The sequence below is a fragment of the Styela clava genome, chromosome 7 (genome assembly GCF_964204865.1).
Source record: "Styela clava chromosome 7, kaStyClav1.hap1.2, whole genome shotgun sequence".
NCBI classification, from domain to species: domain Eukaryota; kingdom Metazoa; phylum Chordata; class Ascidiacea; order Stolidobranchia; family Styelidae; genus Styela; species Styela clava.
Window position 1 is genome coordinate 8,415,634 of NC_135256.1, and position 72,089 is coordinate 8,487,722.

At 34.6% G+C, this 72,089-nt stretch overlaps 4 protein-coding genes across 11 annotated transcripts in view; 1 reads left to right on the top strand and 3 right to left on the bottom strand.

Annotated features, from left to right (window-relative positions):
* Positions 1-497: 497 nt before the first annotated feature.
* Positions 498-16,584, bottom strand: LOC120328467 (transient receptor potential cation channel subfamily M member 2-like). 6 transcript variants are annotated; one of them, XR_013477373.1, is made up of 24 exons: positions 15,752-16,582; positions 14,841-14,966; positions 14,208-14,486; positions 14,048-14,134; positions 13,304-13,481; positions 12,359-12,423; positions 11,794-11,932; positions 10,819-10,959; positions 10,003-10,148; positions 9,722-9,882; positions 9,413-9,467; positions 8,820-8,999; positions 7,589-7,756; positions 7,382-7,487; positions 7,083-7,186; positions 6,585-6,701; positions 6,138-6,253; positions 5,778-5,916; positions 5,198-5,381; positions 4,342-4,483; positions 3,535-3,707; positions 2,115-2,247; positions 1,725-1,881; positions 498-997 (listed from the first exon to the last, which is right to left on the bottom strand). XR_013477373.1 is itself a non-coding variant. In XM_078114664.1 (24 exons), the coding sequence occupies exons 1-24, from the start codon at positions 15,827-15,829 to the stop codon at positions 989-991; spliced, it is 3,093 nt and encodes a 1,030-aa protein (XP_077970790.1). In that variant the 5' UTR covers positions 15,830-16,582; the 3' UTR covers positions 498-988. The 6 variants fall into 6 exon arrangements, 5 of the variants coding, with proteins under 5 accessions (XP_077970790.1, XP_077970788.1, XP_077970791.1 ...); XM_078114664.1 differs by having other exon boundaries at positions 1,815-1,881; XM_078114663.1 differs by having other exon boundaries at positions 503-628; positions 1,815-1,881.
* A 24,177-nt stretch (positions 16,585-40,761) lies between these two features.
* Positions 40,762-51,597, bottom strand: LOC120328156 (major facilitator superfamily domain-containing protein 12-like). Of its 2 annotated transcripts, XM_039394573.2 has the most exons (11): positions 51,195-51,593; positions 50,876-51,023; positions 50,240-50,450; positions 49,588-49,702; positions 48,796-49,012; positions 48,152-48,216; positions 47,513-47,698; positions 44,135-44,317; positions 43,562-43,656; positions 42,266-42,402; positions 40,762-41,695 (listed from the first exon to the last, which is right to left on the bottom strand). In XM_039394573.2, the coding sequence occupies exons 1-11, from the start codon at positions 51,297-51,299 to the stop codon at positions 41,643-41,645; spliced, it is 1,515 nt and encodes a 504-aa protein (XP_039250507.1). In that variant the 5' UTR covers positions 51,300-51,593; the 3' UTR covers positions 40,762-41,642. The 2 variants fall into 2 exon arrangements, with proteins under 2 accessions (XP_039250507.1, XP_039250508.1); XM_039394574.2 differs by lacking the exon at positions 42,266-42,402 and having other exon boundaries at positions 51,195-51,597.
* A 1,048-nt stretch (positions 51,598-52,645) lies between these two features.
* Positions 52,646-58,829, bottom strand: LOC120331584 (uncharacterized). Its single transcript, XM_078114332.1, has 3 exons — positions 54,453-58,829; positions 54,083-54,158; positions 52,646-53,478 (listed from the first exon to the last, which is right to left on the bottom strand). The coding sequence occupies exon 1, from the start codon at positions 57,713-57,715 to the stop codon at positions 56,219-56,221; it is 1,497 nt and encodes a 498-aa protein (XP_077970458.1). The 5' UTR covers positions 57,716-58,829; the 3' UTR covers positions 52,646-53,478; positions 54,083-54,158; positions 54,453-56,218.
* A 5,507-nt stretch (positions 58,830-64,336) lies between these two features.
* LOC120336950 (uncharacterized) overlaps positions 64,337-72,089 on the top strand; it is an 11,531-nt gene continuing 3,778 nt past the window's right edge. Inside the window, exons 1-4 of one of the 2 annotated variants that reach the window (XM_039404771.2) lie at positions 64,337-64,546; positions 65,306-65,419; positions 65,907-66,425; positions 66,863-66,888. In XM_039404771.2, the coding sequence (XP_039260705.2) occupies positions 65,389-65,419; positions 65,907-66,425; positions 66,863-66,888 (576 nt within the window). In that variant the 5' untranslated portion in view covers positions 64,337-64,546; positions 65,306-65,388. Of the gene's footprint in view, positions 64,547-65,305; positions 66,426-66,862; positions 66,889-72,089 lie in introns of those variants that run through there. The other variant, XM_078114659.1, reaches the window with a different exon arrangement.

A 72,089-nucleotide genomic window follows, 5' to 3' on the forward strand; every position in this document is an offset into this window, starting at 1 on the left:
CTGAAAAAGCCAACGAAAACGAGCTTATGTTTAAAACCATACATGATAAAGTGTCTGAACGGCTGCACAGATTTCATTTGTTATATAACTGTTAACTGATTGATCATCGATATGGGAATGCACGAAGAGAGACGGGAACACTAACGAGCCTAATAAGTACGATAGCGAGATCCATTCCCACATAAATGCTGATTGTAAGACATTATATTATATATTACGAAGGTTCCATCTAACCCACCACCGTGTATACTGTATTCTAATTGGCCATATCGATTTTCGGTAATAACCGTATTATTTATTTATTCATAATCGTATAGCTCTAAGAATGGGTGAATGAGCTTTAAATGTGTTGCGGATCATTTTTTTTCGAAGGGTTTGCATTTATCCAGGATTTCGTGCATAACGAACTGAAGATATTGCCCGTTGCCTGATCGAGTCATCACCTTCCCTCTCTGAGTTGAATTACGAAAGTAATAAGGATGATTTGATACAGACGAGTATTTTATTTTTTGAAAGCTATATAATATTTTATTGAAATCGATTGAAGCATCACTACATTATTAATAATAATATTAAAATTTGATTGCTTATGTATATTCAACTGGTAGCATCACGCGTCAAATGGTTTCTAGAAGAAATATAGAAATAATAGATTATGACAATTGTGATTTGCATTATTTTTACATTACATTATTTAGCCCAGAATCAATCTAACCTAATCAATCTAATGTAAATCAATCATTTCACTTTATATATACATTTAAAATTAATTTTATATATATACTTCACCAATGTGAATAAAAATTGAACATTATTAATAGGAAGACAAACAGAGGCATAGGAGTGGTATAATGCAAAACTTGTACAAATACATGCTCTCAACACTAATTAACTAATTAAGGGAGGCTTGCTATTTTTCCAAAAACATGCTGTGAGGTGGCGATAGTCAAATATTACTGTCACACATCTAATTTGTTCATTCGGCTTCTTAATTTGGCTGAAAATACAATAAATCTGTATAAGCGAGGTATATAGCATTAATTTTGATGTTGTATGATTATTCCAAGTTAATGATTGATAAGGGTGTATTTTCGGTTTAGTATGAAAATATTACGATATGATTGACTATATATATTTGGTTTCATGGCTTTTTGTGTCATCATACAGCAATTATAAGGTTTCAAATTAAACACAACCAACAGTATACATAATACCATTTATTTTTGTGAACACTTTGTTGATTGCTGCAAAGTCTCTGGAGAGCAAAAATCAAAAACCCTTGCAAAACTAGCAAAAAAGCATTCCAACCTTAATATTCTGAACAGGTGAGCAATGCCTATAGATGACCCTAATTGTTGGACCTGTGGCACTGATTTATTGATTGTATAAACCATGTCGAGCAAAATAATATAGAAAAGTGGGGAATTATTTATGAGATATGAATAAATATAAAAGCAATAGCCTCCTAAACATTAACAGAGAAAAGTGATTTTTTGCACAACGTCCATAAGGCGAATTACAACAATAATTTTTTTTCGAAAACCATCCATTTTGCGTACAAGAATCACCAGCTAAATCTCATGACATATCCTCCATGAATTTTCCAAGCGGTTAAGTGTGAATATTCACCAATCAAAAAATGCGATATCGGTAGTAAGCTTATTATTAAAATAGGTGTGATTTAATTGTATAAATCCATGCATTCCAAAAGTAAAGAAACTCACATAGTAATGTACTACTCATATGAGAAAGACTAATGATTTTAGTTAGATATATTCAGTCAGAAGTTTAGGTAAATCCATTTATATTCGTACCGATTCTTTTTGGTTTTGCATCATATCTTGAAGTTTGAACTTAATGATGTCAAGCTCATGAGTTATCCTAATAAGAGAACGTGCAGAATTAGTTTTGGAAAAAGTGAATCAAACTTAAATGAAGTTTGAGAAAGGTTGGTAAGCCACAAATGTCTTACTACGATTGTATCACACATTTGCATGCCGATATCTCCCTTTCAAATTTTATTATTGACTTCTATGAGTATTTAATGGTTTCAATTCTCTTAGTTTGACATATCAAAAACAGAACACAAATTCATAATATTAACATTTACACACCTATCACTTAATTTTTCAATCTTTTTATCTATTGTTGAATCAGCTGTTTTACGTGTTTCTCGGATGTATTTTTCAGCCAACCAATGTTCCCACTCACGTAGTTGTTCACCATATTCTTCGTTTGCTCCATCTTCTAAAAATGAGTTTCTCTTATAGAATTGGCAGCCTTTCTATTAAAGGATATTAAAATCGTTCGCCTGTAATTAGGATGAACAGTAATCACAAATGTCAGAGGATGAGAATTTTGGTATTTATCTGCGAAGAGCAACTTTACTGCTATAATTTAAAAAAGCAAGAGAGCAATGCTCTGAGACATAAGCATCAAATGACTATTGGAATATCAGCAAAAAAAAACGAGCCAAATGATAAAAGAATTGTACCAGATTTCTAAGAATAAAAATAAAAAAGCAAAATTCTGGGTAAATATTGTCTCTGTAGGATAATCAACTCTGTATGATTTGAAAAAATAAGAGTGATAGATTCAGATATTCATTTCGTCATGCAAGAATCAATAGGAAGCAAGAGAAAAGTATAGAAAAATTAAAAAATAAGGGGCTCCCGAAGTATGCGAACCAAGATGGCGGACATCGGAATGTAATATGTGTACTAGGTTAGGGTTGGGCCATAATTTTAGGTATAAATACTATGGGAGGCTCTTGGCTAGTCTTCGAACTGATAATAGGACTAAAATAGAGAAAATTGGTAAAAAATTATCGCCTAACCTGTTACGTTCCGATGTCCGCCATCTTGGTTCGCATACTTCGGGAGCACCAAAAATAATTATTGAATGAATAAATGATGTAGTGTCTAAAATGGCGAGCTATCTGGAATGACTGTTTTGAAAACCGAATTGGAATTATCTTATGACATCATATCTAGTGTAAAACTAGTAAGCCTCTTATGAATCAAGCTTCAAATATTTTATCAATCGATGAAAGGATTCATATCGGTCTATAAATTGACATAAGATTTTTATTTCCGGTTTTTAGAGAAGGACTTACTCTAGCTAGCAGTTTTGATAGAAGAAGGAAATATGCCAAGTGAGAGTGAGCAATTGAAAAACTCTGTCATACATGGAGCGATGAGACCAGCAACTAATATAAAAGAGGGAGCGAGTCTCCTTGAAATTATTTTCATCTTTAAGTATTTTACATACAGCAACAATTGATCCATCAGTTGTGAAGAGAAACGAATTCTCATCACAACAATTCAGTAAAATGACCTTTATACTCACTTCATATCCGATTATGCTTTTGCAAGTATAGTGTGTATGATAAAGTATAATAATTTACAGACACACCAGTTTGAAGGATATATAGAATGTGTTATCGATAGTTGAAATATTGTGTCCTAAACTGTCCAGTTATATCATTTTATTGGAAATTATTTTGATTAAATTTTACAAATTGTTGAAACCAACCTTGTTCTTTTTTTTTACAATACCATTTCAAATATTGACATGCATAATATATAAAACAAAAAATGACAAGTGGTGGCGGCAATGGAGGCCGATTACAATAATCAACAATCAGACTGTATCGTTGAAACATCCATACTTCTTTTCCTTGACTTTGAACTTTATCAAATGTGTAACTGTAAGGATAATAAGGGATGTTGTATTCATTTGGATATTATTGAAATATCTACTTTGATATCAATATGCATATTCGAGTTATTAGTTCAACAAGATAGTGATTTTTGCCTACCATGTTAAATCATATTCTAGTGAAATATTTGGATATTGACAATTATCAGGATTGGAGTGTCAATTTTGGTAACCAGTGAAACAATTTTTACAGTAAAATGTACAGGAAATTGAAACATTGAGATATTAAAAATTCTGATGTTGTTAGCCCAAATCATGCATTGCAGAATTTCTTCAGTTTAATAGAATAGTAAGCTACCCGGGACAAGGAAAGCCAATAAGTAGGCTTAACTATATGGTGAACTACGGCCTCTCATCGAATACCAGTCTTTTTGGTATTAGTTAGCCAGTTGTTTCAGATGTACCGACCTAATGCTTTAGGAAGCCGTAAACGACCAGCAGTTGAGTGAACCAGTTTACGGCTAAGTCTTGTGTTTCATTTATCCCAACCCAGAGTAAAACTTGAATCCCATTTATATGTATGAGTCATGAGTGTTGTAACAAATGAGTCAAAATGTGTTAAAAGAGAAATGTGTGGAACAAGTGGGACACCCCATTACAAAACACTGTAGATTTACTCACCTAAACATAGCGATGAGCAAATTGAGAAGAAGAATATTTGCAAAAAACAGGTACACTGCTGATAATATTGGAACGACTACAGACTCATGAGGACATCGTGGGAGGCCGTTGTCTGTATTATTGCAAGTTAGAGATCCAAGATCTTAACAAGAAAAGGGATTCCTCAACAATGTGTATGGTTTAAAATCTTGCTTAAGGTACACTGTAAAGTAAAGCATTGAACTATATGTAAATCTGTAAATAGTTCACTTCTTTCTTTCATTAATAATTTCACCAGGAGTGGCCAACACAGTCTCCAGTCTTGAGTGGTCAGTCTCACCTGATCGTGTCTTACCGACAAACCTGGTCGGAATTTGTGTTCAACCAATATTCAAGCATCGCTCATTCAAACATGAACATTAAACAACGGTTTCTTATGTGGCCAAAAGGAAGGGAGTTTTATTCTATATGAGTAATCCCATGGGGGGTTTTTAAGTTCAAGACAATAAATACTTCAGCTAAAACCTAAACTTTTCTGTCAAAAATTTTCTAGCTCTGCAGCTCACAATCTAGGTAGGGTAGACTGGATAAGACAGGGCATTGAGATTCTCATATCCACAAGCAGCTCTAGCGTCTGGCGTTCAAGGATTTGAAGCGGGAACATCTTCATTGATGTTCAGTTCAAAATCTAGTACTCATTCATTATTGTGTATGATTTCATTGTCGATCGGAAGATATTGCGAATAATTTAGTCGATCTCAGTCGAAGACAGGTTGGCTACCCCTGATATATACAAATCATTATTCATTGTCGGTACAAAGTAAATTGATACCACTTACTTGGTTCGCAGTTAAGCATATTAAAACGTAAAACTTACTCGGATTGTAGTTAATTTCATCCAAGAACAGTTCACCATATATTTGCCAATAAGGTTTGTAAATTATTCCGACAATTATCTGAGCAACATCTGTTTCGTTTGGATAAAGAAGAGCTTGACTGGCAACTCCGTATGCCAACAAAAACACAGTAAGTATAAACAGGAAAGTCAGCAGATCTTTTATCTGGACAATAAATGCTATTCAAAAAAAGAACTTGCTTTTCAGCGTGTACTGCCAAAAATAATAAAAGAAAAAATAAATCAGAAAGCAATTTTATCCCATAACCTTTGTTGCAGTAAATAGTTCAAATTTCAGATATAAGGTGTTTTCAATAACTTGATTGTAGCAATTCAAATTAAAACCAATGACGCAAACAATAAATTGTATACGGAAATTCGAAAGGTAACATGTTTCTCTCTAAAATTTCAAAATGTCTGACAACAGCAAATCATTATACAGTAGGCCTACAAGGTATTTTTTGATGCAAACTACTCGTATAATATATGAAATGATTTGGAAGAAAATTTGTTTTCACTATACTAAACTAGCTCTATTTAATTCATTTTAGATCGGAATTACCATTTTTTTAACCATGATTATTTTTGGTCCAAGCGTACTGTTGACAGCAAAAATGTGGATGATCCGTACACATTGTATCATAAATGAGATACAATACAAAGTAAGTGCTACATACAAACAATCACTGCATCCAAACCATCTAAAATATATTATGAATAACGGGTTTTGTAAGAAATACTTTTTAGAAAGATCATTCTTTTCAGTTCAAAGCTTTTTAAAAACTTTCAATTATTCTGACTTTAAGTTTCGTTCAATTTATATTTATGAGATAATCTCATAAAATAAAAAATAAGGTTCAGACTCGAATTTATAAGTTTGGTTGGGTCCATTATTAATAGATGATAAATTGTAATAGTTTGCCTTGTAATGAATCCTATGTAAAACAGTAGAAAACTCAGTATGTCTGCATAATTCCATTGATTCTTAAAGTAATGCTGATCTTTGCCTGTAAAGTTACCCGCTCCAGTTCCTATGACCTACAGATAAAATTGATTCGAAGTTTTTTATTTGCAGTTTATTATCATTAATCACGATCCAATGTTTATTTATCATTTATTTCAGTTTTTTTTTTATATATAACTATGTTATTAGGGCAATTGCATTTGTGTTGATTGAGTTTCCTTTTAAAGAGAAAAGCATTGATGCGATAGCAATCATACCGGTTGCAGTCACAGCCTTATGTCTTAAAATGGATAATTGTGAATTTTCTCTAAGCAAACAGTTAACTCTGTATATCTGTATAACTGTCAAAGCAGGTTTGCAAAAAAAAAAAAAAAACTACTCCAAGATATGTTAACATCACCATACTTCGCGTATCTCATCAAACATCATTATTGTTGCCCACACAACCACGACTATTTCCAGTGTAGATGGTGTTACATCATAACTGCTCAATATTACAGCGGAAAATAATGTGAGATATAGCTTAAGAAAAATACAAAAAATTTATGTCGTTAATTTAAAATAATTTGGCACAGTCATGAGTATCATGAATGTTAAAATTGTCAGTATCATGAAAATGTGAAAAGTAGCAAGAAATCAATGCACATTTCCAACACAAAATTGAAATAACTTGAACAAGACAAGATATTCAAATATACATCAATGAGGAAATTAGAAATTGATTCGGAATAATATTTGTCACGGACAATGTTTTATTGAATATCAGTACTGTGGTCTAAATTTGCATTATAAGACTACGGATTTGGTCAAAAACTATCTGTGACATATCAAAGACAGAGTCATGTTTTTTATAGGCTATCTTTTTTTACTCAGATCACTTCATACGAGAAATACAAAACTTACCAAATAAAACGCAATATTTGACCAAAATGTCATTGCAGGAGTAATTCGAAATTCAACTATCTGTTTGCATAAATTATCTGAACTGCCACCAGACTGTGAATTGCCTGCAATTTTAAACAGGCATTAAATAATTCAAATGTTCTATAATTTATATAACATTTTCAAATTCATATTGAAAAACCTATTTGAGGTATGTAAGACATGATTAAAATGCTTTTCAATTCTGTTGTTGCATTAAGTATCAACTTATATTCTATACATAATATTTTATTTGCTGGAAATATTTATTCCTGACTGACCAGACTCAGTTGAACATGCATCTCTGTTTCTTCCATTTTCTTTCATTAATCCTTCAGACCAGATTTGATCAAGGTAAAACTGAACTGCAGGATGTGAAATAAATGCCTGAATGTAAATATATTACACTGAATATAAATAACTTGATAAAATAAATGCACATTCATTCCAAACTGAGCACTGGTATATTCTGATCACACATTCTATACCTTATCTTTCGCCTCAAAGGCAACATGTAAGCAGTTCAATCTGCCCCATCTAGGTAAGCTTGTCTTGAGTAAATCAATTGCTTGGCTTTTATTGTCAGCAAATAATTTTCCTAAAATTATTACAGCATGTCTTTCATATTCGTCAGCATCAGCTAACATTTGATTTTTCTGTAATATATATCATATACAATTTTAGTATTTGTTCAAGTTTTTTTACATTTTGTATTGTTGTACATATTGGTATACTTTCGGGTGGCGCTGCTCGATAACTATTCCTGGTACCTGGTACGACTTCCCTTACCCAGTAAAAATGTGTTTTCAGTTTTGTATTTTGTTAATTTTACGTATGTTATTTTTTACTGAATGGGAAAAAATAAACTTGACTATGACTATGTATATCCAAACAATTTTGACATCAGATGAAGCTTGGTAAAAGCCCAACGTAGACAACTTATAATTATTTGACTGTGACCAGAGCATAAGCATGTTTTAAATATGAAGGGATACAATGAATTTTGTTTTTTAAGCAATCGATTACCATCTAAAACGCTTTATTGTTATTCTCCCATTCTCAACAATTTTCCTATTCCCATATTTCCCCCGATTTATTGAAATTCCTGGTTTGCATTAAGAAAACTGCTTTCACAGCACCTTGGGCCTCCCCCAAAGTTAAAGAAGTTATTGCATTGGATCTTAGGCATAGAATTTTAATGACCACATCCGATAGTCTCATTCTCAATTTCTTTCAAATCGATTGGCCACTAAACGTAGAGCAAAAAAAAGACAACATTTGGGATATTTTCATGAACAAACATTTCAAATGACATTTACGGTCATCTTGTGCCAGGTGTTAATTCCTATATCAAGTTCTTTATCAAACATCCTAAGATAAATTCAAGTATCAAAAACAATTTATCATGGAAATGATTTAATGTCCTTGAGGAACTGTCATAAAAGTAATTGAGGTAATTGAATAATGATGAAATAATAATTAATAGATCATACTTCAAGTTGGGGCTTGTATGGATCTGTTGGAAAGATAAAGAAAGAGACAACATTGAACCAATAGCTCAATAATACCCTGATGATAGGCTTTTCCAATATTCGCTGTCAAACATTAATCAAAGCAGAAACTTAAATCAACACAAATGAAATTGAAACAATAATCACATGTAACTTGTACGTCCTATCATCAGTATCACAACGTACGGTAAACAAATATTTCCATTACCACTTCATGGTTTGACTCTGTAGAAGCTAGTGCTTTCAATATTTTGGTTGCCATAACAGCAGCAGCCATTGATTCATGCATGTATTCCCAGATATATTTAGCAATTTCTCTGTGATTGAACAACAAAGCCCACCGGAATATTTCCATGTAGGGATCGAAATACTTTTCCGCAGATTCTGCCTAGTGAATAGTATAAAAATAAATTAATAAACAACATCCCTATAAAGATTCAAATTGTTTTAAAAGTTTAAAAAAATAATAAAGGTCAAAATATTTCCCATCTCTGTGGCAATCACAAGTGGTGAGTTATTAAATTGTGAAATTTGCTTCAAACAAGCTTTAATTGACTCAAAATTAAAAACAAATAAATTTACTAGAACAATGCCAGAAAGGAAGTTTATTTCTTGTCAGCAGGGTTTCTGTGCCGGGACATTTTCAAAAACTGCTGCTACTTTTTGTTTGTTGTCATACTGTCATACTAAGTTTTGCAACAACTTATATCTGATGATGCCTTTCTGAATATATTCTAACATCTCTGCTGATCTATGCATAAGTGATTGCCTAACCACTCACGTTTAATGTGCAATACTCACATTTCCCTCCTGGTACATAGAAGCATAAGAGGTACCAAATAAACCAGCCATTCTTCTAAACATTTAAAAAACATTGAGCAATATTTTTACACTCCCAAACATAAAATGTCACTGTTCTCACAATCAAAATATTATTGACCCCTGCATGATAAATGCATGTTTCACAGATTTTACATTAAAGAAAATGGCTACTGAATTTAGTTATTTTTAATACGCATTGGAGAATCAGAGTTATTTAACTTGATCGAATATTTTTTTTGCTTTCAGCTCAATTTATTGGACTTCCATATCCCGAAATATATTCCATACTTTCCCACATCCGACATAACCGACATATAATTTCTGGACTGTGGTCCCGAAGCTCCAGATGATTCCAGATCCTTTTTGTACAAGTCAACAATCTTTTTAATTTCAACATGTTTCAAATTAACGCCATAATCAAGGAGAACTTTGCAAAATTCATGCTTATCCTGAAAAATTGAAAAATATTTATAATAATTCCCATCTTTGACTTTTTATTTTTATTTTGTTTGATAAAAAACTGACATGAATCGACTGACACTTGAAAAATATTCGATTTAATAACATACATTTAGTAAGACAGATCCCATGAAGATTTCAGTAATTATCCCTTTCTTTATAAAACCATCATAAAGTATATGAGATTTAGCATAATCACTCCTATTCCAAGCAACAGCCAGGTCTAAATTTTTGTTGACGTCATTCTCTTTTTTTCCTGCAATGGAAGCATTAACGCCTTAAATCTTTCATTTACGATTACCTTTTCAAAAAACAATATCAAGGTAACATGTTGGATGCCCAATCAACATTGGGACAAATCTTTATTCTGAATACTGATAAATATATGTATAAGTGGCATGAGGGAGACCAAGATGAAGCACCAAGATGGCGCACAACCTGAACTCAGGTTGTGTACCGGGTTATGGTTCAGGTTATGCGACATCTTGGTACGCATACTTCAGGAGTACCAAAAAATGACTTCCAGGTTTTAAAAAAATAAAACCATGAGGATGAAAATGAATGAGCTGAAATTCATGATAATTTGAATATTGCTTAAATGCAATGCCTGATTCGATTTTAAACCAAATACCGCAGTTTCTGGGGCATAATGTTTATGACTGTCACACACTGAATGATGGGTTGCAGGTTTGAATCTTTGATTATACAGGATGTAACTCATTTATAACTTTTTTTATACATACAAGACGACATATGTACTGTTAGGTGCTATGGATATCAGGACATATTAAAACTGATTTAAAACAATAAAGGTAAACATACAATAAAGGTAAAAATAATGAATGAAACATTCGAAACTAGCTGACTACTGATAAATAGTCAGGAATGACAGATCTGGTTCAAAATACAAAAACATAAAATCTTACGTAAAACAGCATCTAGTATAGCAAAGTCTAAGTCCTTTGATGTATCGTTTGGATCCAACTCAAACACGGTAATCAATTCCCTTTTACTAATGCAGTCTTTGAGTAGCTCAATACATGAATCAGTTCTGTCATAATTGAATTCTAAAACGCATATTATGTCATTACAATGTAATTTAGGACATAATCCCAAAAAAATTATAAAGTGTGGTATTATTTATGTATAGTAAAGTTTTCAAGTCTTTCCCAACAAACAAATACAAATATAATTAACACATACTAATTTGAAATTTTATATATACCACTTACAGGCATCTTCCATCCATGTATAATTTTCTATGTTATATACAGTATTTTAGGGGGATATGGCATGATGAAACTTCTTTCTGGAATATCATTTTTATCGAAGCAATGTTTGGTGCACAAAATACTCATTTGCAATATTTCAGAATGTCTTTAACAGGCTAATTACTTTCTATTCAGCAAATGATCATTCTCTTATGATCAACCAAGAATGTCAAATTACTGAAAAATATTAACGAGGAGATAATACTCATGTTTTTATGTCAGGATAACTTATAGACCAGACCAGACTTTTTTTCTTTCATGGCTCATTTTCGTTGCAAAGAAATTCTGTGGCCCACCCAATTTTTTATGCAAGAGATAAAACAAGAACAAAAAACTATGTCCGCAAAGATAGACACTTCACTTTATTAATCAGAATCAAACCCACAGTAGCAAAATACAGCATCATCAGTTATTGCTCCTACAGTCAAAATTCAACTATAGTAACAAAAATGAAACTGTATTTATCAATAACACTAGCACTTTCCAATATGTTTATGGCCCACCTGAAAATGCTGCTGTATCTCAGTAATTGGCCATGGCCCACTGATTTAAAATCAGTGTTTTAGACTTATGTTTGCATTCAGGCTGGTGTATTGTCAAAATAGCATTTTAAACATTTCAGCAATATACCTTCAAATATTTGTTCGATATAGCCTTCTTCCAAGTTATCTGAACCCTTTTTCAAAGCAGATGCTAGTACATCAGCACATCCTCTTGAACCACTCACAAGCACTACCGGAATGTCTTTTTTAATAGTGCTATTAACAGTCTGAAAAATACAATTAATCAAACATTTAAATGTTGGGCTAATGTTTGGGAATCGTTTGCATGCTAACAATTTGATATAAAATAAAAAATAAAAACACAAATACGCAATCTGAGATTAAGTTTTAAATTATATATTAAGTAAATTATTAGCTAAGTTAAGAATATGTAAAATAATCATATAGGAATATGTAAAAAACATTCAAATTACCAGGAATTCAAAACTCGGCATGAGTTTAGTAAGTTACATTCCGAAGCAAGATTTGTATATTTTGTGTGAAAGGACTGTTAGTTCCTTAAAAAAATCTATTTGTCTATTTTTGAAAAAAATCACATGCAAACTACATGTCTCGTTAGAAAAAATTTATCCCTATATTATCCAATTCATAAAAGATTTAATTTTAGTGTTTAAAAAAAAACTAATACAAACCTTTAAAGTTCCTGGACCACCTTGAACCACAACACAAACAATCCGAACATTTGGATTTTCTTTTTCTGTAAAAGGTACCAAAAAAGGTTTAAAAGGTTTGAGGATTTATTCAAAAATTTATTGTGACCATCTTTTAAAGTGAAAATTTTTAATTTTTTATTTAATAGAGTACATGATAAAAATATATTGTATCTTCAAAAGCCAAATTCCTTGTAGGTCACAAGCTCAAATCTATGAGATGATTATGCATTAAATCTAACTCTTTGCCATCACAAAGTGATGAATGCAGCTGTTGACCACATGACTTCTTTTGTCCTATATGTTCATATATAAATAGCAATAAATGAAAACCAGGTATTTTACAGGTACAGGTATTCTACAGGTATTTTAATGCATTTTGTTTTGACAGCAAAAATGCTGTGCTTTATCTTTGCTTCAATTGAGATTTATTTTCAATCATGAAAATGATAACAACAAGCAAAAAACAAAACGAAAAAAGCAACCAACCTGAAAAGTACTTATACAACCAAGAACTTCAAACTAACTAGCTAACTTAAATAGGTAACAAGACTAGGAATATGTAGCACAGATTTTTAAAGAACCCATACTGGCCTCAAGGATGTCATACAGCACAGATAGGAGTTGACTTTGACGACCGCCTGGTCGTATCACTCTCTCCTTCAAAAGTATACATGCTGCTTCTCCACAGTTGATTAAATTTAGCAACATAACAGCGAATGTCACGTGGATGAAACATTGATATTGTGCATTTATGTCCGGATCAAAATGAAGGATGAAAAAAAATTTATTCTTTCATCCATCATGACTTATGACACATAATAACAATAATTTCCTCAACTCATTTAAATTGTTTTACATTATGATACCCTAATTAACCTTGAACATTATGATAGCCTAATTAACCTTTATAATGTGAATTCTTACTAATTTTTTTTTCCAGTTTGGCCCTCAATTTAATTTCTGTTCCATAGGAACTTTCTCCTGTGCTGCCATCATCCACCAATATGAAATGTGAATGATTATAATCAAGAGTAGTGAATTGTTTGTTTTCATTTTGGTTCAATTTGGCCATATCTGGATCATATACCTTTGGAGGCTGAATCTGAACGAAAGTAGGTGAATATATATTATTCATTCAAATAAATAAGGCATAAAATAACAAATAGAGTGAGTGGTATGTTGTCATGCATTTTAACTATGCAAATATTGATTGGTTAGGTTAGATTCCAAATTTACATAGTAAAGACCTTAATCTCACTCCGCATAAAATTGTTTGCAACAACTAGACTATGCATGATTTTTGCTAACTATTTTCCAACATAAAATTTTAAATTAAATCTAACTAAAAATATTGACACAGTTGCATGCAGCTTGTTATCAATTAGTGAAAAAAATTGAGTACTGTATTTCATGGACCATAAGGCACACTTTTTGAAATATGATACAATAACCATAATTTTTTGTCTAATGAGCGTTAAACTGCAACCCGATACTCCTTAAACACCGTTGCATTTTATTGCACGATGTGCATTAGGTATGGACAAAATCCCAATCTAGCAATTCATTGACACTTGACAGTGCGCCTTATAACACGGTGCGCCTTATGGACCCTAAAATTCGATAATCAGTCTTGTTTTTCATAAAATGTCTTTAGTTCAAAACTCGTACCATGTTATTGTTCTGTTCTGTGTTCTTATTGACTAATTTTTCATTGCCGAATATTGCTCCCCAGGGTGCAATGCCAATGGTAACGACCTGCACAGCATGTAAAATCTGTTAGGTGAGACATTGAAATACGTTGACACTGAATTTAGTGTATTTCACTCACCCTTTTTTTGTCTTGTTGAATGGTTGCATAGCTTTTTACAGCTTTTCCAACATGCTTCATTACTCCAACATGCGTCCCACCTGAAGTTATCCATGCCCCTGTGTTTTCAGCCGCTTTTATTAAACTTTTCCGAAACACTTCCTTCAGGCGAGTTCGCAAAGCAAAGTTTTTTGCTCCACCGGTTACTGATATTATAAGATTTGGTGGATTCAACTTCCAATGCTTGTTTAACAGGTCATAAAGATCTTGTTCATCTGTATCATGCGCTGCCCGGACATACTAAACAGGCGATTTTTCAGGTTTTACAAAAAAATGAGTACTCCCGTAGTGTGTATACCAGGTTGGGGTTAGGCCATATTTTATTCCGATTTTCCTTATTTTAGTTCTATTCCGAGTTTGGGGACTGTCTGTGTTAGCCAAGTGAATATACCCACTGCCTATAGGCTTCAGTCCCTTAACACAACCTGACGTAAAATAGGCGAACAAAATTAGTTACCTCCATATTGGTACACACACTTCTGGAGCGCCAAAAAATGAGTGCAAATTTATAATTTTCAACATAAATAGATTTATGGCAAATTCAGAGTTTCATAAATAACTTCATTGCACTATGAATTTATGTTCAAGCTGCACCTTTGCAATAATTGTCTTTCCTCTACCAAAATCAATTTCTCCATATGCATTTGTCTCAACATTTTTTTCATTCTTTTGGCCTTTCATCTTAATATTACGTGGAATAAATTTTTCAGTATCGTTGTTCTGAAAACAAATTTTGTGTTTGATATATTCTGAAAACCTTAGAGTACACATTTCATAAATATTGTCATCTGCTCATTTAATTGGTATATTGGGATTTTGTCAAACCATAGTCTATTTTTTTTGTTCAATTTCCCTTCATTTGAATTTCGCAGAGAAGTAGCCTACATTTGGTATGAAAAATTAAGCTGAAATTGAAGGCTCGTTATACCCAATTTCGTTTTTTGGTCTCATTTACCATTGAAAGTAACAAGATCAATAACTTTTAATTAGAGAAATATAGATTAACGGGGCTCTTCAACCATCTATATATGATATCTATGATTTAATGGTATTGTATTGTAATATTTTATCTCCGTTCGTTTTTTTTGGGTTAAATTTAAATCAGGTCATGAACCACCTAAACTGGTTCTCAACTGGATCGTATACCATATATACATGTTTTTATTGCGTGGGTCCCGGGAAGAGTTTTCTTTTCTTGGTAAGAAGCGCAGGCCCTTAATATTGGCAAATACTTCAAAAAAAAAATATCCATATTGAATAAATAAGTATCATGAATGTAACAATTTATGTACTAATTATTTCATTGATTGAAAATTTTAACAATGCCGATAACGATAACGAAATAGGATTCTATGCCAACATTCAATCAACGTAGCTGAGTAAAATTTGTTATTCCTTTAGGGTCAAGGCTTTATAAAATATAGAAAATCACTTACCTAATGTATTAAAAAAAGTTTCGCTTCAATATACTTGTGATGTCGTCAACAAAAAATAAGAAATCTTACTTGTATATCGGTCATAGTCATGTCGTAAAAACTATTGCCAACTCTTCTACTTCGTCTTATTGGACACGTAGTGGACATAACGATCGTTTCAATATTATGTTGTTGTTCTTGTTCTTGTTCTTCAATTGGAAGCGACCAATTGCTTTGAAATTTTTAGTGGTTAAAGATAAAAATTTTCTCCAGAAGGCTATTACTTTTTATTTCGCTATGATGTCATCAAAATTATGTGACTCTACGTGTCCATATATTTGAGCATAGCTCTCTTGTTGCTGTCATCGTCGCAAGCTGTGCATTTACGAGTCAGGCTTCAAGAAAATAATTAGATAACCAGAGTATCACATTTATATATTTATACAATTTGCAATACCAACATCCAAATAATATTACGAAGTTGAAGTAATATTGTTGTATACAGCTCTATCAATTTCTTCCTTTTGTGTTAATCTTTCAATTCTGTCCTTCTGCAATTTTGGCTCCAATTTTATATAAACTGCCATGAGAAGAATATACACGTATTTAAGTAAATTAGTCCCTCGCAGCTCAAAACATCAAAGTTGTTCTGCGAGAAAAAAAACTCACCAAATATCAGAGCCCGACTTTTGTTAGATGAGGTGAAAAAGCGTTTCTCGGTAAGGCGATGAATGAAGAAGATGAACCCTTCTACAGCCGGAACGCCTATATGGGTTTACTTTCCTATAGTTTTTAAATTTCGGTACTTAAAGGGTCAATATCGCTCTTAGCTGTTTATCGACGTAATGCCCTGATATGAGAGAAGCGATAAAACCTTCCAGCCGTGACGCAAAGTGCGAATCGTATAGATAGCCTGGATTTCAAAATCACCTGTCAGACATCTAAAAAATGTGACTCAGCTCAGACAGGAAATACTCCTTTATAACGACTTACTTGTTATTGTTTTAGCATGTATTTTCAGTCATACTAACTATCCCTGACCATCCCTGGGCGCTGTGTTGTTTTGATAAATATGATTTCGAATGCTCCATAGTTGGCAGAGGTATGGAGTTTTTTTGCATGTAAAAAAAACGTAAAATTAATGGTAATTTTAAAGCGTAAATGCGCGTATGAGATTGTTTACGCCGTTCTACACGCATTTCCGTCGAAAAAATTTAATTTTTTTGCATTGGGGGTGGTCTGTGCAGTAATAATAAGAGCTGTGACGTCATCAGTATAGGTAATTTGAACTTGACAATACTGTAAACACAATTGTGAATTTCAGAGTAATAACCATTTATGCTATAATAGTCGTTTTGGTATTGTTTTGTTAGGAAAAACTTGACGGAAACGTTGAAGAAAAAATTAATTAATTAGGAATTAATTATTAACCCTCTACCGTACACAGAATATCTCAAAGTCCAATTTTTTTTTAGAAATTTTTGAAATTTTTTTGCAAAATTTTTTTTCGAGGGGTGTGTTTTAAAGATATATTGCTGAATAGAACTCTAGCAGACGCTTTTAAAAACCCATGAGTAAAGCTTTAGGGCTTAATGGTTGACATAAAAAAATAAGTTTAAAAATACCCATAAAATGGGCAGGGCTTGAGGCTTGTATTGGGTTTGTAGTTGTAAAAGTCGGTTGCTGTTTCAGGTGTCTAGTTTCTTGTTTGAACAAATAACCAATCTGGAATCTTAGGTGATTTTCTGATCTAACAATCAAAGTACAACATTACGCCAAACTACGAATGGCAATTCTACCAGTACTATTAAAATATTTAAAATTTCCGAGCATCTACCCAAAAATTAAAATGCAAAAAACAACACATTCAAATAAAACTATTACCAACTTGGCTTATTTCAAGATCGGACATCGTTCATGAGCGCGATAGTCCAAATCACTAGGAGAAAACATGCGGTAATCTTATATATTGAACCAATCTCGAACCAATCTTCTGTTTCTTTGTCTAACTTTGGTCATAGAAATATTTGCAAGCGCAGCAAAAGGGCCACGTAACTTCAATTCTAATCGTGGGCATTTTGTTCGCTAGCTAGCATTAATATCATTTTCCCTATACTTTTGTTTGTTCTGAGTCGTATTGCCTCTTAAAGACAATCGGTTTCTCTCCCGCGTGGGTATAATATCGTTTTCTTGGAAATATGGTTGGTAGTATAATTTTATGACAACAAACTTCTGCGTATATTTGTCAAATTCATTACACGTTAATGATTCATTGACGTTTACTTAACATACCAGACACGCTTTCCTTCTTCGAATGACACAATGGAGATACATGAACCTACGAAAATAACTGTGTAATATCGGGACCCCATACATCTTAAATCAAAAGTAAAGATCGTTCAAAATTATGCAAGAAATTCATGCTGATTTAAATGTTACCAGTCACGAAGACTCAACTAAATTTAAGTTTGCGCTGTCGTCAGGCCAATAACAAAAGTTCCTATGTCATTTTTATCGGTTTTGGGAAAAACATAAAAAACTTACTAAAGACATTGTTATGCCATTTAGAAAAAATAATTCCCCATAGGACATTTTTAAGTCGTAGCCGTATTAAAATTTATTCGTAATACGCAGGTGTCTGACGTCATAATGGCGCACTGCGACTTACGCTGAAATGTGCCTATGAATTGAATACATAAGCATTTTTGCAACTTAACTATATCGATTAATTCTGAAAACCAAACATTGGAAAGTGTATGTAATTTACACTAATTCCAAAACAGGTTATCTGTTTTGAGAGCAATATTTTTTTATTTTTTGGAATATATATTTTATCATTATGACGCGACTACCGATATTTTTTAGGTAAATTAGTCCGTCGCAGCTCAAAACAGCAAAGTTGTTCTGCGAGAAAAAAAGCCCCGACTTTTGTTAGATGAGGTGAAAAAGCGTTTTTCGGTAAGACGATAGTAGTATGAGTGTGTCGAACACAACACATTTTTGTTGTGCACCGGAAACAATATTACGAACAGAACACATTTTTGTTGTGCAATTGGTTGTGCAAAAGCGCATTTCAACACTACCCCATGCCAGGTCGGACATAATGTGTGTCGAACACAACACATCTTTGTTGTGCACCGGAAACAATATCACGAACACAACACATTTTTGTTGTGCAAATGGTTGTGCAAAAGCGCATTTCAACACTACCCCATGCCAGGTCGAACATAATGTGCGTCGAACACAACACATTTTTGTTGTGCAAATGGTTGTGCAAAGCGTGTCCAGTTTGACTTTTTGTTGTGCTGTATAATTGTGGGATGTTGTTTTGTAATATTGTTTCCGGTATCGGGGGATTAAGATTTTCGCATTGTTCTGTGAATCGGCCCATCGTTGTCAACTGTTTTCATTTTTATTTTAAGCGCGTTTTTTAATTTTCATTTTTCCCATTTTGATTTGTATTTTTACAGTTGTTTTTATTTTTCATTACTCTTTTATTTTATTTTCGGTTTGTTTTTGATTTTGAAAATTTTATTTTTTTTTTTAATTTTTTTTAAAAATTTTACAAGAAATCGATAGTTCAACATATTATTTACCACGGAGATTCTTTTTCACAGACTTTACTGTTGTTTTTGATAATTTGCGAATGCAATCAGCATTTCGAGTAAATGTACCCACACTACTTGCATTTTTAAATTTGGATTTCATCAATATTACGTCAGTACGTATATGTGAGTATTATACGTCAGCGAAACATGACTGTATTCCTCATATCAATGCTCGCAAGTAGATTGTTCTTCCTCGTATTAGAAGTGAATAAGATATGATTTATTTGATTAGCTTTTATCATTGGCAGCTTTCGTTTATGTTCTTTAGCTTCCCAAATAGGCAGACCTAGTGATTTCCCTACATTCCCCAGATGTGATGCCAGACTTCAATACCTAACTTCGGTAGAATTGTCTTTGAATATTCAGAAAATGGCATATTTATCAGTGTAGAGTAGATGGTCTGTCATATACATAACACATTTTTTATAAGTTGCAAATAGTTTCATCGCTATTGGCAAAATATTTACCACCCTCTAAATTTCGAAACACAACCCCCCAATAATGAAAATATATATATTGGCTGCGATATATATCAGCTTCTCCTATCAAATCCTTCACCCAAATATATCTAAGTCAATATTGGAATACTTATATTTTGACTAACACTAGATATGAAACAAGCCTGCCTGGTGGAATGCCTTAAAATTCATCTCACTAATTTCTAGTATACGCCTGACAAAAAGTACGAGTTTAAAAATAAATATTTTTACAAATCTTTATAAGGTATTGAAATAATAACTATATATCTGTTGTCATGACTCACGCAGCGTAGGTAGCCATTACTTTCAATTATTTCATTTCCTACTAAGCTGAAATGTGTGTGGAGTTTTTTCGTTCCACGCTATATTCTCGCATGATAGCTAAAATTGATTGTTTGCATCTTTCCAAAGTATGTTTTATTTCTTTTCATTTTTTATTTTTCGGTATACATCCAAATCATCATGCAGACAACTCGGCCTTTCTATACAGAAATATGCTAATACTTAGAGCTCCTTTTCGTAGAAAACAACTCGTGCTATTGAGTCACTGCTTGTTGGAAGTTTGCTTTCATATGAAACTTATATAGCAATATTTACATATATCTATGGATATAACCTTTAAAATACTGTCGCAATCTCAGCAAAAATTACAACCGAATTCAAAAAGAATTGTACGAATGTTATATGAAAGCGTGCTGTGAATAATTAAAAGAGCAAATTGGGTTGAGAGCATCGAAGGAATTCCTAAAAATAAAAGAATGGCTTCTAGAAAACTCCTTACATCTTACTATAAATCTGAACTCGGAATGAAAATATTGGATCTTATAGGTTGATTCTCCAATCTCGGCCTCCTCTTGAACATTCCGAATGCTTGAGACTTTGATATACAGAATATATTATATATTATGATACCAATGCATAAATTTATTTACTCGAAAATAGGCCACATAGGGTCAACTCATGTACATTTTCCCCCACTGTCAATAGAAATGTAGTGATTGTGCAGATTCGCTATATAAATGTTCACTGACGTTTTGCTGATGTCAACAACGAACGATGACCATTGAAGTTTCAAAAGGATTGTTCTTGTTCATGGTTAAAGCAATACGTGGAGCGTGGAACGAAAAAACTCCACCCACATTTCTGCTTAGTAGGAAATGAAATAATTGAAAGTAATGGCTACCTACGCTGCGTGAGTCATAACAACAGATATAGAGTTATTATTTAAATACCTTATGAAGATTTGTAAAAATATTTATTTTTAAACTCGTACTTTTTGTCAGGCGTATACTAGAAATTAGTGAGATGACTTTTAAGGCATTCCACCAGGCAGGCTGGTTTCATATCTAGTGTTAGTCAAAATATAAGTATTCCAATATTGATTTAAATATATTTGGGTGAAGGATTTGATAGGAGAAGCTGATATATATCGCAGCCGATATTCGTTCCAATAATTGCAACTTATAAAAATGTGTTATGTATATGACGGACCATCTACTCTACACTGATAAATATGCCATTTTTTGAATATTCAAAGACAATTTTACCGAAGTTTCGCTGACGTATAATACTCACATATACGTACTGACTTACGTAATACTGATGAAATCCAAATTTCAAAATGCAAGTAGTGTGGGTACATGTACTCGAAATGCTGATTGCATTTGCAAGTTATCAAAAACAACAGTAAAGTCTGTGAAAAAGAATCTCTGTGGTAAATAATATGTTGAACTATCGATTTCTTGTAAAATTAAAAAAAAAAAAAAAATTTTCAAAATCAAAAATAAACCGAAAATAAAATGAAAGAGTAATGAAAAATAAAAACAACTGTAAAAAAACAAATCAAAATGTAAAAAATGAAAATTAAAAAACGCGCTTAAAATAAAAATGAAAACGGTTGACAACGATGGGCCGATTCACAGAACAATGCGAAAATCTTAATCCCCCGATACCGGAAACAATACTACAAAACAACATCCCACAATTATACAGCACACAAAAAGTCAATCTGGACACGCATTGCACAACCATTTGCAAGCACAACCATTTGCACAACAAAAATGTGTTGTGTTCGACGCACATTATGTTCGACCTGGCATGGGGTAGTGTTGAAATGCGCTTTTGCACAACCATTTGCACAACAAAAATGTGTTGTGTTCGTAATATTGTTTCTGGTGCACAACAAAAATGTGTTGTGTTCGACACACATTATGTTCGACCTGGCATGGGGTAGTGTTGAAAAGCGCTTTTGCACAACCATTTGCACAACAAAAATGTGTTGTGTTCGTAATATTGTTTTCGGTGCACAACAAAAATGTGTTGTATTCGACACACTTATACTACTGACGATGAATGAAGAGACTTTAAGAAGGCCTGCGGCGCAGACAACAACTATCACAATTACAATTGTAATTGTAAAAGTCGGTTGCTGTTTCAGGTGTCTAGTTTCTGTTTTGAAAAAATAACCAATCTGGAATCTTAGGTAATTTTCTGATCTAACAATCAAAGTACAACATTACGCCAAACTACGAATGGCAATTCTACCAGTACTATTAAAATATTTAAAATTTCCGAGCATCTACCCAAAAATTAAAATGCAAAAAACAACACATTCAAATAAAACTATTACCAACTTGGCTTATTTCAACATGTCATCGGACATCGTTCATGAGCACGATAGTCCAAATCACTAGGAGAAAACATGCGGTAATTTTATATATTGTCGATATTGCTCGAACCAATCTTCTGTTTCTTTGTCTAACTTTGGTTATAGAAATATTTGCAAGCGCAGCAAAAGGGCCACGTAACTTCAATTCTAATCGTGGGCATTTTGTTCGCTAGCTAGCATTAATATCATTTTCCCTATACTTTTGTTTGTTCTGAGTCGTATTGCCTCTTAAAGACAATCGGTTTCTCTCCCGCGTGGGTAAGTAATATCGTTTTCTTGGAAATATGGTTGGTAGTATAATTTTATGACAACAAACTTCTGCGTATATTTGTCAAATTCATTACACGTTAATGATTCATTGACGTTTACTTAACATACCAGACACGCTTTCCATCTTCGAATGACACAAGGGAAATACATGAACCTACGAAAATAACTGTGTAATATCGGGACCCCATACATCTTAAATCAAAAGTAAAGATCGTTCAAAATTATGCAAGAAATTCATGCTGATTTAAATGTTACGAGTCACGAAGACTTACCTAACTTTAAGTTTGCGCTTTCGCCTGGCTAATAACAAAAGCGCGTATGTCATTTTTATCGGTTTTGGGGTAAACATGAAAAAAAATTCCTGAAGACATCGTTATGCCATTAAGGAAAAGTAATTCACCTTGGATCATTTTTAGGCCGTAGCCGGTTTTAAATTTATTCATAATACGCCAGTGTATGACGTCACAATGGCACACTGCGACTTACGCTGAAATGTGCCTATGAATTGAATACATAAGCATTTTTGCAAACTTAACTATATCGATTAATTCTGAAAACCAAACATTGGAAAATGTATGTATTTTACACTAATTCCAAAACAGGTTATCTGTTTTGATAGCAATATTTTTTTATTTTTTGAAATATATATTTTATCATTATGACGCGACTACCGAAAATAAGACTTTCCTTAAATATTAAATATAAAAGAATACTAATATAGAATATTATAGCAATGCATCCTTATATAATGGCCCACCGATATTGAATGAGACCCAGATATCAGAAATATTCACTTTCGTATGATAAAGTATGAATTCACATGCGCCAAGCTACCGTGTTTCCCCGAAAATAAGACTGAGTTTTATTTCGTTTTTCCTTCAAAAAATAACACTAGGTCTTGTTTTCGATGGTTATCTTTTATTTTCATTTAATCGAAAACAAAATTACGACGTAGAAAATGACGAGATTCTCAAATATACAAAATATGAAAACCTATATCCATTGCTCTATCCACATTATTGTTGCGAACTCTGCTCATTAATTATGACGGAACAATTGTACGAATGTGCATGTCACATAAATCTCTTTTTTATGCGTTTCGTAATCGCATAAAATCTAAATTAACAGACAGGTGCGCAGCATAACATAGATAAACAAGAGAGCTATGCTCAAAATATATGTACACGTAGCGCTCATATGAGTTCGTGGAACCGCCACATGTTGGCAAATTTTGATGACGTCATAGCAAACAAATCTTAGCTAATCGAAATATTTGAAATAAATAAAAGCCTTCATAATAATAATAGCCTTCTAGCGAAAAATACAATCTTCAACCACTGAAAATTTCAACGCAATTGGTCCAGTAATCAAGGAGAAAAGCGATTTTTCATAACGACAGGAAGAAGAATAACATGACAACAACAACATAAATCAAAACGACATATATATCCACTACGTGTCCAATAACTATTGTATAAAAATCTCAAAACCGTCAAAAAGTGACTTACGCAATTACTGTCACTCAAAGACAACCACTTCCTACTTCTGTGTGAAAATATAAATCCTTTTCGTAGGTTGTAGTATAATTGACTTTATTTGATAAGCTCATTCGAACTAAACGATTCTTTTGAGGTTCTCAAGAAACTACATTCCTTTTCCATCATGACAAGACATCGTTTCTATAACAAGAGAGCAATGCTCAAATATATGGACACGCAGAACAATTCCCCAAAAATCATATGCGGTGACCAACGACTAACATACCGGCGGTGACTTACCAGTACCTGTATCGGGGTACCGTGACGGTACAGGGACTGTCATAGATATTTTAGGTCCTGTGACAATTGAAACATCAGTTGAAATATCTCGTGATATGAGTCAATTATGTACCGTATTATCGGATCAGGTACCGAACCACAGTCAAACATTTCACATAAAAACGTTACTAAATAACATGCGTCAACTCAACACCAGCCGAATCGGGGTACAATTTTTGGTACAGTGACTGTCATAGCCGTTTAGGGCTGATGGACAATTCGACTACACGGACAACTCACCAGGCCTAGGGTGGTGTAGCCAGTCTGCGGACAATTTCATTCAAACCGCTATAAAACAAAAACCAATATATCTAACCCGTTAATTTTTTCACCGTGGGTGCATTGGCGGCATTTATTCTACACGCTAAACCTCGTATTAACTTTCTACGACAAAGGGTTGAAGCTATACAAATCCCCAAAGTACGGCATTCGAAAGACGTATTTGCGACCGAACGACCAGTGTGCGACCACGGATTTCAAGCCTTGATCATCGTTTATGCTGCGTCGAGACTATCGCATACGCAGCCATACAGCAATCAAACAGACAAAACACGGTGGTCGCAAATTGGTTGACAATTGTTGGTCTTGTGACAGCGTGAAAACATTGGGCTTCTAATTGCATTTCTGACCGTCATATATTTCAAGAACACGGTTATTTCGAACGAAACTCGTTAAATTATAAACAAAGCACCACATCACAGCAATCAAACAGACGAAAACACGGTGGCCGCAAATTGGTTGACAAAGATATTATCGACGTATCGGAAATGCACACCCCCTATTCCCCCTCCTTCAAATGTAGAAACGCGAAACTTTCAAATATGGTTAAAAGAAACACAACTCTACCCACCTGCCAAGTTTCATCTTTTTATTTCTCATATTTGTATGGATTTTCAAGCTTTTGACAGCTACGAGTTAGTTCAGTGTCACCGCGCTGTGTTACGGTACCAGAACTTGCGCGGTTAGCGCGCAACGCCAAGGTTTATGGAATCATTTTCTTGTTGTGCGACGTTTTTATATCGCAGCGGGAAGTACACGCGTGATATGTAAGCGAAATTTTATCACTTCTAAATGTCATATAAGGTTCATTCTCATATAGTTGTGTGGGGAATAAGATTTCCTTTCAAGCAAGACCATAACAAACATCCCAGTGGTATAAACACAGCATTGCAAAACGTCTGAAACGTCGCGCATGCGTCAGTCCGTGGGGATTAGGTTAAAACATTCTGGATAATATCAAAAAGGTACACATATCGGAAATATCGGTCTTCATTTAGTCGATACCGATACACCACCGATACCGAAAAATTGACCGATATTGCCGATACCGATATATCGGTACATCTCTAGTGCAAATACGAACACTGTCACATAATAGCCCTGGAATTCCAAATATTGCTTTGTTTTCAAACCATGATGCGGAAGTAGCCTATGTATGAATTACATATTGAAACGCTTCGCTGAGGTAAGCAGAGCGCCACCAGACAAAACGCCGTACAAACTCGATCCTTGTGAATTCGTTGTATATTTTTTGATTCAAGATAGAGAGCAACACAGCAAGTAAAAACAGGAAAGTCAGCAGATCTTTTATCTAGGAAATAAATGCTATTCAAAAAATGAACTTGGTTGTCTCCTTGTATTGCCAAAAATATTATAAGCAAAAATAAATCAGAAAGCAATTTCATCCCAATTTGAGTGTAGAAATTCAGATTAAAACCAATGACGCAAACAATAAATTCTATATGAATAATCGGAAGTTACATGTTTTTACACCACCGATACCGAAAAGTTGGCCAATGCGGAAGTTTGTATGAGTTACATATTGAAACGCTTCGCTGAGGTAAGCAGAGCGCCACCAGACAAAACGCCGTACAAACTCAATCCTTGTGAATTCATTGTATATTTTTTGATTCAAGATAGAGAGGGTCCTAAACTCGCACATTAATTTTAGATTAGAAGGTTCATGCTCTTGCATTTCAATTGTTATTGGACACGTAGTGGACATAACGATCGTTTCAATATTATGTTGTTGTTGTTGTTGTTGATCTTGTTCTTGTTCTTTGACACGTTTTTAAAAAGTCGCTTTTCTCTTTGATTACTGGACTAATTGCTTTGAAATTTTCAGTGGTTGAAGATGAAATTTTTCTCCAGAAGGCTATTACTTTTATTTATTTCAAATATTTCTGTTAGCTCTGTAAGATTTGTTTTTGTTTGCTATGACGTCACTAAACGTTCTACGGATATCGGACGCCATTTTGTGTCCAACGGACCATCTTGCAATTTCAATTCACGCTGTCACAAGACAGGACCTTCTAAAGATAGAGAAGTTCTGGTACCGTAACACAGCGCGGTGACACTGAACTAACTCGTAGCTGTCAAAAGCTTGAAAATCCATACAAATATGAGAAATAAAAAGATGAAACTTGGCAGGTGAGTAGAGTTGTGTTTCTTTTAACCATATTTGAAAGTTTCGCGTTTCTACATTTGAAGGAGGGGGAATAGGGGGTGTGCATTTCCGATACGTCGATAATATCTTTGTCAACCAAGTTGCGGCCACCGTGTTTTCGTCTGTTTGATTGCTGTGATGTGGTGCTTTGTTTATAATTTAACGAGTTTTGTTCGAAATAACCGTGTTCTTGAAATATATGACGGTCAGAAATGCAATTAGAAGCCCAATGTTTTCACGCTGTCACAAGACCAACAATTGTCAACCAATTTGCGACCACCGTGTTTTGTCTGTTTGATTGCTGTATGGCTGCGTATGCGATAGTCTCGACGCAGCATAAACGATGATCAAGGCTTGAAATCCGTGGTCGCACACTGGTCGTTCGGTCGCAAATACGTCTTTCGAGTGCCGTACTTTGGGGATTTGTATAGCTTCAACCCTTTGTCGTAGAAAGTTAATACGAGGTTTAGCGTGTAGAATAAATGCCGCCAATGCACCCACGGTGAAAAAATTACCGGGTTAGATATATTGGTTTTTGTTTTATAGCGGTTTGAATGAAATTGTCCGCAGACTGGCTACACCACCCTAGGCCTGGTGAGTTGTCCGTGTAGTCGAATTGTCCATCAGCCCTAAACGGCTATGACAGTCACTGTACCAAAAATTGTACCCCGATTCGGCTGGTGTTAAGTTGACGCATGTTATTTAGTAACGTTTTTATGTGAAATGTTTGACTGTGGTTCGGTACCTGATCCGATAATACGGTACATAATTGACTCATATCACGAGATATTTCAACTGATGTTTCAATTGTCACAGGACCTAAAATATCTATGACAGTCCCTGTACCGTCACGGTACCCCGATACAGGTACTGGTAAGTCACCGCCGGTATGTTAGTCGTTGGTCACCGCATATGATTTTTGGGGAATTGTTCTGCGTGTCCATATATTTGAGCATTGCTCTTTTGTTATAGAAACGATGTCTTGTCATGATGGAAAAGGAATGTAGTTTCTTGAGAACCTCAAAAGAATCGTTTAGTTCGAATGAGCTTATCAAATAAAGTCAATTATACTACAACCTACGAAAAGGATTTATATTTTCACACAGAAGTAGGAAGTGGTTGTCTTTGAGTGACAGTAATTGCGTAAGTCACTTTTTGACGGTTTTGAGATTTTTATACAATAGTTATTGGACACGTAGTGGATATATATGTCGTTTTGATTTATGTTGTTGTTGTCATGTTATTCTTCTTCCTGCCGTTATGAAAAATCGCTTTTCTCCTTGATTACTGGACCAATTGCGTTGAAATTTTCAGTGGTTGAAGATTGTATTTTTCGCTAGAAGGCTATTATTATTATGAAGGCTTTTATTTATTTCAAATATTTCGATGAGCTAAGATTTGTTTGCTATGACGTCATCAAAATTTGCCAACATGTGGCGGTTCCACGAACTCATATGAGCGCTACGTGTACATATATTTTGAGCATAGCTCTCTTGTTTATCTATGTTATGCTGCGCACCTGTCTGTTAATTTAGATTTTATGCGATTACGAAACGCATAAAAAAGAGATTTATGTGACATGCACATTCGTACAATTGTTCCGTCATAATTAATGAGCAGAGTTCGCAACAATAATGTGGATAGAGCAATGGATATAGGTTTTCATATTTTGTATATTTGAGAATCTCGTCATTTTCTACGTCGTAATTTTGTTTTCGATTAAATGAAAATAAAAGATAACCATCGAAAACAAGCCCTAGTGTTATTTTTTGAAGGAAAAACGAAATAAAACTCAGTCTTATTTTCGGGGAAACACGGTAGCTTGGCGTATGTGAATTCATACTTTATCATACGAAAGTGAATATTTCTGATATCTGGGTCTCATTCAATATCGGTGGGCCATTATATAAGGATGCATTGCTATAATATTCTATATTAGTATTCTTTTATATTTAATATTTAAGGAAAGTCTTATTTTCGGTAGTCGCGTCATAATGATAAAATATATATTTCAAAAAATAAAAAAATATTGCTATCAAAACAGATAACCTGTTTTGGAATTAGTGTAAAATACATACATTTTCCAATGTTTGGTTTTCAGAATTAATCGATATAGTTAAGTTTGCAAAAATGCTTATGCATTCAATTCATAGGCACATTTCAGCGCAAGTCGCAGTGTGCCATTGTGACGTCATACACTGGCGTATTATGAATAAATTTAAAACCGGCTACGGCCTAAAAATGATCCAAGGTGAATTACTTTTCCTTAATAACGATAACTATAACGATGTCTTCAGGAATTTTTTTTCATGTTTACCCCAAAACCGATAAAAATGACATACGCGCTTTTGTTATTAGCCAGGCGAAAGCGCAAACTTAAAGTTAGGTAAGTCTTCGTGACTCGTAACATTTAAATCAGCGTGAATTTCTTGCATAATTTTGAACGATCTTTACTTTTGATTTAAGATGTATGGGGTCCCGATATTACACAGTTATTTTCGTAGGTTCATGTATTTCCCTTGTGTCATTCGAAGATGGAAAGCGTGTCTGGTATGTTAAGTAAACGTCAATGAATCATTAACGTGTAATGAATTTGACAAATATACGCAGAAGTTTGTTGTCATAAAATTATACTACCAACCATATTTCCAAGAAAACGATATTACTTACCCACGCGGGAGAGAAACCGATTGTCTTTAAGAGGCAATACGACTCAGAACAAACAAGAGTATAGGGAAAATGATATTAATGCTAGCTAGTTAACAAAATGCCCACGATTAGAATTGAAGTTACGTGGCCCTTTTGCTGCGCTTGCAAATATTTCTATGACCAAAGTTAGACAAAGAAACAGAAGATTGGTTCGAGCAATATCGACAATATATAAAATTACCGCATGTTTTCTCCTAGTGATTTGGACTATCGTGCTTATGAACGATGTCCGATGACATGTTGAAATAAGCCAAGTTGGTAATAGTTTTATTTGAATGTGTTGTTTTTTGCATTTTAATTTTTGGGTAGATGCTCGGAAATTTTAAATATTTTAATAGTACTGGTAGAATTGCCATTCGTAGTTTGGCGTAATGTTGTAGGGGAAAGTGGGGAAGGTTGGGACACTTTTTTTCTTTTGCATATTTTGAGCCGTTAATTCTGCATATTCTCTTAAGTTTGCGGGACTAATGCATAGAGGGGTAAATGTAGTTTTTATTCAGCAACAAAGAAATTCCCTTGCGACACACATCTTACTACCAAAATGCTTTGAAAAACGTCTGTCAAGTGTCCCACTGTACCCCACTTGTGGGGCACAATCGGACAGACCCTGGGGCACAATGGGTCAGTCTGTCAAAATTCAACGAAGTATGCTCTTAAAAATAAGCAATTAATCAGCATAATCGTCTAAAGTACGGGGAGACTTCGAATTTGAAGATTTAATATTTTTAAAATCAATGTCCAACTGAAATAGTTCAGATATTTTGACAAAACATTTTGCAATAAAATTTGATTATTTCCTTCCTCGAATCTAAATCTGGAAATATTATTGATTCTCGAATATATTCCATATTAGGCCATGGGTCGAAAGAAACCATTATATTACACAAAATATAACGCATCTCTAAGTCTCTAAGCACTTATTGTATCAAACACTGTCGAATTGCGCCCTGTAGAGCATGTCCCACTGAACCCCGGTCCATTGTTCCCCATAGGAAACAAATATTTTCAGACCATCCCACGGCAAAATTCGGAAGGCACAGCCACTCGCTAACGTTAGGAATATTTTACAGTGGATTGACGCTAAAGAATATCAGACGATGGTTTGTCTCTTTGGAAAGGCTAAACTAAAAAAAAGAAAAAACTGGAACGGTGAAATTTTTTTTTCAACCTCCCAAAACCAATTTCACCCCATAGCTTGCGCCAATCTACCCGTCCGTTGTCCGTTCGCGGGGACGTTGTAACTCACCGAAGGGCGGATTGCAACATCGAGCCGCGGACAGGATTGCGGATATAGTATCAGTGTGATAGCTGATTTTCCACTGTGCCCCATGTCCCAACGTACCCCACCTTCCCCTACTTTGATTGTTAGATCAGAAAATTACCTAAGATAAAATATGATTATCAATCACAATAACATAAAATGGAACTTCATTTTATCAACTAATATCAACTTCAACTAATTACTAACTTATTCATTCAAAATCAGTTTAATATCAACAAATAATAATTTTATTCGTGTAGAACATCAGATAATCACAAAATTGATGTTAGGTATTCTCCTTTCTTGTCATAGGTTTTAGATTTCGAAAGCATTGCAAATTGAAAACCAGGTCAAAAAACTTGCCTTTTTTAGAGTGAATAACAGATTTTCAAGAAAGTTATTTGCTTCTTTGTTTTTATTTTTATTTCGTAGTTTGTTTCCATATTTAGTATGCACTGAATAAATTTTCAGCATCAAATACAAAAGCATATTTTTAGCTGTGAATGCGTATTACACATATTTTACTACTTTTTGAGTGCATAAGTTGCATGCCTACTGTAACAAGCAAAACATGAATTCGATCAGTTGTTAATATGTAAATAATTACGGTGTATAATGATTGTTTCATAAATATCATGTCACACTTATTCCACTTGCTTTGTACTTGTTTAACTGGTCTCGCACTTGTCCCAGTTGTGTAGGTCTCACTTCATATAAACCTCTAACCTTATACCAAAGTGTCATATTTATCCCGTCCCAGAGCAAAGCTTCAATCCCAATTATATGTGCGAGTCATGAGTGTTTTAACAATAGAGTCAACATGTGTTAAAAGAGAAATGTGTGGAACAAGTGGGACACCACATTTTCAAAACACTGAATACTCACCTAAACATAGCAAGGAGCAAATTGAGAAGAAGAATATTTGCAAAACCCAGGTACATTGCTGATAATATTGGAACAACTACAGACTCATGAGGACATCGTGGGATGTCGTTGTCTGTATCATTGCAAGTTAGAACTCCAAGATCTTGACAGGAAAAGCAGTTCTAAATAATGTGTATGACTCAAAATCTTGCTCAAGCTACAGTGTAAAGTATAGCATTAAACTAAATGTAAATCTGAAAAATAGTTCACATCAAATTCTATATGTCAAGATTCAAAACTTTCTTTCATTCAGTAATAATTTCACTAAGGGTGGCCAGCACAACCACCAGTCCTGAGTGGTCAATTAGGCATGATTACATGTCCATCAAAATCAGTCCAGTGAACCGGTTCGGTCAAAGTGGTCTCGGAGGCTACTTAGTGCCCTCGATTACATGTCCAAACCAACAAGCTGAGAACAGTTTTGGATTGGCCGGATTAAATCAAATAAGTCATGATTTGCAAACACTGCATATATTTTATTTCCAATAAATTCATAAATTGAATACAAATGTTTATTAAGGTATCAAAATTGAATGCACGTTCTTGATTTAAATTCTTTGAAGTTATTTGCAGAATATGATGAGGGGTTGCTTTCCCGTTGAAATTTGCCCACAATCTAGGAAACAAAACGACAAATTTATTGGGGGCATAAAAGATAGACAATTTAGAATCTAGAAATTTTAGATCATTTTGGCCGACCATCCAGCGTTCAACGCTGCAGACTACTGGCACCTTACGCCACACGGTCCATTCAAAAATCACAGTAGGCCTACAGTTACCAGTAGTCTACTGGCAACTAAATTAAAACAATTACATTTTATAAACCAAACACTTGTGTGAAGTGGGCTCATCATATAATAACAGAAGCACTTTCATTATTTAATATCGCCCTACTACTGCGACGTTACCGACACTGAAGCTTTGTATTTATGCTGGTACCGGTATGTACAGTAATGGTACCGGTACCAGCTAGGATGCGTTATGGCTGTATGGTGCAATTCCAAAAGAATTTTCAATGCAAACTGAAGTCGTACTGCGCTCAGTTTATACCAATAAATCTTTAGACATCAAGATTTAATTCTCTGTTTCAAAACAACAACCTATCATGCCAATATGCCGCACCGAGATCCCACCAGTACCGGTATTTTAAATTTGTGTTCAGCAGCGACACAATAGATGCGGAAGATGTTTAAATTAAACTTGCCCTATCTAGCTGAATTTTTATTAGTTTAAAAAAGCAACTCACTTACCAGAGATGAAAAAGAAAACAACTTCCGTACCTCCTTCAATCACGGTGATTCACGATTTCTCGAGTAGCACGGCGAAGCAACTGAGCAAGACCGGTTAGCTCACTCCCAGACCTCCTAAATAGGAGGTCTGATGTTCTGGACCGATAGCACGGATTTGAATCGCAGGCGAACCACTGAAGCGTGAATATGTGGTCTGCTAGACCGGTTCCAGCGGACATGTAATCAGGCCTTCAGGCCTGGTAGGAATTTGTGTTCAACCAATATTCAAGCATCGCTCGTTCAAACATGAACAATAAACAGCATCTTCTTGTGTGACCAAAATGGGGGAAACTAAGGTAAACTAGGTTCCACACAAACTAGCTCCACAGCTTAGAATCTAGGGTAAACTAGGTCCCGGTTAAGACAGGGGATCTTGAGATTCTTATATTCACAAGCAGCTCTAGTGTCTGGTGTTCAGGGATTTGAAGCAGGGACATCTTCATTGATATTCAGTTAAAAATCTGGTACTAATTCATTTTTGTGTGTGATTTCATTGACCATCGGAAGATATTGCAAAAAATTTGGGCAATCTCAGTTGAAGACAGGTTGGCTACCCTTGATATATACAAATCAATATTCATTGGCGATACAAAGTAAATTTATACCACTTACTTGGTTCACAGTTAGGCATATTAAAATGTAAAACTCACTCGGACTGTAGTTAATTTCATCCAAGAATAGTTCACCATATATTCGCCAATAGGGTTTATAAATTAGTCCGACAAATATTCGAGCAACATCTGTTTCATTTGGATAAAGAAGAGCTTGACTGGCAACTCCGCATGCCAACAAAAACACAGCAAGTATAAACAGGAAAGTCAGCAGATCTTTTAGCTAGGAAATAAATGCTATTCAAAAAATGAACTTGGTTGTCTCCTTGTATTGCCAAAAATATTGTAAGCAAAAATAAATCAGAAAGCAATTTCATCCCAATTTGAGTGTAGTAATTCAGATTAAAACCAATGACGCAAACAATAAATTCTATATGAATAATCGAAAGTTACATGTTCCTTTAAAGATACAAAAAGTCTAACAACAGCAAATCAATATACGAAATATTTTTTGATGTAAACTTGTATGTTATATGAAAAGATTTGGAAGAAAATTAGTTTTTACAACAATAGCTCTATTTAAATTATTTTAGATCAGAATTACCATTTTTTTTAACCCTGATTATTTTTGGTCCAAGCGTACTGTTGACAGAAAAAATGTGTAGATCCGTACACATTTAATCATAAATGAGATACAATACAAAGTAAGTGCTACATACAAACAATCACTGCATCCAAACTATCTAAAAATAGATTATGAAAACAGGTTTTGTAAGAAATACTTTTTAGAAAGAACATACTTTTTAGTTCAAAGCTTTTTAAAACCCAACACAGCCGGATGGCATATACTCAGTAATATTCATGCCTAGTCCAACTCCAAAAGGTATTAATGGTGTTTTACAGTCAATGTTCTATAGTAGAGTCGTATATTGCACGAAAAAGAAACTCCAGCTGTGACGCAAAGTGCGAATCGTATAAATAGCGTTGATTTCAAAATCGTCATTCAGATATGTGAAATTGTTGACGCGACTCAGACGGGAAATAAAAAACATTAACTCCTTTATAATGACTTATTATTGGTTTAGCATGTATTTTCAGTCATACATATCATCCCTAGCGTTGTTATGTTTTGATAAATATGATTTCGACTGCACCATACTTGGCAGAGGTATCAAGATTTTTTAAACGTGGAAAAAACGTAAAATTAATGGTAATTTTCACGCGTAACGGCGTGCATTAGAATGTTTACGTCTTTCTACGCGCATTTCTGTCGAAAAAATTAACATTTTTTGCATTGAGCAGTAAAATTAGAGATGTGACGTCATCAAAATTGAACTTAAAAATTCTGTGAGTACAATCGTGAATTTCAGAGTAACCATTCTTGCTATAATAGTGGTTTTGGTGTTGTTTTGTTGGAAAATAACACAAAAAAACGTTGCAATAAAAATTAATTATTTGGGAATAATTATTAACCCTCTACCAGACACAAAATCTCGCAAGTTCAATAAAAAATTTTGGAATTTGGCGGGATATTTTTTAAAGGAGTGAGTTTTACATATATTGCTAAATAGAACACCAGCATACTCTATTAAAAAGCCATGAGTGAAGCTTTAGGGCCTAATGGTTGACAAAAAAAATAACCCATGTAAAGTGGCACCAGACCGACCGGTTGGGTAGGGTTCGAGATCGACCTTTTATTTTGTACGTGTTACAAAAAATGTCAACACGCAAGTCGTTGTTTCATTCGCGCAGTAGCAGTGCAAATTAGAGATGTACCGATACCACTCTTGTCGCCGATACCGATCCTATACCAACTAAAATAGCCGATACCGATACGCCGATATTACAAAACTGCCGATATTGCCGATATTTTCAAACCGATATTCCGATACTATGTAAATATTGCCTCACGTATGCAGGGCAGACGGGTTAAAACACTAGTCTTTGAGCATTGTTCATACTACACATTATTTCAGATATCAAAAAGATATATATACATCATAAGAAATTGATCTTCTGGATTCAGATGCATTAATTAATTTAGAAGCATTGTGTACTGACACTAGTAATTTCGGTGTTCAATTAAAAAACTCATAGGCAGGGATGGGCAGGAAATTATTTAATAATATATCGCAAATATTATCGTATATTTCGAGATAGTCTGGGTGGTCACGGCAATAAATATATGAGTAAATTGTATAGTTAAACAAAATTAATGGAATCACAATATTTAATACCTGTGTAGAGAGATAATTGAGTCGGAATTTAGCTTAAAAACGTCGATGGACTAAATCAGTGATTCCCAAAGTGGGCGATATCGCCCCCCAGTGGGCGAAAACGATACAGAGGGGGGCGAAAAAGTTGAAGGGGGCGATAGGGGGGCGATTTCGCGAAACCTGTCCTATGTTCGGCGCACCTAATTCTGAAATCTGTGTGCATTCGCAGGCTTGAATCACGTGGGCGATTATCACACGCGAAAGGATTTCTGGACTCGTCTTCGCAGTAAGGTACGGTAGTTGCGTATCCCAGTGGTCGGCAAAATACGGCCGGAGTAAAATAATCTGGCCCGGGACGATTCACTGAATGGACCTTCCCCGACCTTTGATCGCGGAAATTTTTCCCATACTTTACCATTTTAAAATTTTCGGTGTTTATTTTAAGTGTGGTTTCGCGAGTTGTTGTCTGTAAAATGGGGTATTTGTTTCAAACTATCATTCTAATACACACCATTCAACAATCTGTTTTTTAAAAGATCCGATAAAGAATTTGAGCCTAGTCTATCACAGCTATTTCTACACTAATTTTTGATTCCTGTAATTTAACTGAAACTCATAAGAAGACAAAGTAATCATTGATTTATTTGATTTATATTTAAATTTCCGAAGAACAACTAAAAACTAACGAACATAATTCAAAATCGCGAAACTGAGGTAATGTTCACGACCACGCCTGAGAATCTGTCTCAGTGAGCGTGTCTGAGCGGATATGAAAGGGGGCATTGTCACGTTTTTTGCATCTTGCTGATTGGCCAATGTTACGAAGTAAACAAGGAAGTCTATGTCCGGGTAAACATTCAAACGGCGATTTTGACGATGAAATTTTTTTATTTATAATCTACGCTCGAGGAGTAAATTACATTTTTTTACGTAACAGAATTTATCGTGAGACACGTTTGGACTAAATTTTATTATATCCTAAAGCAAAGAACTGGAATTAGTGATTCCCATTTAGAAAATATTCCAATCTTGGCGTCGTAAAGCTATCCAGCGTGATGCAGCAACAAGACAGTGCCACATTAAATGTCATTGTAATATTTTTTTAATAAGACGACTGAGTTGAGTTCACGAATTGTCGCAGTTTTCGCGCACTGTTCCGTTTTTAATTTCAAAAAATTTATGCGACCCGCAAAAAAATGGCAACCCTGAATTTTGTCTCGCGAGCGACATAAAATTTGCCGTCCCCTGGACCGTAGCCGATAGTCGATCACGGCTTCTTCCACATCCGAGTCCATGAATCCAAAAACAAATGGCTGAATAATTATGGACTGGTGATCGGACTGGAGGCATTGGTAGGATGAGGAATCGGGGATGAATTTTACCAAAGTATTTTGGTGCATGTCATCATGCTGTACGAAATAAATGAGATGTACAAAAATCATTATTATTAAGTTTGGGAAAATTAACCTTGTTTTTATTATTTTAATGTGAAATAGAGTGAATTTAGGAAGTGAAATACTATAAGGCAAGAGTACACGGCGGTGTTTGAGGAGGTAGAACCCTGGATTCTTTCATTTCCGACCTATTATATGGTGACAAAGGGGTTTTCAGCCGTGCTACTATTGCTATCAAAACAACAAAATAGCCTTTCCACCAGTAAACGGGGTAATTTTAGACACAATGAAAAAGAAGCTAAAGAACACCAATCTCATCTATTTCATTAAAAAACACTATAAACTATGATCTGTCTTCTTATTTGGTCTGTAATATATTCGTTTCTGACTTCCCATTTTTTTGTATTGCCGGGGGGGCAATGAAGTTGTATAAACTACTATAGGGGGGCGATTGTCAAAAAAGTTTGGGAACCACTGGACTAAATGACACTAGCGCTTAACCCTGCTGAAACGCTCAAAAACAGTGAAAACCGGTCAAAAACACCAATAACCCTGCTAAAACGCTTAAAAACAGTGAAAACCCGTCAAAAAACACCAATAACCCTGCTAAAACGCTTAACGATAAACAGTCAGAATTTATACCCGTGCCAAAAAAATGCGTATGCTGTTAATAAAGACGTTTTTACACTATAATTAAAAACTGGGAGCCTAGTTGCTCTTATTTTTGTGCTTGTCAATTACCACCCCAATTTATAGTGAATAATTACCTTAATGCTTAATAAATCTACTTTCTTAGAGCAATTTCATTTGTATCACACATGCCTTATGACTGCTTCACAATGATAACATTATCAAAGCCTAATTTATATGTCCCTGGATTTTAGGAAAGTGAATTGTATTTCTGAGGGAGATTTTACAATGTATTATTCATTGCTTTTTAACGGCATACCTCGTTTAATTTAATGTGCCGCACAAGTGGAGTGCAGCGGGACATTTGACACGTTTTTGAATGCATCTTGATGATAATATGTGTGTCGCTAGGGAATTTCTTAGTTTGCCCAGTAAAACCTTTAGCTACCCTCTATCCATTAGCCCCGCATTGTGCAGATTATAGAGCTCACAAAAGAAGAAATATGTCTCAGCATTCCCCTATATATACTGTACTAACCTCTTGCAATGAAAATCGAAGAACTCCTAAATAAAATATGAAATTTCGGGCCTGCGAATCCAGTTAATTTGTCGGGCCTGCAAAGCCAGTTAGTTAGTCGGGTCGGGCCTGCAAATCCATTTAATTAGTCGGGCTAGGGTCGGGTTGGGTTTTATTACCCACGGGCCCGGGTCAGGTCGGGCCTGCAAATCCAGTTAATTAGTCGGGCTCGGGTCGGGTCGGGTTTAATACCAACGGGCCGGAGTCGGGTCGGGCTGGAATTTTTTAGCCCGATCTTACCTCTAATATGCGTGCGAACAATTATTTTCGAAGATGTTCATAACAAAGAACAAGCTGAAAACTCCGGTTAGTGATTCCCATATATATAGTACATGTTTTAATTTGGCTTGATAAAGCGTGCCGCCTGATTTTGAAAACGTATCAAGCGTGATACAACAAAAAGTGTCACATTAAATTTAATTTGTAAAAAATATCAGGTAAGACGACTAAGTTGAGTTCACGAGTTGGGCAGTTTCGCGGTCCGTGGGTATTAAAACCCGACCCGACCCGAGCCCGACTAATTAACTGGATTTGCAGGCCCGACCCGACCCGGGCCCGTGGGTAATAAAACCCGACCCGACCCTAGCCCGACTAATTAAATGGATTTGCAGGCCCGACCCGACTAACTAACTGGCTTTGCAGACCCGACAAATTAACTGGATTCGCAGGCCCGAAATTTCATATTTTATTTAGGAGTTCTTCGATTTGTCATTGCAAGAGGTTAGTACAGTATATATAGGGGAATGCTGAGACATATTTCTTCTTTTGTGAGCTCTATAATCTGCACAATGCGGGGCTAAGGATAGAGGGTAGCTAAAGGTTTTACTGGGCAAACTAAGAAATTCCCTAGCGACACACATATTATCATCAAGATGCATTCAAAAACGTGTCAAATGTCCCGCTGCACTCCACTTGTGCGGCACATTAAATTAAACGAGGTATGCCGTTAAAAAGCAATGAATAAGCATCATCATCCAAAGAACTACGAAACTTTAAATTTCGAAATTTAATGTTTATGAAGTCGGAACCACTCTGAAAAATAGTTTCTAATAAACATATATATATTTACTTATAAAAAATCCAGCGATATATAAGCCCGACCCGAACGCAATGATTGACATTTCAGGCCCGACCCGAATGATTGACAAATCAGGCCCGACCCGAACGCAATTATTGACTTTTCAGGCCCGACCCGACCCAACCCGAACGCAATGTTTGACATTTTAGGCCCGGCCCGAACGTAATGATTAACAATATAGGCCCGACCCGACCCGAACGCAATACCCGATGATTCGGGTTGGGATGGGGCTCGGGCTCCAGATCTTAGCTCTAACGCATATGCACTCCCAACCATCGATGTGAATTTTTTCGCATGGTTTGTCGAATTTGCACAGTTTTCCTTCAAGAAGATACTTTTTTATAAAAATCTGGCTGTGGTACATCTTCCGAATGGAATATAGATTATTTCCTCATTGCATTACATATTTCATTAGGAAAAAATTCCATTTGAATATTTTCTGCGCCATTTGCACTTACCATCAACTTTTCTGCGTTTTGTTGCCATTTGTCTCATTGAACGAGTAATTGTGAATTACATACTTGTGAGGATATAATAAAATTTACTCTACATGCGCCTCACAATAAATTCTGTTGTGTAAAGAATATATATAATCGTCAGAACAGCAGTTTTGTTACTATAATTCAGTGAAGCGTCGCGGGCCGGATTATTTTACTCAGAGGGCCGGACCTGGCTCGCGGCCCGTAGGTTTCTGACATGTCTTAAGAATCGCTCTACACACGTACTTCGCTGTCGGAGTTATCCAAGGCATTTAAGTGCACATTTTCATCTATCTCGACTGGTTCATTTGGAGAAAGAATTATTGATATCAAGTCAGGGAACATCCGGTTTTCAGTTCAAGAATAGAGTAAATGGTGTTGAAAAAGGCGTATGAATTTATGTCTCACTGCAAATGACGCAAAATTAAATTAAAAAAAATGTTGAATGTCATTGCCCCTTAGGCTCCCACTACCTATTGAAACCAAAACGTTTTACAAATTTTAGTACATTCGTTTTACTATTAGGATTGGTGTATGGCAAAAAATACTTGGCTAATGGCTTTAACTTCATCTATGAATCCTAAATTGTTGCTTGAACAATAAAAATGCAACACCACTGACCAAAAGATTTTTTGAAAATTGCAACATTATAGAGTCTATATCTTATCCCAAAAATAAGCTTCACTAAGTTGACAACAGTAATACAAAATTTATGACGCTTTAATACTAATTAGTAATCCAGAAAAAATGTATCATTGATCAGATTAGAATACTGAATCAAAAAAGGAATAAATTGAAAATAAGATGAATCAGCAGATATGGATGGGCAAGTAAGGCACTATGTAATGTACATATGTACCAACAAAAATATATTCATATTGATCTTCTTTTAATTGCACTTGATGAATTTGTATAGGAAAAAATAGTACAGAAAAATATTCAATAACAGAAGCAGTACAATGGTGATTAAATATATTCATTTATAACTTATTTTATCACTTGAAGGGAGATGAATCAAAAGTTAACAACAGTAAATAATATGATACCTTTCTCAAGAATTTGGTCTCAAACAACGTGGAAGTTTGAATAAGAATATAGAAATTAAAGAAAGCCGTGACAATGACAGAGGTAAAATTTGTTACTTTGCATGCTTAAGCGACTTCAAAAAAAAAAGGTCAAACCAATAATAAATTAGTCAGACCAAATTACTGCATGATTGCTAATCGCTTACGAAAGACTTCATAAACCGATGAAAATATAATTCAAACCTTAGGCCTAGTTTGTTTTTCACAAGTCCAATAAACATCAAATAAACAGTCTTTTTTTTTATTTGGATTTAAATAGTATGAATCTTTTTAAAATTCAACATTCTATCTCATTACTCAAGGACAAAATTCACCAAAACATTTTGGCATTTCTTTAAATGGCTTCAATTTCAAATTCTGTTTAAATTGAACTCCTAGAAATCCTGTTAGTACAAGTATAAATACAAAGTATATATATATATATTAAAACACATGGTAGTGGTAAAAATGCAATATGAATGTTGTCCGCAATGCTACAGTAATATTAAATCATCATCAGCTCACGCATTTATTGAGACATCAGAATTACCATCCTCTGCTTCAATTTCATTGCCTAAAAATATTGAACTGATAAAAGTAAGTGATAAAGTTACCCAAAACTGTATATGATGAATTTAAATTTCAATGTAAAATGCATTTCGATTGATTTTACTATGAACTGTAAATAAAGTATCAGGTCACAAATTATGGATAGCATACCCAAAAATTTAGTTTTTGCAATAGTCAAGATCTATAAACAATTATAGAAAACATGATTTATTTATCGTTAAAATCTGTTTTAACAGCAACAACTGCTGAAAGTAGTTTCAACAGGCTGGCTGATAAATGACAAAATAATACAAAATTTTATTTCCCCAATCTTGCAAGTACTTGATTGAATGTTATACTTTGCTATAAAACAACAAAGCAATTACTTCGAAAGAAACTTCAAACACACAAAAGAAAGATCGATCGTGAAATAAAATTAGTAACATGCTGCTTAAATATAATTTGCAACACAATCAAAATATTGTGGTGTTCAGTTTCAAATAGCTAGGCTCCCACTCAACACATCTACAATGAATCATAGCAATTTGACTAAAGATTTAAAAAGAAATATTCAAGTTTTGAAATCGAAATATACCTTGTGGCTCTGACATATCATTTTCTTTTGTGGTAAATGCATAAATCAAAAGGGCTAATGCACCAATAACTGCAATGGAGCCAACAACCCATCCCATTACAGCTCGAAAAAATTCTCCACAACGGTCACAATTACAACTAAAAAAATAATTAAAAAAACATCAATTAACGCAAGCAACGTGACAGTTAAGCATGATTCAGAAATAAACCATGATGTATTGTCACATTTTAATTATGGCCCAATAATTGTGTGTTAATTAAAGAATTTACCGATACCGCGGAAATTTCACACAAATTTGATTTTTTCCCTTTAGAGATTATCGATACCATCATTCAATACTTAATAACACCTGCAGCTGGAATAATTTCCCGGTTTCGACTTTGGAGTATAAGTCTTGTAATAAGTAATAAAGCAGGTGGAATAACAGAAAATCCTACAGCATAAAGCATAACATTCGAGAAAAAATTAATGCAAGTATTGCATGTCATACAGCTGTAACAAAATATGATATTTGTATTGCTTCATATGCAACATCTACACATACCCAATAAAGTTAATAGCAGTATTTACAACAACTGGCCTATTTGTAGCTTATGGAATTTGATGTGTTCTGAGTTAAGTTAGGATAGTAAGAAATTTATAGCGAAATAGGTTAGATTTTACGAAGTGGGAATCAAAACCAAAACAATGGTTTGCGTAATCCAACGGTGCACAACCTGCGGCCGGCGTGAAAAAATAATGCGGCCGTCCACATACAAAATCATATAAACAAAAAAGTTCAAAATATTGGATTTGGCGGCTATGTTGGCGTATATTGAAGCAAAACAGAAGCACTGCAAAAAAGTCAAACGACACGATTCGTCACAATCTGGATGGGGTATTTGATATTGGGGATTTCCCTTCACGGTTCAGTTTGATCACGCGTTTGTGCAACCTCTATGCGACTTGCTGCAATATATCTGCTCAAGAATAAGTCCACCGAAAAGTAAAATCCGTTTAAAATGCGAATATTATACTTCCAAGTAGTCCTACATACTTTATAATTGGGCAGACTGCATCTCGCATGGGTCAAATACGCAGCTATGACGTCATAAAACCCAAAAATAATTTTCGCACTGGAGGCCGTATTGAATACAAATAAATGCAATGTGGCCGGCTGGCCGCCAATAGCAAAAAGGTTGTGCACCCCTGGCGTAAACAGTTCACCATCAGAAGATACCGACATAAACCTGAGAAGTATTTCATTTTTAATCAAAACAACTTCCAATACACTATATATTGAATAGAAATACTTACTAGCATGGATTCAAATTTTGTATTACTGCTATTGCAATTCCATTTGAAAGTTTATCAGTAAGACTCATAGAACCATACACGAATGCTCCAGTTTCCTGAAAAAAGTTTCAACCAATCTTAAATTTATAAAAGCCAAATATGTGTTATGAGACATTTGAAAAAGCATGAATTCATATCAAGGATGGTCAATATCGAATAATCTACTATTTCGAATATGAAATATTTATTATATTAATATTCCATTGTGTTTGAATTTGAGAAAGCAAGAAAACTGATGATCAGCAATTTGATTGGTACTTGGTTTTGTCAAATAAAAAACTATTCCAATCGGCTGCCAATATTCGATGCATTATCTGCATAGAGATAGTTTTGTTTGAATATTGCGAACATTAACAAAGCTCACTAGGAAAAAAAATTCTGAAAGTGAAACATGGGAGAGTTTTCCAGATTTGGCAAATCAATATCTAAATGTGTAAAACTTATTATTTGGTAGTAAAAAACTAATGTGCAGATATTGTCTTCAAAGAAATTAGCTAATAAATATGACATTGCATAATGAAAACCAATAATTACCGTATTTTGTCCTACAAGTTCTGAAAGCATTGAAAGACACATAACTAGAATTATCGTTGTTCCTAAGCCAAGCAAAACTGCAATGAAAAAAATGTCTCTCTTTGTTTCCTCTTCAAAAGCTTCCAAAAAATAGGACCATATACAAGCACCAAGTACTAATGCAGCCCCGATAAGATAAATAACCTGAAAAATAGACAAAAAATTACTAAAAAATTGGGCAAAAATATACTAAACTTAAATTTGTCTGTTTAAACATTCAGCAGTGACATGTCATAATACTCTTGCCCCCAATTCAAGTTGATTGAAATTTATCGACATAATCATGTTTAAACGACTTGGATGCTGGAAATTTTCTTAATACAAAACTGAATTTTATATCGTTAGAAACGATAACTATTGGAATTTGATAAATCATGCATTATATACATGAAGTTAGGTATTATAACTGTGTGATACTGATCACTCAAATGTTGTTGGTGTCTGGCAACCCAGTACACCCATCCACCATTAATTTATTCCCAAAAATAATTTTCAATGACTCGCAAAGAAAAGTTTAGAATAAAATGACAATATAAATGTACATTAAATTCATCAATTATGCAGAAAACTATTGACATAGGAATCTTTGTTCTCCTGAATTGATTAGGCTATATTCCGGTACAATTTGATACTAAGTATTATTTCCTATTTCAAGATTACTTTTGATTCTTGTTTGTTTGATGCGTGACTAATATTTAAGTTATTCAGCACGTGGGACAATAAACACAGGGAAGAATCAAACGGTATGCTTATCAATTGGCTATCAGGTGCTTCTATAAACACTTGAATTGTATATTTGCCGAATGACATAAAAGCACAAGACCAATACAAATAAGAGGTGGTATGCGTGAATATCAACCGATGGATGAATAAAATTTCTGTTTGGTCAGCAGAAGTCAAGGCATAACAGATTTGACAATCGATTCATAATCATGCCATATTATATCAGTGTTTCCCAACCCATCAGTGTTTTGGGTTGTGACCCAAAACTGGGTCGCTTGAAAATCATCTTAGGTCGCTTGTTTTTTAGAAAAAACTTAAAAGTGGCAGACTATAGCAACCAATTAATATAGCAAAGAAAGGGATGTATAGAATGTAAGCATCAATGCATTTCACTCAGCAATAAAGTAAAATTTGTGTGGAAGCAAGATGTGGAATATATCATAATATCAAATCAAACATTCACCACATTAAAATAGCTATATTTGACACTTTAAATTATTTTTTACAACATACTTCTTTGTAATCCAACTAATAAATGATGAGTTTCATGGCGTTTTTATGATAATTTATTTTAAAGAAACTAGGCAAACAACCATGATCTTGACACCACATAGATTGATTTGTATTTTAAATGCATACGGGGCTTCACAATAATCAGACAAATCGCAATAAATTTGAGCGCTGAGGCTGTTTGTCAAGTAACCTTTTCTGAGCAGTGATTAAATCCTCATAAAACCCCTTTTTGATATTTAAAATATACAAATACAATGCCGACCTAAAAATAAATATCATTATTAATGCCATTTCATGACAGTAACAGAACTTTTATTTCGAAAGCACCATACAATGAACCATAATTGACATGATGATATACAATTACGGTAAATTTAAAACTGGGAAAATGTGAAATACATTAGATCTCCTTAATTTAAATAAACATAAAAATTTGATAAACAAATGAATACTCTTATCCAATAAAATGATATATAGAGCAGGGGTGTGCAACCTATGACACGAGCAGTGAGCAATTTAAGGGAAGTGCAGATCAGAGACTATAAAATTAGTAGGAACGGGCAATTGAAGCTTAGGCAATCAGAAAGCAGTTTGAAGAATTTCATCATCATATCAGTCGATTTTGTCTAAATCTATGTGTCTTAACTCACCCTTTCTGCAAGGGAATCTAATAATGCCATAAGCCGGCCGTCGCGTGCGAAGATATGAATTCGAAAAGTATATCTCAGAATTAGTGACAAGAAACAAATTTTTGACTGATGGACTGGAAATGTGCAATGTACAAAATGGAAGATTTTTGAAGAAATAGTTAAGATAAGTTCAAACAAAATCATGCTTGGACTGCTCTGCTCAAAAATGTGACTGGATATACAAAATTTAAACTGCACGAACTGATATTTGAAAACTCACAACACAATCGATTTTTACATTTGTGTGTGAACGTTTTAGTAGATATTACTAGATATATTTTTGATTTTTGAGAATGGAACGAAAACATGCATTCGCACCTCGTTCTAGGATTTTTCGGATTGTTTGTTTACATGCCGCATCACGTGCACAGCGGGTATTTAGTTCACTGTTTTGTTTTTGAAAAATGACCGATGTCAATATTCATGTTTATTTGTTCGTTTTTGTGACTTGTTCTCTTTTTCTTTGATGAATGAATGCGTTTAACACGTTTTAAACCTTTTTTATTAGGTTTTGTAACTTTTGTTCACTTTCCAGATTCTTCGCCCTAATCTTTTGTGTATATATGTTTATTTTGTTTTCCGAATGAATCGAAAAAAAATTTATCTATCTAAGATCAATAACAAAAAACACTATTTTTTGTTCCTGCAGGGCAACTACTAGAAAGCCTACGCTTTTTTCCAATTTTCCTTATTTTAATCCTATTATCAGTTCGAAGACTAGCCAAGAGCCTCCCGTAGTATTTATACCTATAATTATGGCCTATCCCTAACCTAGTACACATATTACATTCCGATGTCCGCCATCTTGGTTCGCATACTTCGGGAGCCCCAGCAGTCCACCAAAACTCTTTTTTATAAGGTTTAGCTTCCACATTATTAAATGAATCTTAAGAGCATATTTTTAAGTACACAAAGTATCATTAAAACCAGATCAGAAAGTTAAAATCTTGATCAAAAATATACGATACCATGGTTTTGTAAAATTACAAAATTGAGTTGGTCACGAATGAACTGACTGGTATTGATCTCCTGTCATTTAAATAAATGCTTATGTAATTAATTTTTTGCACACTCATGGTCACAAGACAAACTATGTTACCGGTATTTATTTATAAACTCTAGAAATTCTGTCTGATTTCAATTTATTGAAATAACAGCATCAATAAGGAAAGGAATCTATCTATCTGTGAAAGGCATTGATCTAATTCCAGGAACAATACTTTCATGGCAGATGTTAATAAAAAAAATGTCACTTGAAAGTAATATTAATAATTGTGAGTAGCCTGTTCCAACATATTAATGTATATAGGCCTACCTATGTATATTGATAACATCCAAAAACCACTAAATTTCAATACAGATTTTGTAATAATTAATTAAAAACATGTAAGTGCGGCAGCCCATAAGTTCTTACCTCATTTCTCAAAAATTTACTTATTGGATTTGTGAGAATAGTTGCAATGAAACCAGACACGTATATGATGAGAGGAACTATTGCAATGTACTTTTTTGACAACATCAGAGTATCAGTAAGATACATCGGAATATAAACTTGAGATAGATTGACAACAAGCCGTGTACACATGTATAGAAGAGCCATCTGATAAAGTAACGGATTATTATTCATGAAATGTGAACTAAATGTGAAACCTGCGTTGATAACTCAGCTACAAGTGGGATCTAGATGAAAATAGTCAGAGCCCTAATACCATATATTTGTTTTGAAAACTTTCCCATAAAGGTACTAATATTTGTGTAAATAACTATTTAAAAAGTTTTCCATCTCCAAAATGATTTACTATTCATCAAGGAAAATTGGTATCATTGGTACAGGTAAGTTTACTCAATCATATCACAAACTGCATATTCTCTTTAATTACTGGTTCAAAAAAAGCACTGGATTGGTTAATCACTCAACAGTTTGCATGGGCATAGTTCGTATAGGCAGCTGTAAATGACTACAACAAATACATACTATTGAAACGGGGCAACAGTGGCACTAACACTTCACTTTCCTCAGTCAAATGCCAAAAATTCAATGCCAATTGACTACCTGATAAAACGAGGGACGCTTGAACCAATCAGACCATTTCATCATTGGTAAATTGCATGGAGAGTCTGAAAACAAAAAATGTAACTTTTCAATCATGTGAGCAAGCATAGCTGGTTGAAGTTCAATTAATTCCAGGCTTGCAAAATATTAAAAAATAAAAATTGATAGATCATACTTAACAAAGGATGACCGTAGTATAGTTGTTGGCAAAATTTATGCACCACTAGGCCAGATATACATATTTTCTGCTAGAGTGAGGCCATATTAATTTGCGCCTATAAACAATTGACTCAAAAGACTTCGAATTTCCTGTTTTAATTACATCTATTGTTCGACATGTTTCGAAAGTGAACAAAAACAACATTTGATTTTCGTGTACTTTCGCCTACTCTATTTACTATGAAACAAAAGCCATACAACTTCCATTGTTGGTTCAGTAAATATAGCTGACATTTATGCAAAGGTTATTTGTACTTCTCTTCGATAGATTCTTCCACAAAAAGTCAAAAATGGGCCCGCTAATTCCAATAGATAGGTGGATATGGTCAACTATATATAATTTTTGGGAATTTTTCATCCGTATAAAATATGGTTCGAGGCAAACAAAAGTACTAAATGTCATGGAAAACAACGATCTTGATTACGTTCTATTGATGGAAGGAGACATGTTTTCTCATCTGGAATACTGCCATTTGCATCTGTAGACTGGAGAGAGCTATTTTCATCTGCTTCGGTAATTCGTGAATTTGAAATATTGGAATTATTTATGTTAAATCTTTGCTGTATAGTATGCTCCTTCACACCAATATGGAAAATAATTGAAAAAAAACAACCAGTAGCAGTGACGATGAGAACTATATTCTGCAAAAGTAAAATTCATTGTGAAATGTTTGTAGCTGCAAAGATTTGAAGCTTGAATTCAAATTTCAATAAAAACATACTAAAAGCATCGATTTCAATTCTCAATTAATGTCGGTGATTAATTGCAATATTTGGAACTGAAAACAATATTTGAATTACACAAGCTGATCATTTTTATCACTTATTTTGTGAGTGAATAATTTAATGTTTTAGCATGTACCAAGTGTGGCCAATAGAGATTTCAAGAGAATTTAGTTTAAAAAGGAATATTCAAGTGACAGAAAGTATAATATTTCACATTACAGAGTAACTGTTTCGCATAACAAATTAGAACATGTATAATTAGACATAAATCATGACTTAAAAAAAAACTGAAAATATAATTATATTTTTAAAATGATTGACACACGTATATCTGCAAGCTTTATTCACTGCCAGAAAGCACAATAATATGCATGCAAGTAATAATATGCAATTTACAATATACTGAACAATACAATATACTATGTGATAATTAATCAAGATCTAAGCAAGCTCGAAGAACAATATAGATAATCAGTGGTGAAATTATTTACCCGAAATTCTGAAATATCATCTTCACTGAGTTGTTCTGTGCCTTCTCCACTTACATCAAATACAACCCAAGTGACACAGTAGACCAATATATTGCTCAGAACAGTAAAAGCATATCTGAATTAAAACAAAATGCTGTTTGAAATCAGAATAAAATCAAACATACCCTATCTCAAATACACAAACTTACACTATTGTAACTCCTAATAAATATGAATAATTAGTGGTAGTGTCGCATCAAAAATGTTCATAGTGTTATTTTTCAAGCTTTATAGTTTAATACAATGATACAAAACAGGTTTTATATGCAAAAAAGGTTCAATAAAATTAATAAATTAGAGCAACATATCCAGTGTAAGCAATAAGGTTTCTCAAAAATTCAGTTTAAATGAACTTGATTACTCCAAATACATTCTAAAATAATAAAATTGAATATGGAATAGGCCCCCAAAAAAATTTATTATGAATTGGTCAAAAAAACAAATTGAAATCAATAAATATTCAATGATAGCAACACAAGTATATTTCTGTGTAGATATTTAATACTGAACAATGGAGGTTTGCAATATATCAGTATTCCTAGCATAGCCATACTCTTTTCAAACACTTCATAAAAATAGGAAGTCGATAAAAACAATAGACATACTCACTCACCTAACTGCATTTAAATTTACTTTTTCAGCTCTATCCCGAGCTAATTCTGGTATTAATGCCAGATGGTTAATTTGAGTGGCCGCCCATCCACTTTGAAATATAATTACCAAAGGGACATAATAAATAAACTGGGCATATGCTGGTGTATTCTCAGAGCATCCAATGCATCTCATAAACAAAGGCGGAAATGATAGTATCACTGATATGGTACCTGAAAAAGTATTTTTCAAATTACTATATTGCAATGTTGATTTTTAAAGTCTGGCAGACACATTTTTAATTCTGTATCACCAATAATAAAACATTAATACGATACCAATTCATAAGAAAAAGGATCAAAATTTTAAGGAAAATAATATCAGATTCGAGATTTTTTGAATAAAATAGGAATCAAAAAGGCAATTTCGATTGACAATACTATTTCCTGTAATTCATTTTTTCTTTATTTCCAATTATTAGATATAATAAATATTTTTGAGAATTAAAACAAAGATTTATTCTTTATCAGAGTGAAAATGGAGAGTAATAATAAGTGAAATTGGAACATCTTTTAATAGGAATGTAATTTTACCTACCTATCAATTATTAAGTCAAATATATTGTGGAAGAGCAAAAATTGTTACGAAAAAGAGTTACCTATGAGATGCCAAGTTTTCCTTCTTCCATAATTACATAAATTTCCTCTACGATCAGACTCATAACCAACAAGTGGTGTGGCAATACCATCAGCTATTTGACCAGCAAGAAGAAGATAACCAGCTGTCGCATTACTGAACTTCAAAACCTGAGATGACAAATATCTTCCGAATGAATTTAATAAGTGACGAAAGTTGGTATTTTTTAGTCAAGTTCAACTTGAAGATTATATAACCACATTTCCAAATGTTAAATTGTTATTGATATCTTACATGCATACATGTAAATCTACCCTCAGAGTATTCTTGAATCAACTTACTTTGTGAAAAAATAAAAGCAAATAGCTGAACCACATGGAAGCACAGAGGTCGTTAAGAACATGTCCAACACCAAATGATAAACGTTGCCGAAATAATAAACCCATTAGCAAGATATGTTAGCAAGATTCTCGAATTCAAAGCACCGGTAAGTCTATTTTAAATTTAAGGCATAAGAAACTGACTTGAACAGAAAGAGGGAAAATTTTAACATATTTCAATTCAATAAAGCTAGTGGGTATAACGTCCTTAGCCACTAAAAATCCAGATAACTATCATATTTTGTATAACATAACATTTACATAACAGTGATGATACCGGTAACAAAACTAGCCTACTTTATCCAATCTTGACCAACAACTGGAGAGACTTCACCTGGACTCATGTCACCTGGGTGATATCGAAATATGAGATACAATTCCAGTGCTATTCAATTCAACAAGTACCGGTAGCCTAGATTGAAGCCAGTTTAAAAAAAATCAGGGTTCATACGTCACATGGCATGACTACAGGCAAAAACCTCACTTAACTTAAACCTGGATTAAGACTAATCTCGGGTTAGTGAACTCGGTTTAAGTTCGATAGTTAACCGCAGATCAAAAACCTAGTTTAGCGGTTACTTAACTAATCCTGGTTTAAGTCCGACGCCACGAGGCATTTCATCAAAACGTCGTGGCATGTTGCTCTTTGACCCCGTATTTCCATGGCGATGACAACGCGAACACAATTTTGTTGTAATTTGCTGTCTTTGCAAAGTCGGTTTTTGATGTATTTCGTTGATTTTGCCGAAGCAAAACAAGCTGGGCGGTAGAACTACGAAGAGCTGACGCGCATTACACGAAATATCGAAATAATAACAATTTATCATAAATAGAATCCTTTCCACTACTAGTACAGTCTACAACTACAACAGGGTCGGCCAACCTTTTTGGTCGAAGGGCCACATGTAATTCATTAATAATTGCGCGGGCCAATTGACATGGTAGTTATGATCTAGATTTGCTACACTACTACAGGTTAATAATAAAAAGATACCCTCACATCAAACTTTCACAATTATTAGAACAATGAAACTGTTGTTTTCCAACCATTGACGGGTCGCCATTAGTGGTTATTCCTGAAAGTTTAGCCAAAGACAAGACGCTTAATCATTTTGATCACAGCTCTCGAAAAATCAATGCCTCTAGTCGTACCCTTAACAATGGCTGCGGTCTCCACGGTAATTTTATATCATCATTAACTACCCGCAAAAAGATAGCAAGTCACCAACTGAGCAGTAAACTTAATGTCAGCGCTTCCTCAAGCGCCAAGGAATACAATAAAAAATTTCCCGTTTTTGCAATTAAAATTCAATGCAATTCAATCAACAAGACGAGTTATGGTCTGTCTTGACAGGCTATTTTTGCAAACACCTAGAAATGCTTCTACATATGGCCCGCGGGCCACGAGTTGGACGACCCTGGTCTATAACACCAATTGAATCTAATATTTTTCTCCTAAAACCTCAGCGTAACAACAAACAGACTTAAATTATAGAACCCGCATCCTACTTAGAGTGAAAACAGGCGAAATGGACACACTCCAGCTGAAAGCCTATCCCTGGCAAGTTCTGGGCCACAGGCTTCTACATATTTAACATTTTATTATTTTGAAAATTTGTATTGCAAAAATAACTAATATTCATTTGTTCAAATGACTGCTAAAATGTACTGACATTCAAGAAATGGAAAAAGTATAGAATCAATTCAGAAGAGGTGCTAAATTTTATCCTGGCTCTACAGCTTTGAGACAGATGCACACAGACACGGTTCCATTACATTTGAACTCACGTACATTTGAACCCATGGCAATTGAACCTGCATACTATTGCACCTATGGGAATTTTTTTTGTTTTACGGATATTTGTACCCATACTAACCCTAACCCATGGGTTTTAGCACCCGCATATAGATTGAACGCGCGGATATACACATGGGTTCAAATGTCCGTGGGTTCAAATGTACGGTCACCCACAGACACAGGTGCAATCATAGTTGTTGCTTTCGTTGCTATTTAAAAGTTTTATTTATTTCTTCTGCGGAAGACTCGCCAAGTGACGAAAAATTGACATAACTACGTTTGCTTCAAGTGTTTTAGCATGCAAGAATTATTTGTTTGTTAAGCTTAAGTTAACCGGGTTCCACATATTTGTTGGACACGAAGTCGTAAAATAAAGCACTGCTGCAACCTTGACTTGACAACACTTTTACTATAATCCTATCCATAACAGTTGTTTGTCTTCATGACCTGAACAATATAAATGAAAATACAGGGTTAAAGATAGTATATTGATGAAGTGCGCCAGATATTAGAGAAGCAAATTCGACCTAGGCAATGACTAAAACCGAATAATTTGTATTCGAATTTGTGCAGCTTTTTTTGTATTCTGAAATGATATTTTTGAATTACATAAAATCCAATGTATATTTAATTATATGAATTTGGAAAACAAGCGCCAAGGGCGCTTTGGAGTATTTTTAGTTTTCAGATATTAAACGAAGGCTCTTTTGTCTTCGATTGTGAATGCATGTCGAACAACTTTGCTCTACTCTAAAATCATGTGACACTAGTTTGGTCTGCATGTAACAAGAAATGACTAATGGGAATGATTTTGAAAAGTTTGTCACATCTCGGTTACTTGAACAGATCTGGGACAATACCAATAAGAAATTTCCCTTGATAAAAGTATCCTCACATTATACGAATAATACAGATTATACACACAAACTAAAAATAATTTTCATTTAACAGCTGATACTGAAGAGGCTCCTATTTTTACTGAAAATTGCGAACATAAATTTAGGACAGTTTACATACAAATAATATGACATTTAAATAGTGACAAACTCACAAATTTGCTCTTCCAATAGAGCTGATGAAATTGATCATCATCGTGGCACTCAGACAGTTTACTTGATTTGAAACAGCTGTAGAAATAAATGAAAAATCAGAAAACAATGTTACATTGAAGAAATAGTTAAGATAGCATGAACCATTGCATTCATGATAAGTTATTGGCAATATATAGTTATCAATATACTCATTCCTGCATTCTAGCATTTGGTGAAATTCATGGGCATGGTACTACAATATTCTAGTTTCATTTTATATAGCAAGAGTCAGAATCATTAATACCATAAATATCGTACATCTGTGCATACAGCATACGAATAACATGCAATATGATTTTACATTGGTATATATCAAAATATCCAGCCAACCTTCTGCTATCTATTCGCTTCTTGCCTATTTTTTTGATCCAACTTCGGGAACTTGCAGACTTGTGAATTACATTAGCCGAAGACAAGATACATACACCGGGGCTCAGTGCAGAAGTGATACATGGATATCGTAGGTAAATCTCAGTTCTGCTCATACACAAAATATAACCAAAAGGAATCTTCCGGGCACTGGTAGATCTAAATATCTGAAAATATTTATCATTTTTGTTAAAACATTTTGAAGTTTATATTACTGTATTACAGTACAGCAGTATTAGGACTAGGTGTATTTGTTCGACGGTACCACTGCGCAACTGCTTACCAACGAAATTATACTAAAATACTGGGCCCTATGTCTGTTTATGACAAGAACACATATAGCAATAGACTACTGGTACAACTGTAGTCTGCAATCTAAGCTAAAATAAATCTTCACTGCTAATAAATTTAAAAAAAACGCAAATACAGAAATATATCAATACGCCAGGTAGGTATGTATTTACCTTACTAGATTTATTATAGTATAGCCCAAGCACAGGTACCACCACAAATACTACATATCGCAGCCGGTGACAGCACATTTGAACCTACGTACATTTGAACCCGTACATCTGAACCCAGGACAATTGCACCTGTATACTATTGCACCTATGGACATTTGCACCTACGGACATTTGAACCCATACATTTCCACCCATGGATTTTAGCACCCGCATATAGATTGAACCCGCGGACATTTGAACCCGTGTACGTTTGCACCCGCGTACATTTGAACCCATGTACATTTGAACCCGTGGACGTTTGCACCCGCGTACATTTGAACCCATGTACATTTGCACCCGCGGACATTTGAACCCATGTACATTTGAACCCACGAACATTTGCACCCGCGGACATTTGAACCCATGTACAATTGCACCCACGGACATTTGAACCCACGTACATTTGAACCCGCGTACATTTGAACCTACATACATTTACACCCGCGTACAATTGTACCCACAGACATTTGCATCCATGAACATCTACACTCATGGGCATTTGCATTTACGGATATATGCGTCTTTACCTCTACAGTCCACCGCTCTACCAACTGAGCTATCGAAGGAGACATATACACCCTTATCCTTCCATGCTATATACTAGGGTTACCATATTCGAAAGAGTCAAATTCCGGACACATTTTTCTATGAGACGTTATATCGCGGCTTTTATGACGTCATAACCGCATATTTGACCCATGCGAGGTGCAGTCTGCCCAATTATAAAGTATGTAGGACTACTTGGTTGGAAGTATAATATTCGTATTTCAAACGGATTTTTCTTTTCGGTGGAACTATTCTTGAGCAGATATATTGCAGCAAGTTGCATAATGGTTGCACAATAAAAAAAAAATCGAAAGTCGGGAAGGGGGAGCAGGTTGTGCACCGTTGCCCTAAATATAGCTACGGACCGTCATTGAAAAAAAAATCTCAACTTTAATCTCAAATAATAATGACAATTAGGTTGTGCCGAACAGGAAAAAAAGGAATTGAAGACACGCTTGTAAGTCAAGTCACTACAAATTTACTCTTCTGACCATGCATATTTTTCTGAAGATCTAATTCTCCTCAATAGGGCCTTGTCTGATTTTAAAAATGAAAAAAATTCACTACAGCGCATATTTTTGAAATTATATTGAACAGTCAATATGCCTTTCATGGTCGCAACGCTCAGCTTGTTGCTCTCTTTAGTCCACTGACTTTGCATCAGAGAAAAGACTCTCTCTACATTGGCATTGTGGGATGTAACAGCAAAGAAAAACTGTACAACCTTAAAATTTCTGAGTGGCATGTGATGTTCGTAGACTGATCGAAATATTTGCACCATTTCTTATGCGTTGGCAGTTTAATAAATGCTTCGTCCTGTACGTAACTTTCCACAAACTGCCTCAAGTTACAGATTTGGTCAAAGCCCTTTGCATCGTCCACATCAACCCCTTTGCCAATCAGATATTCCAGGCAAGGCTCTACATCCTTCCAACTTGGTATCTCGTTCAAGGTCATCCATTTGAAACAAGTAAACTCTTCCATTGGTTTCATCCATTTACACAGGTACTCCAGGCATCTCTCATAGAGGTTTGTAACTTCGGAAAGAAAATTGTTACATTCATCTTCATATCCCTCTTCTCTTTTTTCATTTAAAAGCCTTTTAACCGTCAAGGACATAAAGCTTTCATTCTTCCTTTCCACAAGCACCTTATGAACCAGCTCCAAATTTTCTAGCACTTCTGCGACGGAATTGTTTTCTCTCTCAACCACTTGAATACGTCCATGAAACACGGACATCAGTGAGTGCATATGCCAAAGGTATAACTCGCTCATTTCATTCTCAAAGAACCGTTTAATAACTATTGGTGGATGTTCTTGTGACAAAAAGTAGGACTTCAGGGGTGAAAACATTTCTAACAATCTTGAAATTCCAGGAAACAAGGAGAGCCAGCGAGTCTTGCTATGAGAGAGAAGTCTCTTGTATTCACAATTTGCAAATTCACAGTATTCTTTCAGTTGTTCAGTTCTAACTGTGTAAATAGAAAAATATTGATATATCTTATTGATATTATTTTCAATATCGATGTTCATTCTTTCAGCGCCATGATGAATACAATTGTTCAAAACGTGTGCTGGGCAGCCAACCCCAATCAATGACGGGTTTAACATTTTCTTTAACTTTGCAAACACATTGTTTCCTTGGTCATTACGCCGAAGTCCTCCAAACATAGTATTGCAGTTGTCTCCTGTAAATGACACACATTTTTTCAAAAGCATCATTTTTTCTAAAGTGTCTTTTATATAAGTGGCAATTGTGTCGGCAGTCTCGTTTGCCTTGTTTGTAAACTCAATCAATTTTGATTGCAAACCACCATTCCTCCAGTCAAAATATTGAATAATTGTAGGAAATAATTTCAGTTCATTGTGATTGCTGCCATCTGTTGCAACGCCAAAATACGCGATATCGTTTTCTTCAAAACTTTTCAGAACAGCATCAATAGAATATTGCGCAAGAACGCTAGTAACAACTTTTTCTGTCTTTGTGATTGTGCGGCCGCTACTGAACTTCTTCGCTACATTAGAATCAGGGAAAATCTTTTTAAATAAAGCAGATGTACAGTCCATGGACAAAAAGCTATGATGATGCTTAACAGCGTGAAATGCAAGCGTACCTTCTGCGGCAGTGATTTCATCTTCGCATTTGCTTCCTGCTGTAGCAAAATAATTTGTCATATTCGTTGATGCAACAGCCCCTCTTACTGCTTTGCGTTATTTTTCCGATTGCACATGTGTGTTTAAATCACCATTACCTTTGTGCATGATAGATATATAAGTTCCTGATTTGCAAACCAAGCATTCTGCCTCCTAATCATTCCTGCCTTTTCTAAAACATGGATGTTTTCTTGCATCTCGTTAGTGAATGTGCACTTTCTTTTAAAATTAGCCATTTGAAATAATATCTTCTTACAATAAATACAACCCAACTAAAAATACATAATCTAAAAAACAAAGTAATTTACCATCAGACTAACTGAACCAAAACGCTATAGGGACTATCACTTTCGATCCCGAATTCCACAAGTAAAGCTTTGTGGTATAAAACTTTTGTATTCAGCTACGGTAACTTAATAAGGGACTAGCACTAGTTGCTATCAAATACACTTGCAGCTGCTCAACGAAACGGCTAAAAAGTCAGATAATAATAATCATAAATAAACGGTAGATAACTGTGGCAAGTAACGACCAAATAAGATATCAGTCCGTCAATCCAGGCTAAGCCAGTCAATCAACAATACTTAGCAAAGCTACTCAGTATAATCCATGCAATAAACGCAGCCCAGTCAGCAGTCAAAAATTCTGTATCAAAAATTCACTAGGCTTCCTCCTGTATGACATTTTAAGTTAATCTCTGATAAATGTGGGAAATCGCCTGCTTTTATAGATGGAATGTTCTAGTAACTTTCGCAGCATGTGATCTATATCTAACCAATTCATATTCAGCACAACGGTTCAAGAAAGTTCCAAGTCAGGGGTTCTCAACCTTTTTCCTGTCAATTTTTTTCTGTCAACGCGAACCTCCGGTAATCAGACACCGAACAAAGTTATGATATATTGACTATCAATTTGTTGCAACAACAATTCATTGACCTTATGTAACTAAATTAAATCTTCGTGTTGATATTATTGCCCTTGTCGCCTGCCCATCTAATGAATTCTTAAAAACTCCCCCTAGTTCCAATAACCATAATCTATTTCTCCAATGCTCGCAGTACGCTGTCTTTAGAGATTGCACAGTTTGCCTTTAAAGCCGTGAATTTCACATTGTTGCGTCACAATCAAAACAACGCAAGATCAGGAAACGCATTTTCCTCTTGTAGTAATGAAGGATATTAATAAATAATGTTCTGCATTAGCAGTGCAGCAGTAAAATTCCGGACATTTGAGCATATTTTAAAATTCTTTCCGGACGCAAAATTCAACCCTAAATTCCGGACATGTCCGGAATTTTCCGGATGGTATGGCAACCCTACTATATACTATAGTATATAGGATTGGAAGGTACACTTAGGATTTTTTGTGCAAATGCATACGTTGCGAAAACACCATGGAATTCTCGATTATATACTCGAAGGCTTTATTACAACTATTTTCTATATATTTAAATTATATTATATATTTATATTATACTCCGTCTGTCATTGTCATCGCAATTGTCGATATCATAAGACTCAATGGACAAAATGTTCCGCTGTAGAATGCGAGCCAAAATTGGGGAGTATAATTTGTGCTTTGAACGGTCGACGACTCTTGAAGAGCGCGAGCAAGGATTTTAATTGATGTGTTAGTTCGATCCCGCGCAAAGTTTTTCCTCGCATCAATGCCCTTTTCCCCTCGCAGACAATTCCAAACTGTTTCTTTAGGACGTTGCAGCTGCGAAGATGACAAGTCCCTTTGCGAAAATAAGTCGGAAACATGGCGCCTACATTTTCCAAGACCACAAGAGGAAACGACTTACTGATTTACAAAGGCCACGAATATTGTAAGCGAAATGATCGGGTTTCAGATGCTACTCATTGGCGCTGCCGTCGGTTTAGGAAATTTCGATGTAAATCGACTGTTGTTACAATCGGTGAAAATGTAATAAAAGAACTAGGATATCACAGTCATTCTGGCGACAGCATTAAGACTGAAGTTGGGATCATCCGTGCAACATTAAAAGAAGCAGCATCAACACCATCAAATACATCGACAAGATATATTTTAGGTGAAGTATTGAATAATAGATCAACAGATGTAGTAATGCGCTTGCCAGGCAAGTCGACTCTGGAGGCCAATATACGCAGAGTAAGGCGACAGAAAAATTGTTCACGTACGAATCCTACAAGTGCAAGCTTTGATATTCCGAGCGAATATTTAGATATCATTTTGCATGACACTGGCTCGGAGGATCGTCATCGGATAATGGCCATTGGAGATCGATCACTACTTGCACATCTAGATAGTGACCCATATCTTGGCGACGGTACATTTGATGTGGTGCCCGATATTTTCTTCCAGTTGTATACAATTCACTGTAAAGTGGGCGCATCCTATCCACCATGCGTATATTTCCTATTACGAGACAAGCGACAAGAAACATACGTTCAGATGTTGGAAGCGTTGAAAATCATTTTCCCAAATGCTAACCCCACCAAAATCATTGTTGATTTTGAAATAGCAGCTATCAATGCATTCCATGCACATTTTCCTCTGGCCGATTTTAAAGAATGTTATTTTCACCTGTCACAAGCTATTTCGAAAAGTTGGTTCTATCGGATTAAAAGAGAAGTTTGAATGTTTACCTTCTTTCAATCTGAAAATTAGAAGTTTGGCAGCTTTGGCTTTTGTTCCCATTAACGAGGTTGCCGAAGTCTTCCCCTTGCTTTGCGACACCTTTGAAGATTTGCCCGAATGCAATCAACTTTTGCAATATTTTGAATCTACCTACATTCGTGGACCTCAAGTGGGTTCACGTCCAAGAGAAACAAGATTTCCCCCTCGATTGTGGAACTATGCCAAAGAGATTGAAATGGTGCCTTCGGCCCCAAGAACAACAAACGCTGTAGAAGGATTTCACAACGCCTTACAAGGAATGTTCCGATGCAAACATCCGAGTATATATATGGGGTTTGCTGAATAGCCTACGAAAAGACATTGCGGTCCACAAACTGACTGCGGCAAATGCTCATGTAGGAGTTACGGCCCACCAAAGATCAAAGTATGTACAACTTGCCGTTAGGTTGACAGTTAAGTTTTTTCATATGGAACTGAAACCGACAAGCTGAGGTATCTCCACTCAATAGCTCAAATGCAGTCTATTTGATTTTGATTTTGATCGTGATATCGTAAAATTTCGTTTATCGTCATTACTTTGATTTGTTGTTTAACTATTGTATCATAATTGATAAATTCCTATTTTGTAAAACGTCCATAGCTACTCTATCTCAAAATTGATCGCCCATTCGACACAAATTTGTGAGTGATAACTTTATTGAGATATTAAAATAAATGTAATCCGTAACCTATGACGTCATTTGTAAATTGCAATATCATATTTAACAGACCCTATATGCTGAATATGTTCGATTCACTCTAAATAGTGTAAACAGCAAAAACATTTTTGGCCACGATAATGATTTTAAAACTTCTTCACTTTCGAATATTCAACATATTTACATGACTTACGATTTCTATGTATAGTTTTGTTCTGACATTCTAATGAAACAATACTTCAATAAAACTGGCATTTGGCTATGAACATGTTGTTACAAAAATGGCATAGTTTCATTATCTTAATTTCATATTTTCTTAGAAACGAAGAATCTGTGAGTTTATTTATTTATATACAGACAATAGTATTCAATTTATAGATTGATTTTAGGAAAAATGTCAAAACCTGATTTGAGACAACACTCATTTTCAACAGTAAAGCGTGGCCGTGTATGCATACATATAACAATTTTGTAAACATGCTAGCAAGAAAACATGAAGTGGCCACAGAGCTCCCAAATCTCATGCTGGGCGGGATATCATAGTAGGCGTTTTCGGTGCAATAATTTCAGAACAAATTTATAGGAGTTGACCACTAAAAATATTACTGTAAAGCTAGTTTTAGTAAGACCCTCATTTAAGACTTCATTGGTCTGTGAGATATTTGTTCCGTATTAGCCCTGGTTTCAGGTATTTCAACGAAATACCGCTTTCTAGGTCATCGTCTGTTTTGGAGATCGCGGCTAACGAATGAAATAAGGTTTTACAAATGTCAATGTAAAAAAACAGCAAAAGAAAAAGTGTTGGCAGAACAATGTTGTTTATATCGTTAAGAGACGTTTATCCCTCGGACTACAATGACACTCAAAAATGCTTGCTTTGTAGAAGCGGATAAATGCATATACACCAAAATTAACTACAAGTGAAACAGTGTTGAAATTTAGAATATTGAGCTTGCGCCTGTAACATGAAAATTATTTGCGACTGGAAATTGCCGTTGGGGCAAACATTTTTTGTGAAAATGTACGTGGGTTCAAATGTACGCGGGTTCAAATTAAGCGAGTTCAAATATAATATACGTTGGTTCAAATATACGCGGGTTCAAATGTCCGTGGGTTCAAATGTACGCGGGTTCAAATATACGTGGGTTCAAATGTCTGTGGGTGGAAATATACATGGGTTCAAATGTCCGCGGGTGCAAATGTTCGTGGGTTCAAATGTCCGCGGGTGCAAATGTACATGGGTTCAAATGTACGCGGGTGCAAACGTACACGGGTTCAAATGTCCGCGGGTGCAAATGTACATGGGTTCAAATGTACGAGGGTGCAAACGTACACGGGTTCAAATGTCCGCGGGTTCAATCTATATGCGGGTGCTAAAATCCATGGGTGGAAATGTATGGGTTCAAATGTCTGTAGGTGCAAATGTCCATAGGTGCAATAGTATACAGGTGCAATTGTCCTGGGTTCAAATTACGGGTTCAGATGTACGGGTTCAAATGTACGCGGGTTCAAAGATAATGGAACCATCGCAGTCTCGTGGTACAGGTATACAATTATTTATTCGTCGTCACGCTTGTACAGAGCTCCCTGCTACTCCTTTTGTCGCCCCAGAATACAATAGGCCTATAGATTGTACGGTAAGCGATAACATCCAACGCGACAAGCGCCGCAATCCAAATGCACTCGACAAACCGAGTTAAACCACCTCCAGACCAGGTTTAAAAATTTGTCCAATGGCGGATATCATAAAAATAAAATTTTGAGGTAACTCAGGTATTTTATAATTCACGAAGCATCTTGGTATGAGGACATTCGGTACAATTTTTCTAAAATTTGGCTGGCAATGCGGTAGCGCTACATCGGTAATTTTGCCACAATATAACACCGATTTTTAATACTGCAATCACCGCACAATACAAAAAAATGCTTTTTAAAATTGATATGGGAAAATTGATATTTCGGAAGACACCGAAATATAAACACTTTTATAAAAGAATCCTATGGAATATTCTTAGCCACAGAGATATTTGTGACAATAAATCGCTCTCTCTCTTTCCCTCTTGTGGGAACCGCAAACATGTAAACTAACGGTCGTACAAAAAAAAAGTGTTTATCGATTTGTATATAATTGCCATGACTTTGTTTTTTCATATAAAATGCTAATAATGAATAAATCGATAATATATATTGTATGATATGAATGCTGTTATTGGAAAAATGTATTTAAATGGACACTGGATTAATTGTATCACAACCATGGACGAAAATAAAACTGGATCTAATGGAATTGGTAAATGTATCGTTATTTAATATTTGTCAATATTTATCTGTATATTGTATACTTGTAAAATCACCTAATTAATATAAAAAAATGAACTCCACTCAACTAAATTGAAATCATGTATTTGGATAACCAAAAATATCATATTCATATATCCAAATTGGCAATGGATTTCAATTTGGCCACCCAAAAAAAAAAAAAAAGATTTTTCGATGGGCTACAAACAGGTAAACTAACGGTGTTTATCGATTTGTATATATTTGCCATGACTTTCCTGGCTAATAAAATATTTAATCTTTCTTCCGCAGCTTAGAACAGCGGTAAATATTTAGCATCCATGTTGCCGCACACCCTTGACCCTGGCGGTATTTTATTTCATGCATGGTTTGGTGGGTCACGACCTCTTATTGCTGACAACAGATTAAGCGTTCCTTGCGACGAGAAACAGGAAAGGTTTTTCGATGAGGAAAGAAATGACTTGCTTGAAAATGATCATATGGACTGCATAATTAATAAATCGATTATGTTGTGACAATCATTGTTCCCATTCGTGTTCACTTACAATATTGAAAATAAGTTGAACAAGTTGCGTTCATAGACATCGAATGTAGAGATTACGGTACCTAAGGCAGTAAGGCATGATAGGTAATTGTCCGATTACCGGTATTTGTCTAATCCTTCTAAAATCTTGTTTTTTCATATAAAATGCTAATAATGAATAAATCGATAATATATATTGTATGATATGAATGCTGTTATTGGAAAAATGTATTTAAATGGATGGACACTGGATCTATTGTATCACAAACATGGACGAAAAAAAAATGGATCTAATGGAATTGGTACCGGTAAATGTAGCCTATCGTTATTTAATATTTGTCAATATTTATCTGTATATTGTATACTTGTAAAATCACCTAAATAATATAAAAAAAATGGACTCCACTCAAACTAAATTGAAATCATGTATTTGGATAACCAAAAATATCATATTCATAAATCCAAATTGGCAATGGATTTTAATTTGGCCACCCAAAAAAAAATAAAAAAAAAAGGTTTTTTGATGGGCTACTGGTAAGGACAGTGGTGGGATTCAGCCGGTTCTATAGAACCGTCTCACAAGATTTTATGAGATCAGCGAACCGGTTAGCATTGCTGATTACTGTCAATGACTTTTTGTAACAGAACCGGGTGAAAAATATGACTTTTGTTATGGAACCGGCTGACAAAAAAATTGAATCTCACCACTAGGTAAGGAGGCTTCGTCCTAAGTTACAATGTGGTGTAGCAATTTCAAATTAAATCGATTTTAAATTTAAGCTGATTTTTTCAATATTCTGTTGTTGGTGTAATTGAATTAATAAGTATAAGTTTATTTCGACTCCATAATCAGCATAATAGGCGATAAAGAACCGAAATTGATAAAAACGAAACAAATAGAGAGCAAACCAAATCTCAAGTGAGGTTTGAAACGTACAGATTTTAGATGGAAAGGTATTGATAAAAGAAGTAGTACGTGTTCGCTCACCCAAAAGTATTAAAGCTAATTGGGGCATGCACACACACAATCACCGAGATATGATAAGATCGGAAGAGAAAAAAGCGAGACACAAAATCAATTACTCAGTAAAAAGAAAAAAAAAATATATTTAAAATAAAAAAAAATTTTTTGCCACACCATATTAATAATTTTATGAGGATTGCCAAATTGGATACTGAATTAGACAACAGAAGTTATATACTGTCTGACTGTTGATAGAAAAATATTCCTCCAAAGATATTGTCAAGCTGATTATAGTTAGAGTCACCTAATGCCAATTAATGTCAACTTACTACAAAAACGTCTTCATATAATTGAATTTTCCCAATTTTATAGTTGTAATTTAGACGGTTTAGCCTATTTTTCCAATCGTATAACTGTAATGTTGGATTATAACTTACTTCCTTTAATATTGTACATTGTCACTGATATGCATGATCTTCGATATAATTGATAATTTCTATTTTCAGAATAATTGTGCCTGAACATGGGTCAAATATGATTCGATGAAGAACTTTTGATGTAAAAAAAAACACTTTTACAAATATAATAAATGATGTTTGAACCGCCTTTTTCACAATTAGGTGATATAGCTTTTCAATATGATACATAAATGCTATATTATATCTTGAACTTGAAGTTCTTTAGAGTAACTTGGATTAAATCACTATACTGACCTGATGGGAGTTATGGATATGGAAGTTTCTGTCATCGGTAAAGCTTTCACTCCTGTGCCACATCATGAAATGGCACAATTTGATCTTGACAGCAAGCAACAGCACAAACAGCCAACATGTTTATCATTTCAAAGATGCCATAGTGATAATAAACTACCTTTAAAACTTTGTCTGGAACCTAGATTAAGAAATCGAGAATCCTGGATTTCTGCTTCTTACAATGACAAATCTTGTTTTGATTTGGGTCCTACTTTTCGTAGCTTGACTTTAGCTGAAACTTACAATTTTGCGAGGCCACAGTTAACATCTAATCCTGCTCCAAGGTCAAGGCAAACAAGAAATTTCAGAAGTCCTGTTTTAGCATATACAAAGACAATTAATTCCAATGTTTCAGATAATCAAGCTTTTGGAAATGCAGATATACCACTAATCGAATCCACTAGATCAGCGGCGCCACTTATTTCATGCAGAACTAAGGAAACTGAAGCTCAGCATAAGAAAAGTAATTTGAAAAGTATGCAAAATAAAAAGGAGGATATGTTGATGCAATCTCTTAATCGGCGTTATTCAAGATCAGTTTGTGGGTTTAGAAAACAGAGAAAAAAATCTGGTTTTAAAAGGAAGACTGACAATGAAACTAATAAAGCGTCTAAAAATAAAAGTGATTGTCTACCTGCCAAAATGGCAATACCACTTCTTCCACCAAAGACACAACAAAGTTCATTCAGTATGCTCAGAAACATATATGACAAAGACAGAAGAAAAAATAGGATATCTGAGCATGAATATTCAAAGCGGAACCAAGATTCAAACACTTCCAGTGATAAAAGGATGAGTCTCGTTTCACAAAGTCTTTCCAGAAGAAGCCAAGATTCAAGTTTAACAAAAAGTGATTCACTGCTATTTTCACTAGGTGAGCAGCATTTTTTGAGACAGTTCATATTCCCACTTAACAATCAAGTACTAATATCTAAAGAGCTCCCGCTCTTGACAATCAACTACTGATATCTATAGAGCAACCATAAATATGGATAAACCTAGAGGTTTTTGATTCAACGTTGCCTACCTGATGCATGACACTCTAGGTGAGTATATATGTATTCACTAAATAATATTACAAATATTACAATTTGGATAATGAAAATTCTTTCGAACTATTGATTTTTGATATTTAATATTAGGTCAATATCGCCAGCACTGTAAATTCTTTGTCACACACTTTTTCAGCACCATATGTTTTTGTGAGACTTAGGAATAAACTTTTTATGTAATTTTCAAATTACAATTTCAATTTATGTACATTTCTGCTTTTTCTTGCACCAATAAACAAGAAAATATATATATTTGCAGATTCAGAATTGAGCAGAAAATCGAAAGTAAGTAATTTGTTACAGTTTTTCTACTCTATGTAAAAACCAAGTCATGCTTGATCAGAAATATTACATCGTACGCCTCTATGAGTTCAAAACTCTTTTAATGAGAATATGTGTTTAACATACTAATATTTGAGTCCTAATGAATCTTCTTGTGAATTTTTATACCAGTTATATCATTCCGACTAAGACATGAGGGATTACCTTAATACCATTTACCGGTGCTTTAGATATGTAATATATAAGAAAAACAGGAATAAGAAATTCTTACATTTTTAAAGGTAGGGATGCAGGTGTCATGACTAGGGGAGGACAAAATCGAATATTTTTTTCGAATCGAATAGTTCGAATATTTTTAACGAATACCGAATAGTCGAATAACGAATATTTTTTATACACAACATGAGGTCTAAAACGTCGGTCGATACTCCCTTTGGAAATTAATAAAGACATTGAAAAATCGGCTACAAAGCGTTTTTTTACTAGTTAATTTCGTCATATTCGCTGATTGTTTTTGTCACCGTGACCGTTTTTGCGGTGATATATAATCTATAATACCGCCCTTTCTGTTATTTGCAAGTATTAATTCTTTCGGGCTGGCGGACATCGACGTTTATATTTCGGGTTTACCCGTGCGTTCACGTCGGCAACAGCTGTTAAAACCATTAAGGATTGATGTAAAAACCCAAATCAATATTATTCTAATTTTTATCATTTGCGTTGGCTTTCATATTACTTATCAACGTTTGTAAATTTACCATCACAATATTAAGCGAACGGTGATATTATTATCGATACCGGGATGCAGATATTTATTAAGACAAAACCGTAATTAACTTTGCTATGCTTTTCTATGGTGTCTATGTTACTTTGCAGATAAACCTCGCAGAGCTGCGATTGCGTCAATCCCGAATGTTGATTTAAAATAGTGACTAAATAATTCGGCAATAAAGGCATTTCTGCGTGGCCATATGACGAGATGACGTTAATAAACAGCGCTTCTTGAATAATAATTTAAATATGCGACCTAATGCTGAAAAATATTGCGCTTTTGTACTTTTGTGCCTAATAGATGGCCAGGTGCTAATTATAACTAACCCTAACTCTTGCAAGTTCCGACGTTTTCTTTCAACAAACCGCGCGATCATTATAGCTAATATCGTTACCGAGTAATTCACAATTTTATTTACGGAATTAGCGAATTCACTTTTACTTCTCTTGACAATTTTGATAATGTCACGCCCTATTTATTAGTGCAAAAATGCTCAAAATATAACGAATGTAATCATTTCCAACGATACAACAATTCGTAAACGAGACAGTGCACGTTGTTACATCGAAATTCACGATTGATTTTACGCCATATTCCTGTTCACGATTTCTACACTCCACCCGCCATTCATGCCCGACTGAAATGTTTACACTTTCGAAACATTATTTGGTCAAGAATGAAAGGGATTACTAAAGAATTATTTGAAAGTACATTAAAAGAACTATGTCCTGCCATTTGTTTTCTGGTCATAGCTTGTTCGTGTTATACTATGTATGGTTTCACGCAAAAGTTGATTCAACTTTTAATTTTCGTTAAACAAATTTATGTTTGGTTCATGCATGAAACGGCTAATCACGTGCCGCCAATCATACGGAGTTTAAAATCTGGAATATTTATTTTAAATACCTCATCTGATTTAACGTTGCTAAATTTAGGGAACGGTGTCGGTACCTCTTTGTGCAACATAGGGAATTTAAATGAACGATCGAAACATATAACACCACAACGCAAAGACGATTTTTCAAATTTGTCGCTTCTGTCTGTTAGCGAGCTTGTAGGTGAATTCTCGCGCAATTCACGATCGGTTCACAGACGTTCTGTGTCCAAGTGAAGCGACGCAGATCACGTGGTACCCGATATTCGAATAGTAAAATGCCATTCGAATAATTTAATATTCGATTCGCTATTCGTTATTCGAATATTTTGCCCAGCCCTGGTCATGACTGCAGTGTATAGTTTTCCCTTCTGGAGAAAATTATTATATCTTACCACAAATTTTACGAGATGATCACAAAATATATTGACACACCAAGGTCTTAATTACTGTATGAAATGTGTATGACCTGTGTGATGTACCAGACGCATCATGCTAGGGAATTGTTTTGTCATTTAGCACATTTTTATTTAATTGAATTGTACTAAAATATATTATGTCATTTTGGTTGAAAATCCGGGACACCGGCAATCTCAACAGAACCTATACGACAGGGGTCGGCAACAGTGTTAACTCTAAGCAAATTATGAGTGCGAAAGTGCTTCGCAGTCCAAAAAAAAAGTGCGAAAGTGCTTTTGCCGATTTTAACAAGTTAGGTGCCTTAGCCTTTCATATAACCCATTTAAAACGGCATAGATACTCGAAAAAGCGCTCCTCCGGTTAATATTATGAATTAAAGAGAAGCCTTTTCGTTAACGGAATCCCTTTAAGCGAATTCATGTTTAATTAAAACAAGCGAATTCATCGGCAACGAAATGACATCTGCTAACACCTGCCTACCTACTTTCATGCAATGTATCACAGTGTCAGTTGCTTACTCGCGTAAACAGCAAAGACTTTCACATTTGTTACTCCTTCCATCTAACAGACACGAGGCCGGCTGGAAACCATATTAATTACAGGGTGGATCGTTTGTACAAATCCGGTGCAAAATAATCCCCCCCCCCCCCCCAATATAAATAGCAATCAACTAATTAGGGTTAGTTGCGCTAGGAATTCAACTTTTCGATTCATCCCTAAACCTAATCTGATAATTATTAATTTGTGATTTTGAACAGCTTTGAAAGTCGCCACCGGCTGTTTTAAAAGATAGGTTAACCTACGTTCCCTCCGAAATATTATGCAGGATACTCCACTGTTTTAGGAGATAGGTTGACCTACTTTCCTTTCAAACTTTTTTCTCCGAAATATTACACAAGATCACTTTGAAAATCCTCCTGTTTCGTGAGCTAGCGTGACCTCATTTACATTTATATTACACTATTTCAGAGCTTCCCCAAAGACAAGTAATTTTTAAATGTCCACATGCCTTGGTTTGCGTGCGAGTTAGTTTAAATCGGGCAGAAAACATCATATATTGGCAAAATGTTTAGTAATGTCATGTACTTTCAGCATTCATAAATAGCACTCTTTGTAATGCTGCTGACCTAGTATCAAATATTCGCATCACAACGCCACTTGCGAGGTTTCCATATATTTCAATTACACTAATAGGAACGATGACATCAAATAGTTTTCTTTTGCGAAGGTACACTAAATATAACGAGGGTGATTTTTGAGAAAAACATGAATATAAAAAATAAACGAATGATATGATAATGGATCCCAAATAATTTTGAGAGTGTCTCGAAATACCAATCCATTTGATAAATAATTTTTATTCGACCACATGAACGCTGATATCCTGAAAATTAATGTTGAAAGAGAATTACGCATTCTCAGATATCGGACATTCAGTCCCGATATTCAATCGTTCATATGCACAAATCTCACATTAATAGTAATTGCTACCCCAGTTTGTAAAGTTTAGAAACCAACAAACAGAAAATAACTAACCTAAAACACAATTAAAATTCAGTCGGCAATAAATTCGTCGCCAAGACGATGCCATACAAAACAAAAAAGATTTGGTCGGAGAGTTACGTGAGATGACTGCCTTTGTTTTTTAAGCAGAATGTAAAAAAATTTATAATTAATAAACGGGAGTTACGACGCCCTTTACACATCATGTGTATTAAACTTCCCTGGTAGGTACTTTTGTAAGTACTATTACTATTGTACCTATACACCTGTTGGAGTATTTCGGACAATTTCGAATTTAAAATAAAGGAAAACCAGATATATAATGAAGACGCAAAAGTAAAATGAACATTTATTGAAAAAGTTATTATTTAAGAAAGACAACATGATCGTACAATTCCGCCAAAACCTCGATGTTCGCAAGTGAGATGATAAATAAATACTTCCCTGTATTCGATCAATTAACTTTAGCGTATCGTTGTTCTGCCAACAAACAGCCGGGTGCAAAATATTTCCGTCCTGTGATATGCTCAAATATTCTCGATATTAATATCATACCCTCGCGTATGTACTTTCTATTAGCTCTTTAGTGATCCCTTCCATCCTTGGCCAAGTCATGTTTCGAATATGTGAACATTTTATTCGGCCATACATGGCCGGCGTAATGTTAAAATTGTAAACAAGAGAGAGGTAAAATCAATCGCAAATTTCGTTATAAAGGCTCGTTTACGAATTGTTGCGCCTGTTATCGTCGAAAATGCTTACACTTGCTTATTTTGAGGCATTCAAGCAGTAATAATTAGGGCATGACATCATCAAAATCGTCAAGTGAGATCTTGATATTGCAAATTCCGTAAATAAAATTGCGAATTATTCGGTAACGAATTCAACTTTAATGACCGTCGGGGTATTGTTTTGTTGAAAAATATTATTAATTTGAGAGCGCCAAAAACATACAGTCCATACCGATGCGACTGCAATTTATATGGTCGCAATTGGTGTGGCGCGTTTATTAATAGTGTAAAATAAATTAAACGAATATCAATTATAACCAAGCCTGTCAGCGTGTTTATTTTCTGTGGACAGGAATTGTAAAATACTATCTTGAGACAAATTCACTTCTATTATAAAATCTTAATTTTCAGTTATTATCGTTATACAAATAACGTGTGGCAACTTTTTAATTTATCGTCGATCAAAAAACCACCCCACACTCGTCCAAACGTGTGTCGAGCTTGAACGACAGGAACAGATTCATCGACGACCTTAATTAGGGAAAATATGTATTTTATTGTGAATGCAAAATAAATGTAACAAAACGCATGTTTTGTGATATAACTTTGTATTTTCGGAAACGGGTTGCCGTGAAAGGTAAAATTTGATCTAAATTAATTGCAAAAATGTTTTATTTTAAATGTAACAAAACACATTTTGCGATATAACCTTGTATTTTCGAAAACGGGTTTCCTGAAAAGTAAAATATGATCTAAATTAATCGCAAAAATGTTTTATTTTAAATGTAACAAAACACATTTTTCGAGATACAACTGTATTTCCAGATACCGGGTGTCATGGAGAGTAAAATGTGATCTGAATTCACCGTAAATAATGTTTCATTCCAAATGTATCATAACGCAT

Bases quoted from the DNA above. Each gene is read 5' to 3' on its own strand.
- LOC120328156 (XM_039394573.2), bottom strand. From the start codon at position 51,299: ATGGGTTTATTATTTCGGCAACGTTTATCATTTGGTGTTGGACATGTT. The intron at 48,217-48,795 runs GTAATCAAGATC...TTTTGTTTTCAG, and splicing joins TCTCCTTCCATCAATAGAAC to ACTCTCCATGCAATTTACCA. The intron at 42,403-43,561 runs GTAAGTATTTCT...TTATTTTTTTAG, and splicing joins CAAAATTTGAATCCATGCTA to TTGTAATTGTGACCGTTGTG.
- LOC120331584 (XM_078114332.1), bottom strand. From the start codon at position 57,715: ATGACAAATTATTTTGCTACAGCAGGAAGCAAATGCGAAGATGAAATC.
- LOC120328467 (XM_078114662.1), bottom strand. From the start codon at position 15,829: ATGTCCACTACGTGTCCAATAAGACGAAGTAGAAGAGTTGGCAATAGT. The intron at 14,487-14,840 runs GTGCAGCTTGAA...TCGCCTGTTTAG, and splicing joins GAAAGACAATTATTGCAAAG to TATGTCCGGGCAGCGCATGA. The intron at 10,960-11,793 runs GTATATTGCTGA...TATGCGTTTTAG, and splicing joins TATCGAACAAATATTTGAAG to AATTCAATTATGACAGAACT.